The sequence below is a fragment of the Anolis sagrei genome, chromosome 2, assembly GCF_037176765.1.
Source record: "Anolis sagrei isolate rAnoSag1 chromosome 2, rAnoSag1.mat, whole genome shotgun sequence".
Taxonomy (NCBI): domain Eukaryota; kingdom Metazoa; phylum Chordata; class Lepidosauria; order Squamata; family Dactyloidae; genus Anolis; species Anolis sagrei.
The window spans coordinates 286,885,904-286,955,616 of record NC_090022.1 but is presented as its reverse complement, the minus strand read 5'-3'; the positions used below and the strand labels follow the sequence as shown (position 1 = coordinate 286,955,616).

The following is a 69,713-nucleotide window of genomic DNA, read 5'->3' as shown; positions in this document are numbered from 1 at the left end:
ACATCCACTGTTTTAGCGTGGTGAGATGTGTTCCACACTGGGCATGCACTGGTTGTGATCCCCAGGTTGTGCCAGTCAGCTTTCGTATGATATTGTTTCTAGTGAACACTTTTTGCTTGATGTTCAGCAGTGTTTCTTGTAGGTAAGAGCATGGTCCAGAGTGACTCCCAGGTATTTGGGTGCGTTGCAATACTCCAGTGGGATTCCTTCCCAGGTAATCCTCAGAGCTTGGGATGCTTGTCTGTTCTTGAGATGAAAGGCACATGTCTGTGTTTTAGATGGATTGGGAATCAGCTGGTTTTCCCTGTAATAGGCAGTAAGAGCAACCATCTCAAAGCTCCCTGCTTGAGCAGTAATGGCACGATCATCAGCATAGATGAAACTCTCTGTCCCTTCTGGCAGTGGCTGGTCATTTGTGTAGATGTTGAACATGGATGGAGCAAGCACGCTCCTCTGAGGCAGGCCGTTCTTCTGTTTCCGCCATCTACTTCTCTGGCCCTGAAACTCAACAAAAAAGCTCCTGTTTTGTAGCAGGTTTCCTATGAGGCGGGTAAGGTGGTAGGCCTTTGTGATATTATACATTTTTCTCAGGAGGAGGCGGTGGTTCATAGTATCATAGGCTGCTGACAGGTCTATGAAGACAGCTCCTGTGATCTGCTGCCTTTCAAAGCCATCTTCTATGTGCTGAGTCAGGTTCAACACTTGCGACGTGCAGCTTTTGCCTTTCCTGAAGCCAGCTTGCTGTGGGATTAGACATGGGTCTTTTTGTTCCGTAATTCTATGCAAAATAAGTGTCTCCAGAACTCTAGGCCAGTTGCTGTGTGTGAAACCTTCCCCTACTCGCACCAAACTCCCTGGCTTCTCCTTTCCCTCCCTGCGAGGTCCACCCACTTCACTCTGGCCTGGCATGTGGCCCCAAAGTTAAAAAGTTTGCCCAAGCCTGCCTTAGAGGGCCACATCCAGCCTGCGGGCCTTAGTTTGGCAACCCCTGTCCCAAGTACTCCACTCTTCATTTCTCCATAGCTTATGGCATGTCTTATAGTCAGAAACTGGTTTTAAAACATAGCCAGAATTCAGAAGAGTAGCAGGAGCCTTGAAGCTGCTCACCACAGAACCCTCCACATATTGGACTTTGATACCTAGCATCCTTACCATTGGCTGTGCTGTCAAGGGCAGCTGGAAATTGGAATCCCAGATATATACTTCATGGTGTTCCTCAAATAATGTGGCCTTTCCTATATTGTTAGATTTCCAAGTCCCAGCTATCCCTTCCCAGTCAATGGGGAAGAATACTACATGTTGTCATCCAACACTTGTAAGGTCATATGATTCACACCTCTACCCCAGAGAGATGTCATATATTTCTATTTAAATCAAAACAATGTTTTGGGGGTTTAACAATCATAGAATCATAGAATCAAAGAGTTGGAAGAGACCTCATGGGCCATCCAGTCCAACCCCCTGCCAAGAAGCAGGAATATTGCATTCAAACCACCCCTGACAGATGGCCATCCAGCCTCTGTTTAAAAGCTTCCAAAGAAGGAGCCTCCACAGCACACCTGGGCAGAGAGTTCCACTGCTGAACGGCTCTCACAGTCAGGAAGCTCTTCCTCGTGTTCAGATGGAATCTCCTCTCTTGTAGTTTGAAGCCATTGTTCCGCGTCCTAGTCTCCAGGGAAGCAGAAAACAAGCTTGCTCCCTCCTCCCTGTGGCTTCCTCTCACATATTTATACATGGCTATCATATCTCCTCTCAGCCTTCTCTTCTTCAGGCTAAACATGCCCAGTTCCTTAAGCCGCTCCTCATAGGGCTTGTTCTCCAGACCCTTGATCATTTTAAGAGTTAGCTTAAGAGTTGGTCTAGAAGGACTCGGGATTCAAATCTTAGCTCATCCAGGGAAACCAATTTGGGCAAACCACACACTCAAGCCTTTGAAGAAATCTTGCTCTTTCACTTGACTGGGGTTGGTTTTAAGGCACATAACCAACAAATGGTTGCTAAATTTGGGAAAGACTGACATTTGGAACTGTCTCAAAGAAAAACCTTGTGCAGTGCTTCAAACGCAACAAAACATGGAATTAGCCACTCTTTGGGGGGTGGGATTGAAACCAGGATCAGTTATGCAATCCCATCAAAACTTCTATTAAAAACCTTTACGAAAAGTTAACACACATGAGTAAAGACATGTTCTTCCAGTTTGCAATTTTATTATTCAATCCTGCAAGAACCTGAGCTCAGCCTCTTGTTCCACAGCTAGACCTGAGAGAAAAGCAACATATCGCTAAGTGGTAATTGCTTTTCACACAATTTGGGGGGAAAAGATCTATTACAAAATAAGTAAATAGAAATAAGTGTTTTACAGCAATACCAGCATTAGCACTGTAGCAATTAATGAATGTTCGACTGATCTCCAAGAACTACTTGAGCATGCTAATTGAAAACACCCACAGGAAGAAAGTGTTGAAGTAAACCAAAATTAGTCTTCGGCAACAATGCTTTCTTTGTACACTCTTGAACAGCTGGCGTACTTGAAGGGGTTCATGGAGCTTGTTAAGATATTATCAGTCTCATAGCTACCTGCAGAGTTTTAAGCCAAACTCCCCTGCCCTTCAAACAGGAAAAAATGTAGGCTGAGATCCTGCAAGGAACACATAGCTATGATATCATAGCTTCACTGTCTCTCAATCCAGTGCCCCCAAATCCACCTTAAAAGCCAGGCAGGAATGAGGTGCTGGAGGATGGCACATCCATTCTCCTCCTGTGGAAATGCACAGGTACAGGATGAGTGATGCCTGGCTCGACAACAGTCCATGTGAAAAAAGATCTTGGGAGTCTTTGTGGACAACAAGTTGAAAATGAACCAATGTGGAATAAAAAACTAAAATATACATATGCCATGGATTTAAAGGAAAATTGGTATAAAATGTTCTATAGGTGGTATTTAACACCGAGCAAACTTAGTCATATGTATCAAAATGTATCAGGTAAATGTTGGAAATGCAGTGAGCAAGTGGGTACTTTTTACCACATGTGGTGGACATGCAAGGAGACATGTCAGTTCTGGTCCATTATTCATGAGGAGATGCAAAAAATACTAAAGAAAAGATTTAAAAAGAAACCCGAATATTATCTTCTTGGATTTACAGACTCTGATCTTAAACTGGAAGAGAATGAAGACAAATTATTTACTTATTGCGTAACAGCGGCTAGGATGGTTTTTGCCAAATACTGGAAGAATGAAGAGGTACCGAATATTGAAGAATGGTGGAAGAAAATTAAAGAAATAAGAGATATGGACGAACTGACTTTTTTGTTGAGAAGGAACAATGGAAAAATTTTAAGGAGGACGGATTGGTCCCCCATATATGACTATGAGAAAAAAGTGGAAAAAACATTGGGATGAGAATAGATATTAAGGAGAAGAAATATATGGAGAAGATCCTGAGGTTGGAGTGGAAGTCATTTTAGAATAGTTTAAGTAATTTTATTGTTTGTATTGAGTGTTGGTTATGTATTGGTTATTTTGTTTGTATTAGTTTTTCTTTTTCCTTTCCCACTGTTCTGTCTTCTTGTTATTGTTCCCCCTCTTTCCTTGTGTGGACTTGTGGAAACTTTAATAAAAATTATTTAAAAAAAAAAAAGAAAAAAAAAGAAAATGAACCAATGGTGTGATGCAGCAGCTAAAAGAGTCAATGGGGTGTTGGGCAGTATTAGAACAAGTTTAGTGTACTGTCTAAATCAAGGGAAGTCATGGTGCCTCTCTATTCTTTGGTCAGATCTCACCTGGAATACTGTGTCCAATTCTGGGCTCCACAGTTTAAAAGAGATATCGACAAGCTGGAAGGTGTCCAGAGAACGTTGACTAAAATGATCAAAGGTCTGGAAACCATGAATCCCCATGAGGAGCAGTTTAGGGAGCTGGGTATGTTTAGCCTGCAGAAGAGAAGGTTGAGAGGAGACATGATAGACATGTAAAAGGATGTCATAAGGAAGAGAGAGCAGAGTTTTTTTTCTGCTGCTCTGGAAACTTGGACTCAGAGCAATGGGGTCAAATTACAGGAAAGGAGATTCCACCTGAACATTAGGAAGAACTTCCTGACTGTAAGAGGTAGTCAACAGTGGAACTCTCTGCTTTGGAGTCTGGTCAAAGCTCCTTTCTTGGAGGCTTTTAAAGAGGTTAGTTGGATATCTGTCAGTGGTACTTTGATGGTGCTTTCCCTGCATGGCAGGGGGTTGGACTAGATGGCCTATGTGGTCTCTTCCAACTCTATTATTCTATGATTATATCCTGCAGGAGCCCCCGGTGGTGCAGTGGGTTAAACTCCTGTGCTGGCAGGACTGAAGACCAACAGGTCGCAGGTTCGAATCTGGGGAGAGGCAGATGAGCCCCCTCTATCAGCTCCAGATCCTCATGCGGGGGCATGAGAGAAGCCTCCCACAAGGATGATAAAGACATCAAATCATCCAGGCATCCCCTGGGCAATGTCCTTGCAGACAGCCAATTCTCTCACACCAGAAGCGACTTGCAGTTTCTCAAGTCGCTCCTGACACGACAAAAAAAATAATTAAAAAAATCCTGCAGTGAGTTACAATGCAACAAGCAGAAGAAGGACCTTAAAGATGGAAAGAAGAGATATAAAAAAGACAATGCATCCTTTCAGAATTTAGCTGGTGGAAGAGCTGCCTGGCTTTTAAGGTCGATTTTTAGCAGTCATAATAGTGGTGCCAACATTGTAAACGTGAATACAAACAAAACAGAAGATTAAATCTATAGTAGCAGATAAAACCTTATGGACTGAATGGAGCAGCCTGGTTGAAGCAGGCTTCGGTGCCACGTTGCCACTCTTGGGCTTTTATATGTTCCTCTGTTAGAAATTCCTTCCATGGACAATGAAAGTGTCTGGCTGAATTTTAGGCATTCCTCTTGGCCCTGAACACTGCTCATTTCTTTCAGCAAAAATCTTCATCTCTATGGGTTGCAATTTTAGAGCCTGGAGGGAGTGCCATGAGGAGGAAGAGCTGAGAAAGTCTGCTTTTGCCAGTCACGTATGCCTCCATCCAGATACGCCTAGGGAAAGAGAGGCACATACATGGCTGCATGGGTGTCTGGGCCTGGAGTGGCGTTATCATATGAATACACCTCATGGAAATTCAATTTTGCACTCTCCAAATTTTCACTTCTGTAAAATGGAAACAACTTACCTCAACATATGCTGTATCTCCTCATGTATAAGTCTAGGGCAGATTTGGGATCCAAATTTATGCATATGACCTGTGGGTGTTACGTGGCAGAGAATAAACGGAACTGGTGCTTCTTTTCGGTTCTTCCAGGATGGAATAAGGTCTTGCCTTTTGCGACTCAAAGAAGGAGATTATTTTCTTTCTCGATACAAGTTAAGGGAAAGAAAGTACTTATATTGACCTTGGATAAGATATTATGCTGGAGAAAATGGAAGGAAAAAGGAAGAGGGGCCAACCAAGGGCAAGATGGATGGATGGTATCCTTGAAATGACTGGATTGACCTTGGAGGAGCTGGGGGTGGTGACGACCGACAAGGAGCTCTAGCATGGGCTAGTCCATGAAGTCACAAAGAGTCGGAAACGACTGAACAAATGAACAACAACAAGATATTGCAAGTTTTTTGGCTTGATTTTTTGACTAAAATTTCTATATATATACACATGAGAATGTAGGCTATTTAAGATGAATGCCAGGGCATTTTGGCCATTAAAGATTTGTTAAGTGCCGTCAAATCACCTCCAACATACCATGACCCTATTATAGGGTTTTCCTGGTCAGATTTTTTCAGATCACTGTGGTTGCCCTGCCTCTAAAGCAGGACTTCCACAATGTCACCTAATAGGATTCAAATCCTTGTCTTCCAGTGACCTAATCCAGCACTCAAAGCACAATACCATCTAGAATCAGTGACTATAAAACGGGGCAGAATGGGCGAGGCTCTGAGCTTGTTTTCCTTCCAGCAATCCTGAAGGTTTCTAGGGCAGGAAGTGTGTGCACAGATGTGTGTGCATGTATGCTTGTGTAATTTCTAAGGGGCCTTGGTAAACTAGGTCTTGTCCTTTCTCAAGTCCTACTTTACTACTAGAAGGAACTCCTTTCTCCAGCAGGAAATGGAACAGCCACTCGCCAGCCAAAATATGACTTCTCCTGTTCCAGCACTGCTTCAGTTGAACTCTACTAAATCTTATAACATCTGGATATCCCAACAGCTAGAGAAAAATATGTCTGCTGCCCCATATTAAAAGTGTGTATTTTTATTTTAAACTTGAGACATATGCCTATAAATCCGTGGTAGGAAAATGTGGGTTAGGAGGGCACATTGTTTATTCAGGAGTTTGGAAGTCTATACCACCAAATTCTTCACATTTATACACACTTGTACTCAAATGCCCTTTTACGCCCAGAAGAGGCATCTTTTAGCAATAGGAAGTGACCTGGAAGTTTTCAAAGTTTTGGGAGCCAGATGACTGAAGATAGCCTAAAATAATAATAATAATAATAATAATAATAATAATAACAACAACAACAACACTACCATCTCATCCGGTGGCACAGTGGGTTAAAGCACTGAGCTGATGAGCTTGTTGATCGAAAGGTCGCAGGTTCGATTCCGGGGAGCGGCGTGAGCTTCTGCTGCTAGCCCTATCTTCTGCCAACCTAGCAGTTCGAAAACATGCAAATGTGAGTAGATCAATAGGTACCGCTCCGGTGGGAAGGTAACAGTGCTCTATGCAGTCATGCCAGCCACATGACCTTGGAGGTGTCTATGGACAACACTGGCTCTTCGGCTTAGTAATGGAGATGAGCACCACACCCCAGAGTTAGACATGACTGGACTTAATGTCAGGGGACTACCTTTACCTTTTACCATCTCCCCAAGGGACTCGGTGCAGTTTACAAGAGGCCGAGCCCAAACACAACAATACAAGCAATAATAACAATACAAGCAATTAAAATATAAAACATAAGACAATAAAATATACAACATTATCAATAAGACAACACACAATTAAAAACAGTGGGAAGGCCAAATGTAAAGTTAAAATTGAAAATAATGCTGGGACATGGATGAAAGGGTGATAGTGGTATTTGTGGAAGGGCATACGAGAAAACCTAAAAAAAATGTAAAGTGCTTTGGAGGACAAAGTGCTATGGGATCATTATTCCGGGATGGCACACTGGAACAGCCACGTCTTCAAGCTCCTCCTGAAGACTGCCAGAGTTGGGGCCTGTCTGATGTCTTTAGCGAGTGCGTTCCAGAATCGAGGGGCCACCACCGAAAAGGCCCTCTCTCTCGTCCCCACCAACCGCGCCTGTGATGCTGGTGGGATCGAGAGCAGGGCCTCTCCGGATGATCGAAGGGATCATGTGGGTTCGTATACAGAGATGCGGTCACGCAGGTAGGCGGGTCCCAAACCGTTCAGGGCTTTGTAGGTAAGAACCTGCACCTTGAATTGGGTCCGGTAGATGAATATACTTTCTATAGTATACTTTCTTACCAATTCCTTGGATGAAGACCGTTCACACTCCCAATCCTCCCAATCTCATCAGTATCCAGCCCAATCTAATCCTCTAATGCAGGGATGTCAAACTCCTTTTCACTGAGAGCCACAACAGCTTTCAAAGAATTAGCTGTAATTGTTAAGACTGTATAAATGTAACTATGTTGCCCTGGTATTGAAAGCCCCATGGGCTACAAAATATGATGTGGCAGGTTGGATTCAGCTCATAGGCCTTGCATTTAACACGTGTGCCCCAATGCACTGGCATACCTACATATCTGTGACCTTTTGATTCTCCAACTCCTACCCTCCCCAGCTGTAAAATACTCTTAATTGGTAAGAACTCTGCCCCCTTTTCCTTGCCCTCCACCACAAATGAGATCCTTTTGTGTGTACTTTTAAGTCACCTGTTGATTTCTGGAGACCCCATGAATTTCATAAGGTTGTCTCAGGCAAGGCATCCGCAGAGGTGGTTTTGACACGTTCTTCCTCCGAAATACAACCGGGAGTGCCTGGTTCATTGGTTGGTCTCCCATCCAAGTACGAAACAGGGTCGACTCTGTTTTGCTTCCAAGATCTGATAGGACCTGGTTCCTTGTTCTGCACATCTTTCTTCAGTATGTGTCAGATCTTCACTATGCCTTTCTTAAAATCTCTACACAACCTTCTTTCCTTTTTTCTTCTTTTGGGCAAGGCCTATGATTTACTTCTTTTTATAATTCCCAAATCTAAGCAAATATGTGCATTTGTTTATTTTCTGTCCATACCCCTGACCTCAGTCTATTTGTCTGCTGATCTACAAATAGCTCCAAGTTGTCTATCTATAACTGTGGTACTTTGAGTTGTTGTCTGTAAACTCACACAACACATGGATCATTCTGTGCCTGTGCAAAGATCTTGGGGAGCTTCTTGAGCTGCTTTTTGGCGATAACCTCACCCAAAGGCACCCTTTCATCAAAACCCTCCAAATTTGCTATCATGGGACCTAGAGAAAGGAATGGCATGAAGCTGGGGAGAGACCACGTTGTATGCCTTCCCAGATGACTACTTGAAGAAAAGTTACCCTCAGCTTGACAATGAGGACCTATGTACTCTGGTCCCAGCCTACACAAGCCAAGATTAAGCTTATTGGTTCAAGCTGTAATTAAATAGGTTCTTCACTTTGTCTACTCTCCAGAATTCCTCATTTTTATAGGGACAAGTTGGACTCTCCTCTCAATGGTATTATTCATCTTCATCATTCCCTGGTGCTTCCCACCTTCACATAATCCTCATCATTCTTTCTGCTTACTGCTGTTTATTCGTTCAGTCGCTTCTGACTCTTCGTGACCTCATGGACCAGCCCACGCCAGGGCTCCCTGTTGGCCGTCACCACCCCCAGCTCCTTCAAGGTCAAGCCAGTCACTACAAGGATACCATCCATCCACCTTGCCCTTGGTCGGCCCCTCTTTCTTTTTCTTTCCATTTTTCCCAGCATCATTTCTGCTTATGCAACTGCAAAAACAACATCCACTAATTGTACCATTTAATTAAACAAGGAGAGTAGCCATTATTATTTAAATTAGTGACAGTATCAGGAGATTCCATCTGAACATGAGGAAGATCTTCCTGACTGTGAGAGCCGTTCAGCAGTGGAACTCTCTGCCCCGGAGTGTGGTGGAGGCTCCTTCTTTGGAAGCTTTCAAACAGAGGCTGGATGGCCATCTGTCGGGGGGTGATTTGAATGCAATATTCCTGCTTCTTGGCAGGGGGTTGGACTGGATGGCCCAAGAGGTCTCTTCCAACTCTTTGATTCTATGATTATTTCTTTGAAAATAGGCTTCTACATGACAACCCTCTTAAATGGGAACTATGTATTTAACACAGTAGTTCCAAACCTTTTTAACTAGGGACCACTTTGACCAGGGACCACTCTCCAACATTAGTACCTAAAGGGTTACAAATCAGTTTTTGGTCAGCTTTAGAATCAGTTTGGTTATTTGGGATGCTGATTCAGAAAAATGTATTGGATAGACCACATCAGCTCTAGTTTCTGATACAGAACATATTCCGTCCATGCCCACAGAAAACCATATTTAATAAGCCTCAGCACTGTAAGAGGGTTTTGTGAAACCAGTCACTCTTGTTGCAACGGTGTAGTAACGGTGAGGCTGTGGACCACATTTTTGTTCTTGCAGACCACTGGTGGTTCATGGACCACAGATTGGGAACCACTGATTTAACACAACCATAAAGGTGCCAGAAAAGGATAAACCATGAAAACATCAAAATCAAGACAATATTCAAGTTAATGGAAACAAGTCTTTATTAAGTAACTTTTAATATCAGAAAAATAAAACTCTTATAATTCTCTTTACAGCAAATATATAATATCAGTGCTTTGGCCATCATAAGTTAAAGGCCCTTTATCATAAAATATATGTTTTTTTAAACTTTACTCAAATTGAATTTATAATCCCTATGACCTCCCTACATATACATAACAAAAAGAGTGTAGTAAAATTAGCAAATACTAAACTATATTGAGAGCTTTGTCATTCTTGAGTCTGTGGTTTATAGAAACAGTACACGCACCTAATGTATGTCGACTCCTTGGCTTATTAGTTGCAGTGTACAATGCAAGAGAATACAAAATACATGCTCGGTGAACAAGATTGTTCATATCTACAAGACTGCAGCTAAAGATTAAGGATTCAATACTGACATTTAAACTATCCTACAAGCTGTTAGCGTTAAAGTTATGCATCTCATAATGTAATAATAATAATAATAATATAATAATATGCCATCAAGGCAACTTTTATACTGAAAAAAATCATAAAATAAAAACCGTTATCTGTAAACTTTTTTTTATACGAAATGTAACTCTTTCAAGTGGAAATAAAAAATAAAGATTTCTGTATATTTACTAGTTCAATACACATAGTTTGCTATACTGAGAAAAAAATCTGTTGCAGCTCAGGAAATATTGCTCAAAAAAAAAGAGAGAGAGAGAGACAGAGAGAGAAATAAAAAAATAAATCCATCAGAACTTCTGAGTGTTCTTTTTTTTTTTCAAATGCCAGCACAGATTTGGGAACATTCTGAGGATGAAGTAGTGAGAAACATCCACAGGTTGAAATGCAAAGAAAACAAACACAAAGAAAACAACTAAGAGAGAAGCACATTTTCTTTTCTTTTCCTTGACATGGGGAAGTGTGGGTTTGAAATGAGAAAACCGCTTTCTTTCATTTGTTTTGCTGGGTCACTATCACTGCTTGCTTTCGTGAATTGATATAAGAGAGCGGATGCGACTCCCCCCCCCCCCCACTTTATATTACTAGAAATAAAATACATGCTTCACATAATGTGCAAATAAGGTTGAAACGAGGAAAAAAATGATTCACATTTTCAAACTTGGATATTTTCTAAAATAGTTAATTTAAGAACAGCTTGATCAAGCTAGCCAATGGAATGTTAGCATCCTAGCTATCGGTTGCAATGAGGGCAAGACCTCGATGGCTCCCCCTCCCCGTGACCCAATATGGCACATGAGCCATTTTGGGGGGCGGGTGGGATGGAGTCAGGAGCCCTCGAAGGCTGCACTCGTCAGCATGGGGACCCCACAGCTCTCTACGACACAAACCGCATGCATGATACTCCTCGACACAAGACAGAAGGCCCCCTACTCTTCTACAAAGGGTGCCCATCCCGAAAGAGGGCTTGGTGTAAAGATTGGCTCCCTTCTCTAAAACGAATGTCAAAGCCATTACTAGTAGGGGAACTTGGTGGATGTGTTGGAGCGGGCCTGCATTTTTTTCCCCTACATTTCAGCAACGGAAGACCAACAACATTCCTGATTTGTTTTCAAGATGCCCTCTTTGCATTCTGGATGAGAAGGGAGCCAAGTCCTACCATCCTGCCCTCCCCATCCCCTCTGAACAATGATCTATCTCTTGCTAATAAAAATCACCAGTATGCTACTCGCCGAACGCCAGCAAATCAATTTGTGCATCAAAAAAATTAATTGCAACGTTAGATAAGTTAAGCCTATGTTGTAAAGAGGGAAAAAAAGTTGCCCCCAAACCTGTTTGAAAAACTGGCAGTGTAAAGAAGGCAGCATTGGAAGTGTGTTTGATACATTGATAATCCTTTTTTGTACCCTTCCCCCCCTTAACTAACTGTTTCTGCATCCGGGGCTGTACCAGGCTTTACGCCATCAAGACCATTAATGCCAAGACATAGTCAAGATCATGCGCTATCCTGTTCTGAAACTGACCAAAGTTCCTGCCATTTCTACCGCTTCACAGCTCTCTTCTGGAAGAATTTTGCTATAGATGCCACAGTTGCAACCAAAATGGAGAAAGATTGGCTAGGCTTAGTAATTAATTGTACAAGCCTTTCTGAAAAAGAGTACATGCCTTTCAAACAAGGTTAGCCTAATCTCAAGAAAGCCCAATAACAGTCTGAGTTCATTATAAGTTTACTTGGGGGGTACCATTACATCCAAGCCATTAAGAGTTTAAAAAGTCCATATATAATATCTCTATATATTTAAGAGTGAATTTGAATTGCCTGAGTAACAGCTGTCTGGCAAACTGGACATGATGGTGCTTCCTTTTCACAGATCTTGTTGGCACATTCCATGCAGAAGAGGTTGTGGCCACACGGAACCAGGGCAGCGATTACTTCATTCTCAAAGCATATCACACAGTCGTGCTTTCGCCTCAACTCTGGGGGAGAACTAGACGTGGAGCCGCCGTTGGAAGAAGAGTAGCTGTTGGTACCATTGGAAAAAGCAGGGATGTAGATGGGAAGGCCAACTTGACCAACTGTACTGGGTGGGTCGCTCCTTACTCTCCTCGCCAGCGGATGCTCTAAGGTTTCGGGAAATGTGGGTGACAAACGAGGAGTGGATGGCTGACTCCCTCTCCGTGGAGTCTTCGCGTTGCTAGCAGGTTCACTACCGAAAGTGGAGAGTGGATTCACCGGTTCGAAGGGGGTCCAGATGGTTTGTGATGGTGTTGGCAAGGAGTCGTATGCGGGAGAGTCGACTGCGAGATCCTCTGCGCCCACAGAAGGTGGCAACGTTTCACCAAACCAAAAGTTGCCTGTGCTGAATGGACTAGTGGGGCTGAAGTCAGCCAGCCTATTGCTTCCAAAGTAGGAATCAGTAGACCCACTTCCTAAAGAACTGGAACTGTCATTTCTGTAATTTGAAATCATTCTGGCACGGCTTGGAGGAGGTACCGGGTTGGAAGTAAGCCAGGCGGATCCCAAATTCCCTCCTTCAAAGCTGACATCTGTACCATTGTAATGGAAATCATTTTCTTCGTTCAGTTCGATGTAGTTTCCAGTGCGCATGGCAATGTGCATTTCTATTTCTTCTCGAGCACGATCGACGTTTTCAGGCATGCCGGTAACCTCAAAGACTGGCTCCTTGTCTCTACTGGGAGTAACTATGTAGGTATGAGTCTGCTGCTGAATTCTTTTGATCGTAGCGCCTTTTGGGCCTACCACCAGCCCGACAACACGGTAAGGCACCCTGACTTGGACTGTTGTTTGGCCGGGCAGGTTGGGGTTACAAGGCAGCCCGCCCAGAGCAGGGCCATTTTTGTTGCGTGAAGCTCTTATCATGGAGAAGTGTTCAGCAGCAGAAAGAATTTCCCTTTTGGCCATGGCTACATCTTCCTTCCGTCCCGTGACCACAAAAATAGGCTCTTCTCCACGAACAGGGGTCTTGATGTAGGTATTTGTCTTGGCTCGCAATGCCTTTATTTTACAACCTGCATATTGAAAAAACAAACAAACAAACAAACAAAAAGGAAAATTAGTACGGAAAAAAGATGGGCAACCCCCCTTAGCCCTCGAAAGGCTTTCAGCTACACTCCCCAATACCATCAGACAAGTGAAACTGACATCCTTTAACTGGCAAATCACCCTGATGCACTCAGACCATCCATCTACCCAGTGACTGTTCTTGAAAACATCTTCAAAGTCAGTATTACAAATTAATCTGTTCACTGAAGTCTTTAGACCTCTTTCTGACCACACAAACCTATGCTAATCACTTCACTTTTGAAAGCTAAAGGAAGAAAGTCAGATTTTGATTCGGTTCCTTGCCACTTCACAGACTAGTGACTATTTTCAAACCTCTTTTGAAGCAAAAGTTTCTGAATCCTGACAGCTCATGTAAGTGAGAGAATCAACCCATTCCAGTATTTGTTGTTGTGCGCCTTCAAGTGATTTCTAAATAATGATAATCGTAAGGTAAACCTATCACAGGATTTTCTTGGTAAGATTTGTTCAGAAACCGTTTCCCTTTGCCCTCCTCTGAGCCTGAGAGCTCAGACTTGCCCAATATCTGCCAGTGGTCTCCATGGCTGAACGGTGAGTATTCATATCCTGGCCACTTGGGAGCCCCAGTTCAACCACCACATTATACTGATACTTGTTCATTTAAATTTCTTTTAAATAATTAGCTTGCTCATTGAGGGGCAAAATGCAGGCCTAAAGATACATACAGATTTTCAACACTTTTTTGTAGTTCTTTTGTAAAAAAAAAAAAAAGAGAGAGAGGGTGAATTGCTTTGGAGACCTCTAAAATTGGCAATTCTACTTTTAGTAAACTGTAGGGATGACACAGATATTTGAACTGGATTGGGATTGTGTGATAGCTGGTCTACTTTAACCTTTGTTTTAACCTTCGGTTTTAACTTCTGTGGCATGAAGTTTTACCTTGGCATTTTAATGATGATATTTTTAATTACTTTTAACTTTCAACTTAACCAAGTCCTAATTGTGTTTTAATGTATGTTAGTTCACTATTACAGGAGTTTTAGGATAGTGATTAGTGTCTATTTGTGCACTTTTTGGTTGTTTTTTCTTTGTCTTTTACTGTTGATATGGTCAGTGGACTAATCAATAAACTTTGCCTAATGCCTTCCCCATATAGTACTTGGTAAAGAATGATACCTGGTGATAATAAGGTGGGAAAAGGGATCTTTTTTTACCAATTTGATACAAAAAGATCAAAACATAATGCAACTACACCCAATCTAACCTACTTGCAAAATTTCAGAAGGCATTGAGGTTCACCCAGTTCATTCAATCTCTGGAGTACCAAGACAAACCCAACTTCTTGTAGAAGCTAATGGAGCCTCCAAATAAGGTGACACTTCAACCTGGATCAAGTCAGGTGATGGTTATAATAAGGAGAGTTATCCTTCAGGAGACACTTTTCCACATGTTAGTGTATAAGCCTTCAAGTTACCCGTTGACTTATGGTGACCCCATGAATTCCATAGAGGTTTCTTAGGAGAAGAATACTCATGGTTTTGCCAGTTCTTTCTTCTGAAATGTAGCCTATAGCACCTGATATTCACTGGTTGGCTTCCATTCAAGTACTAACTTGGGCTCATCCTGCTTAACATCCAAACTTGGGTGAGATCTGGAGTCTCATACAGTCAGGTATTCTATCTAGCATAGATCCATTAATCATAGATTAGGCACAGGAATATACTAATGCAGTGCTGCAGTATTCAGGCAAGACTAATATAATTATCCAAACAAATACAAATCAAACAGTGATGTTCTTGAATCCACATCGATGATTTTTCATTTCATCTAGAATGATTTCATTTATTTAGATTTAATTCCAGGTACTTTATGTACAACATGATTGTTGCAAATTGCTGGTGCCCTCTGGTCTAACTTTCAACTTTCTTCAAATTATACTTGAACCCTGTAAGTATATGGAAATCAATAAGACTGAATAAACAGATTCAGTGCCTTGAGTATTTTTCGGCTAGTTGAACAATCATTCAGCTAAATAATCTTTCAGAAGAATGTGCAATTAACAGATAACTTATCAGTTTGAAAAAGTAATTTCCCAGCTAAAAACACTAAAAAGTTATTACTCAAATACACTAAGTGAAGAATGGTAATCGAGTTTAAAGTTTCACAGTTAAACAAAATTATTGTGTAGAGTTGATTTATGTTAGCAGACGGATACGACTTTCTAATCAATGGACTCAAAATGTCAATTTCTATTGCTGTAAGGCAAAATCATTTTTAAAGTTCTATTTAACTGGCATTTAAATCCTTTAAAATTATACAAAACAAACAGACTAATAATAGATTCCTGCTGGAGATGTGCTTAATCCAAACCAGATGGCTTCTCTAAGTGGTGATTTATCAAAACTCAGTGTACTGGAAGAAACTGAAGTCATAGGAATGACTTCAAATGTGCTACAATTATAAACACCAAGATTTCGGCTAGGATAAGGATAAAATATGAGTTGAAAAGCAGTAACTGGCAGGCTAGACCTACGACTTCAACTGAGGAGGGCATGAGATATAAAACATAAAATGTCCATAGAGAATTACTGGCTGAAAAGAGTATGAGGCATGTTCTATACATGACAAAGTCTGTGCAGTTAGTTTGAAATATATAGATTATAGACAATGAGTTATTGTTCCAGGAGATTTTATTTTAAGATGGAAATGTGTCACAGGGTTTTAATTTCCAAGTAAAATCTGTAAAGTGAAATTAAGATCCTTTTTATTGCTTTGTTATCCCCACTCCAGTTACTTTTTTCTAACTGAAAATTTCAAAAGAATAAAGTATTGAAACAAACCATTTTTCCGATCCTTTTAAAGATGTTTTCATCTTATAGAATCATAAAGTTGGAAGAGACCTCATGGGCCATCCAGTCCAACCTCCTGCCAAGAAGTAGGAAGTTTATGTTAAACTTGTGGCCTGGAAACATCTCTAGTCACTGGGCCCATTTGTCTACATCGTATAGTCCTATCATTTTGTACTTTCCCAAGACTTTGGGATGGCAGTGATCAGTCATTTTCCTTTAGCAGGAATGTACGAGTTCAGTCATCCTCCACTTTTGCGAATGTGATTATTTGTGGATTATTCGCCGCCTTCTCTGTTGCTATCTCACACCATTTTAATAGGGATTGCATACCTTGCAAGATTGAGAGGGGCTTTGCGAGGCTGAGGGAAATCTGAAATGCACAATGAGGCTTGTACATCCCTATGAAAAAATGGCATAGGGCAGCAGCAATGGCCCATCTTTCCACAGTCCATCAACACCCCAGTTATTTGCGGTATTTCCACTTTCACAGGGAGACTGTGCCCCTAATCCCCATAAAAATTGAGGGCCAACTATACTAGAAACCAAACTGTTCCTATATACATTGAGACCAGTTTGACCAACAAAGCCTTATTCCTTGATCCAGTGATGTCCCTAGCACAGGTAATTTAGGAAAACCATTATTTGCCCATCCCACTAAGCACTGAAATCCTGAAGTTGAAGATCTAGAAATGTGGGCTTGGTCACATTAAGTATATAGGCACTTTCTGTCTCTACCACCTTGATCTTAGTTTCACTAATGGCTTTAGCAGCCCAGCAGCGTTAAAAGAGCATCATAGCTACTAGAAAGGAAGTCACACTGTTAACTGGTATATAGAACTTTATCTTTCAACCCCCCTAAAATGTAATTGATTCTATAGAAAGGAGTGCGCAATCTCAATAACAATTCTGTAAAGCTCTACAGTAGAAGCAACATGCTGTGTCCTATTGGTGAAACCTCCTCTCATGTGAAAAAATAAATTCTGCCAGATGGGAGCAACTATTGAAAAAGAGACACTTAAATAGCCAACTGACTTCCTTTGAATTCCCACTCATTTTTTTAGGCCCAAACAGAAGGAAGAACAACTGACTTTGCCTTGTGCTGAATTTCAGCGCTTGGAGAAGACTACTTTAGCCTTTCTAAGTTCTGCCTGACCGAAAATATCCCCTTTAGCAGACCCTCCTAGCCCTTCAATTTCTCACCGGAAGGATCTGTAGGTGTTTCAGAAGCTCTCATAACAATGCCAAGTCTATTAGATTAGGGTGTTGTGACAAAAGCCAATACAGCTGGCCCATTAAGCAGATTTTTGTTTAAATAAAATAAAAATTGTGGTTCTGAAAAGAAAGCTGACTCTACAAACCTCAAGGTCAATGTCTCCTCTGTTATTTAGAGACAGAATCACCATCAAAGAAAGCCGCAGCCTGTGACACCTGAAACTCCTCAATGCGTCATCAATCAATGTTAAGTGAGTTTAGTTTGTAAGGAACCAGTGGCAAAGCACGGTCGCAATAGACTACTGTATATACAGCCTGGGCAAAACAAAGGCTATTAATTTTCTTATGCAGTTTCACTGAGTGACCTTCATGTTTGTTTTTTTTTAACTCTAATCTGTTGGGCTTCCTTGAGCTTCTTATTAATTACTTCTTTGATATGCGCCATCATAACATGCCATCAAACGGTCTGATAAGACATTAAATGATGATGAGTCACATGCACGTCTATGATGTTTTCCAGTTTTGGTGTAACACTGGATGTGGAAGCACAAGGCTATAATGAGGGAAACTTGGAGCTCCCACACATTGTTTCCAGGTCTCTGGACATGTGAGAAATCATCACATGCAGAAGGCATAATGAGAGAACGGGCAGAACTTGGAAATCATGAAACAGCTCAGCTACACAGCACATTGCCAATTTGTTATTAAAATGTCATCTCTAAAATTCTTAAATGTATGTTAAAATATACATAATTCACGAGAATGGATTAAAGTAATAATTTGCAGATATCCCAACAGCCATTTGGCTCAACCCTCTGCTAGTGAAGAAATACTCAGCTAAAAACCCCCTAAGAGGAGATGATTCTAGCAGAACAGAGTGAGAACTACTATTCCCCACTCCATCTAAGTTCTGATGATGTAGTCAAAAATCACATTAGCTTATAGGTGAAGTATCACATACAGACTCAAGCTTAAGATGATATTCTTGTAGACCTCGTAATGCCATCCCTCCCAGAACATTTTTCAGCCTGGTAGCACCCAAACTAAAGAATGGAAATGCTTTGAAATTATGCCTGCAGTGCTCCTAATTGTGGAACTTGTTTCCAAAAGGTACCAAACTCAGCCGAACAAATTTTACAGAAATGTGTAAAATTTTACAGAACAATTGTGCGATCCTGGCTAATTCTAAGTCAAACCACCTATGAGCTGGACAAGGAGGAAGAAGTTCAGAAACAACAATATTTTAGGAACAAATCTAGGAAAGATGAAGGTGAGAACTAACCAGGTGAGACCTGGTTTCTATCCTGTTCAAATATTCGCAATTTGCAATCTAGAAAATTATACAAAGGGGCCTTTAAAGTATGGACATGGGGCATCATACTTTTAACAGCTACATAGGATTTCAACTATGGTCAATTTACATTAATGGATGGCAAATAAATCATATCCTGCATTAGATTGTAAGTCTGAGGTCAGGTAATTTTTCTCTTTTACTTCTAAAGAGCCATATATAATGATGGCATTAGATAAATAATAACAATAGGAAGTTCTGATTTAATAGTATAGAAAACAAGTGTAAATTCAAATACACTAAATAAATGTATGTAATTTTTAAATTTGTCTATTTTCATGGATGTTGTTTAGGCAGGCCTATTTTTCTTGAACTTATTTGAGCATCCAACTATATGGTCAGTACTAGGTGCAGATATCAGAGAAACGTGTCATTAAACTGTGACCAAATGTATTTACTCTCCAAGATTTATGCACATACAGAGATCACCGAGCAGTAAATACATTAAATATTAAATAAAGATAAATAATTCCATCATTAAGTACAGCAACAACTTTCCAGGCAAATACAGTATCTGCAACTCTTCATGAGTGTTATAGTCTGGTGTAGCTTTCCTTTTGTTCTTTTTCCCCACATTTCACATCAACATTTGTTGATGCTTAGTCTGAATTATTCTAACACAGAATTTGCACTTTGAATGGCATGCTTTTTTCTTTCTTTCCACAGTACATAAACACTGACTATAGCATGGAGAAGTCACCATTCAGTTGACATGGAAGGGTAAATCTATAAAAATCTTAAAATTCCTGCAATGTGTGAAACAATCACACTAAGAAGAACCCTTGCTTATGTTAAGCAATGCTAAGAAATGCCCTCCAAGGCTGTAATACTGAGAGAGAGAGAGAGAGAGAGAGAGAGAGAGAGATCACAAGAATGTGTATACACATGTATATGTATGGCAGAATGTGAGTTGTATGTTTGGCTGCTCCAGCTGAAAGAGCAAATCAGGGACATTTGTTATTAATATTATCAGCAGTAACAAAGACATCTCCCTTTTTATATGTTTTCAAGCATTGCTTTGATAGAAGACTAAAGCAGGCAAGTGCTTTTCTTGCCCTCAGTGATATCAGGATGTTTGTCAACTCTGGCTACACATTCTTGTAACCCCATCCTGTACCCAACAGAAAAGATTTGTTAACGTCACTGTGCCTAGGAAAATGTAGCTGGGCCTTTTACTGAGTAAAGGTGTAAATGTATCTGTTATTGTGTGTATAGGTACTTAGACCACTTTTTTAATATACTAGAGGCAAATAAATATATGGTGCAACAGTAATGTGTATGCCCTGTAATTTACTGAAGCATTCACCTATTTGTAAAAACATGTAAGTCAGCATTCAAGCAGAAAGCTCACAAACATACTTTCAAAACACAGAAGTTAACACACCTGAAGAGATAAAGACCTAAGGACAACCGAGATGAAGTAGATTTTTACTGGTGTCCCCCCACCTACTGTGGCCTCCCACTGCCCAACAATAATTGGTTCTTTAAGTCTAGATATACAGAGGCTGGTTTTGCATTAGCAAATTATGCTAGCAGGCTGCTAGAGCTTAAATTCCACAGGATTTGGCCTGTGGTTACTTTGACCTTAACTATGGAATAGATGGAGAATAAATGGGAGAACCTCTTACTTCCTCATGACTGATTAACTCAACAAAGTGTCCCATAAACATCCACCATGGATAATGGAGAAGAATTTATAGATTACAGAATAAATGATACCAGATGTAAAAATATTATACAGTACTGTCTTCTTCACTGCACATGTACAGATACCTTTTCTTACTGAGAGAAACAGCTAATGGAATCACAAATCAACAGGGTTAAAGGTACAAGTCTGCAATGCAACAAGTAGGGAGCTGGAGAACAACCACTCCCCCCCCCCCCAAACAGCTCCTTCATTTGAATGCATAATACATAATACATCCTATTACCTGCAGCTTTTTAAGACTCGACACTTTCTGTAAACACCAAACACAACAAGCAGTTGTATTGTGCCTCCAGAAAAGCAGGTAAAATATATTCACGAAGCTTACATCAGAGCTGGCCCTCCAGATGTTGTTGCTGCTGCTTGGCTTCAGGTTGTTCCAATCTTAAGACTACTTTATTAAAAATGTATGTACATTCACAAAAGCAGTTACTTATTATACAGTTTTTTTTGGCAGATTCCGGGTGGTTATATGTAATGCAAAAGTAGGAAAAGGAAAACAAGGGTCCATAGACACTGCTTTACAAACAGCTCTAGGAGACAGAAATGTCTTAAAAACTTGTACAAGAAAACAGTAAAAATAATAATAATAAGGAAGCTCTAAACCAGAAGTGATTGCCTGAAACAACAAAGGAATATAATGATCAAAATTCTGTTGGTACACAACATAGAGTAAAAAACTGTTGCAAAAACAGTTTCATTTTCTCAAGAGCTTGTGTAATTGTAGTTCTTAGTATAGCGAATGGTTCCACAAACATACATTTGGCTCCGTTGTACACTTTTGTCTGTTGTGCTGTTATTCAATAAGTAAATTCAAAGACCTTGCGCTGCTATGGGATCCAGGGTAACTACATTTGCCATATGCTTTCACTGCAGTACCAGTATATAGGATCTTGGCTGTGAAATTTAATGTCTTGTGAGAATGAATATAATGATGAGACAGATAGCTATGTTAGCTGCTGAGAACTACGTCTTAGTTTTCTGGGTGCTTAGGGTTTAGTGACACATGTTCTCCTCCACTGCTATGGAAAGCAGTTAGTGCAGCCCTTAACATCCCAAACCCTTTCCCCTCTTCTTGGAGGGAACAGAACAAATTTAAGTTGGCTACCAATGCAAATCAACACATTTTGATTCCATAGCAAAAGCAATTCTGCTGTTTTTCTTTAGTTGTGAACAAAATAAGAAAATGGGAAAAGTTCATTTTAGAAGTGGACAAATAGATAAGCTTAAATCAAAATTGGGCTGTGTCATTGATCTGTTTGTATGTATGTTTGTGGTTCTCATGCTCGTAGAATAGCAAGAAAATAATGCTCTTGCTTCCTCAACACCACAAATTAGCACATCTTTATTGTTTGGCTCTTTTGGAAAAATATTATGTCGATTTTAAACTGGACAAGCAACCTTAAACTAGCAGAGGCTGTTTTAAATGTAGAGGGAATCAATTTGTTATCCAGGTTAATGTGGAGATCAATTTGCTATCCAGGTTTGATTTAGAAAATAGTTTAGAGAAGGTCACAGTGTGTGAGCCATTGTTTTATAAGAAATGCCCTATTAGTTTTGTCTATTGAGATGTAGTATCATGCCAGAGTAGAAAACAATGATACAGCAAGATAAGAAATGTTAATACAGTGCAGCAAAGGCAAGGTTTACTTAATACTGAATGTCCACATTAAAGGTCTTTTGTTCCTCTTCTCCTCTAAATCATATATGGTAACATGTCAGCACTTACTCATTACTACTTACACTCCTTCCATTATAGTCATAGGCTTGCTTCCCTTACCACTGACCATTTTTAAAAAGTACTTGAGAACATAAAAGAAAATTCCTTTAGCTATATTTACATAATTGTTTTCTGAGGGACATCAGTAGGTATCTCAAGGTTTCTTCAAAGACAAACATGCAAATTTAGAAGGTCCAAGTAGCACCAATTGAAGAACTCAAATATTTGTGATCACTAGTAAACACTAGAAACTAGCCAAGAATATCACGCTGGTAGCATAAACTTCACATACTTTCTACTTCCTCAGATGTATGAAGTGCCTAGGAAAAGGTCTTAATAGTCAGACTGAGTGACTAACATGCAACAATATCATGGCGAAAGGTTTACAGAGCAAGGTATAATGCCACCATGGAATAACTAACCTTTAACTAGAATATATACAAAGCACAAACCATTTCCCATTCACTAGAATGAAATCTCAGTGTAAACAATTTTCCAGTCAGTGACCTCATGCAGACTGAGGTCACAACAGAAGTGGCCAAAGTCCAACAGCCCAAATATCCCAACTAAGCACTTCTCAGCCATCATTTTAATCTCCAGGAGCTCTGTGTCTCGCTGCAGCTGTGTAGAGTCATCACACAGCTTGCTAATATGCATAGCCCTTTCTAGCAGCCAAGTCCACCTGTTCTCTGCTATTGGGTTATTCCACTCTACAAGGAAAAGCACCCCAAAACTAAGGAAGTTTTCACTGGTTCAATACAAGCGCTGATCTCCAAGGAACAATTCTTGTCCAGACACTATATTAATAATTGACTAAGAACACTTAACAGTTCAGATGAAAAAGAAGCAGTTATTACTCACCCTATGACCTTTTTTGTACTGTGCATACAACATAAGACGTCTTATTTACTTGATATACGCTTGCTTAGAGGCCGAGAAAGGTCAGAATATGTGGAGTCTATATGTCGAGAGTCTTAAAGATGCAGTCATGGCAAATACTTGACTATGTTTTTAAAACACATCAAGAATGGAGATCAATCTTGAAGACAAATTAGGGAGTGACATTTTTGGTAGTACAAAAAGGTGTGTGTATGTGTGGAAATGATAGATTCCCTTTTACAGCCAGGCCTCAAATTTCACAAGGATTAGGGAGGGCTTTCATCTCCTCACTAACTCACTCAGATAGGAAGTAGGGAAAGGGATAGAAAAGGTGGTGAATGGGAGCAAGACGGCGAGAGGGAAGAGGAGAGAGTTGGATGGTGGCCTGGCAGTAGTAGGAACACACAAAAGCAATAAGAAAGACTGTGGCAACATAAGGCTGCTCCTTCTCTTCCTACTGCAATAGCACCACAACGAAAGATAACTGCTGCTGCCACTTCACTGCAGTATTACCTCCTCAAATATGAACTTTGATCTGAACACATCCCCACATTCCTCTCTCCTCCAAGAACTACCTGGTCTGTTGTGAATGAAAACTTTTACTATTTTTCCAAGACTGACAAGACCACAAATTAAATTTTCTACATGATTCATACAATCATGTGGCACGCCAGTTTCTCTGTTGCACAAAGCCACACTAAAAGGCAAATTTTATCACTGAGCAGATTCCTGATGGAATCCATCATCTCCTAGGGCAAATTGACTTAAGTCAGAAGAATCAATACTGATTATTCTCTTCTTTACCTCATTCTAGGGTGGGTAATTTCTGCTTCACTATGCACTGATTCAGCCACATCCCCATAAAAAACATAGTAAAACCGTCGTTATGCTCATGACCAGGTAGACTAGAGAACTGTTATTTTCTTCAGGTGAAAATTATTTCATTATTTGAGAAATGATCAAACTGGAGTCTTAATTTACACAGAAAAAAAAATCTATAATGGACTGAATATACTTGTGTATAAGTCAACCTCATGTAAATGTAATGGAAAGGTTTTAGGGCCTAAACAAATAGTTTTATTATGATTTATTGATAAATTGAGGGCAAAACCTAGGGGCATTCAACAAAAAATATTTTCCTCCCCAATTTGCAAGCCTCCTAAAACGGCTGCCACAGTAATTCTGCAGAAAAGCTTCTGCAATCAAAGGGGGCTTATTAAAAATGGCTGCCACCATTCTGTTACATCTCAAGCACTCAAAATGGTGGCCACATCGAATTCTTCAGGATCCCCATGTTGCTGCTGAACACTGCTTAGGTGGAAATAAAAGTGAGGAAGGAGGGAGGGAGTTTTTCCGCAGTATTCCAGCATCGACAATGTATAACTCGACTCAGGATTTCTAGGCTATGTATTTTGTGCTTATGCTTGAGTCCCATCTCCTTGGTATCTCACGATGTATACGCAAGTATTCCTGAATCCAAGATCCAAAGCACTTCTGGTGCCAAATGTTCCAGATAAGAGAGACTCAGTCTGTAATACATGATCACTGTGCTGACAGGATTATGGCACAATTCCAGACCTAGCACTATGATGGTTGTCTCAATCCTCCTGGAACATGAAAACACACCACTAATGTGTGATCTAAAGTTATCAAAAATTCATACATTAAGAAAAATCAGTTTTTGTTAACCGATTAACTCATTTAAGCCCATAACTTTTCTTTCAGCAGTGTTACTTGCTATCCCATGAAAAACCCATGCTTTTTCTACTAAGGAGTGATTGGGCACCACATCACACATACCCAGATATGTTCATGCCTCAGACACTTTCTCCTTGAAAAGAAACAACATCAAGTCTCATCCTTAATATCTCACAACTCATAGGGCCCTGTCCTAGTTCAGGAAGTGAGAAGTGAGAGAAATCTACCCCTAGGAAGGGACATTTATTCCTGAAAGAGTTATCAAGGGGAAAAAGGTGTCTCATCTGAAGCTTTATCACCAATCCTTGTTTGTACAGCAAGCCAATTTTTTGAAAATCTAATCACAAAAACCTCGTATCAAAGGTGTCTCAACTGAAGCTGTATCACCAATCCTTGTTTCCACAACAATCTAATTTTTACAACAAAAAAAAAATCCAATTCTCACGGAGACAGAAAGTGAGATTAAATCTTCTGAACAGGGGCACGGACAGCTAAACAAACCCCACAGGGGTGTTAATCCTTCCCATCTCCTTCTCTCCCCCCCCCCTCCCCAGGTGGAATTACACTAAAAAATATACCTGTTCCAACTTACATACAAATGCAACTTAAGAACAAACCTACAGAACCTATCTTGTTTGTAACTTCGGAACTGCCTGTACTCAAGGAAAACATATCAATCCAGACTTACAAGAGTACGTTGCATTTTCAAGCATATAGGTCCTTATCAAGCTGGCTAGGAACCCCCCCCTCCCCCAATAAAATACATTGAAAGATGTGTTGTATTGTCAGCTAGAGAAGATAGAGGAGTTGCTATTACCAGTGTGAACACTAATCAACAGACAGACCAAGAGATTTACTTCAGTAATTCAGATTAGGCATTCCTTTACAGCAAACTCAAAAGTACGTCCATAGAAGTCTTTTCTCTGCTGTGAAAGATGTCTCTGACCTGTCTGCATGGTGCATTTTATGGTGGTCATAAGAGAAGCAGCTCTTCCTATGGCAGCATACTCAGCATTTCTAGGAAAGGCACAATGACAACAGAGTGCAAGTTTGGTATGCATTAGTCTCGGGGGTTCAATCCCTGGCCCCTTGAGTAAAAGAAAAGCAGCAATAGTTAGGGAAGAGATCTGGAGAATCATTGCCAATTTCAACTGCAGATGTTAGGAGAGATGACCCAAACCTAACTAATATCCTCTTCCAAAAAGTAGATTGTTCACTATTCTGTGTAGATGCCCGAAACTGGGTTATACTGGCTCAACAAGTCTTACAGCAAAAACATTATAAGCAAAGAAGTACTGCACTCATCAACTGTAATTACATATCATGGGGAGAGGCACTTATTTAAGGGCAAATGCAACTGTTTGCCATGACTTAACTAGAGAGAAGGAGATAGAACCATGCAATGCAAATGACAAGTCCCCCCCCCCCCTTTTTTTTAAGAGACAAGATGACCAGAATCCTGCTGAGGATTTAGGTCTCCATTAAGTAGATTTCCATCTCCAGGAATTGTGACCCGGGCAGATCCATAAAATTTGATGGATGAATGCCTGGCAATGAATACGTGCTTTCACATTGTGCCCCTTACCTAGAGCATAAAGGTCAGCTAGAGTGCCCATCCTCTGGGACTGTGCCACTGCTCAAAGTAGTTTTTGAAGAAACTGAAGGAAGCCATATATACCAAAACCAAAGTCAAAACACAGAAAAATATATCTAAAAACTGCAAGTCCAATAACCATACTGAAAACCAAAATGCCCAAAACAGTGCCAAATGATGCTGATGTTAGTACAGCAAAAAATGAGAAAAGCAATCTAAAATCCAAATTCAAAATGTCATTCTAACTTCCAGACTTCTATAATCAAGACTGTCCAGTGACTATATCTCACCTTCAAAAAGAATGAATACATAATGCCACACTATCAATGCATTAAAACACCTAAGAAATATGAGACTATGGTATGTGCTTCCAATTGTTATAATCATCATCACCACAGTCATAAAAATACAATAACATTACTTTGAGAAATGCTCCCCTAAACACCCTCATTTGTCACACTTCAATGTGAGGGAAAGTGAAGCTGTCTAGGGGAGAAATTTTCAAGAATTCAGAGAACGAATGTTATTGTATTTGCATTTTGATGATGATGATGATAACAAGAGGAGGAGGAAGCAGCAGCACATATCATGCTCTCATGTATCTTAGTATACCAACAGTATGCTATTATGTTTCAAGCAAGACTATTTATTCACTAGAGAGATCTCACAATTTACCTTTTAAAAAAGATACAAATTAGTATCAAAGCTGCCCCTAACATTTTAGTCACAATCACTTTCCATAAAAAGGACGTTGACTGCCATCAATCATAAAGGTTACAGAACAGATGGAGCAGCCAGAAACACCACCTGCATGGCCGTGATCGGATCACTTTGCCCTGGCCTCTTAGGAGGACTCTGGGAACTCGGCTTTCATTAAAAACAAGGCTAACAAAAACACACATAGAGAAGAGCTTCGAGCCCTCACAGCTGTCAAGCAAAACTGGGATCACGTGCCGCCAGTGTCTGCCAAATGGCTTGGAAACCAGAGAGGGTGTGAGCAGCAATCGCAGACAGAACTTCCTTAATCAGCACAATTCCCTAGCCCACACCACAGCTTCAAGTCTGCTCTTTGTCCTAGAATTTACTCCTTCATGCTCTACCTCGTCTTCTCCATCACAGATCAAGTAGTTCTACACCAACCCTTCCCTCCCTCCTTCCGAATACATATAAATGCTGTCTGGAAAATCTATTAATTTGTTAACAACACTATATCCCTCCTCTTTGTCCTCAAGGAAGAATGCCTGGTTCACCTTATTTTACCCTCACAATAATACAGTAGGTCAGATTAGGCCCAGGGTTACCCTTAAACCTTGGTGATTTGAACTAAATTCGATGAATTACATCACAAGTTCCCCTGCCCAATTTTCCATAACATTCATCAGGTGGGACACATACATAGAAAATGTTAGAGTCCATTTATCCTCAGACTCAAAGATCACATTGCTGTGTTTTATTTTTCATAATTTATCTTGCAAAAAGGTTGGAGCTCAACAGAAGATGGGGGCGGGGGCATTTGAATGACTTTTGCAGCCCTGCCAATAATGATGCTGTGAATTTCCAGAAAGCTGCTCAACCCATCCCCTATATCAGTGGTTCCCAACCTTTTTTGACCAGGGACCACTCTCCAACCTTAGTACCAAAGGGATTATGAATCAGTTTTGGTGAATTTTGGAATCAGTTTGGTTATTTGGGGTGCCGATTCAGAAAACTGCATTGGATAAACCACATCAGCTCTAGTTTCTGATACAGAACATGTGCAATCTAGCAGTCACCATCTGCTCACTCAAAGAAAACCGTATTTAATAATCTATGGTTGATGGGGTAGCAGTAATCTTTTGTGAGTACTCAGTGCCTTCCCTCCTGACATCCCTGTTGCATCGGCACTATAAGAAGGTTTCGTGAGACCAGTTGCTCTCATTGCCATGTGTTTCAAGGCAACAGTGCAGTAACGGTGAGGCCACGCACCATATTTTAGTTCTTGTGGACCACTGGTGGTCCATGGGCCTCAGCTTGGGAACCAATGCGCTATATCATATGAAAGCAAAATGATATAATGCGCCTAACTAATCCTGATTTTAGAATGTGAGTGGAAGGTAAATAATAGGACGGCAGCATATTTCACTGCATACTGGTTCAGTCTGGAGGAACATCTGTCATGAAGACATATAATTGCGTTGCTTGTCTTGGTTATCACATCTCTGTTAAGTCTCCGCTCTTAAGTAACTATCACAAACAAAAATCTTAATGTCAATCTGGAACCTGTTTTATATTAAGACTGGAACTCTTTGCCAGACTTTCACCATAGCAAGAACTGCTTGTCTTAAAAAAATAATCAAATCACTGCCACGCTACAACTGCACTCCCTCCCAACCCATAATGTAGCTTAGTTTTTCTTCCCCCTTCTGCAGTACAGATTTCACTGTAGGCATAAAATGAACATTAAGAGGAGCTCTGCTCTATCTGAGTAAGTTTTTATTTGACTCTACAGTATATCTTGTCACCAATTGTGGGCAACCAGATGCTTCCAGTAATCCCAAAAATATGAAGACAATAACCCTTCCTGCATCTGATATACTGGTTCTGAACAGAGAGGTTCCAATTAGCTAACATGAGTAATTTATATTGATATAAAGTTATCCTACATTAAAGTCTGCCCTTCCCATATAGTTTACAGCTGATGGGTTCCAAAATGAAGTTTATTCCCTGTTAAAATGTCTTTTTAAAAAACAATTTTCTATATAAAGCAAAGAAATTTCTGCATCCTGTGTGTGTATGTATCTTCAAGTCACTTGTCAATAATGAACCCATGTATTTCAAAGAGTTTTCTTAGGCAAAGAATACTCAGAGGTGGTTATGTCACAAAGATATGATATATGGTTTGAAGGAACTGAATGAAAACCTAATTTGGCTGAGGACACCATTCTAAAGGAATTAACGCCTGCTATGACAAAATCATTAACTGCACTCAGGAAGTGTAATTAAAAGTTGTTGATAAGAACTGTGTCAGTGATAAGAGAAATGTTTACATCTGTCAACATTTGCTGACCAGAAACCGGATTAACTCTAAAGGAAATTACATCTGTTTACATTTGTCAAGGACAATGCTCTTTCAAGTGAAACCCAGAATACAATGGTTTGTCACCTGAAGACAAACATCTATGTCAGGAGATGAAGACTCAAGATAATTTCAAACAGGACAATTATTTACTACATCAGCAGAATATTCCTATACAAGACTCAATCTAATAATTCTCAAGTGTGACAGACAGAGATGCTGTTCACCTGCTATGCCCTGCTCCATTGGGAAGGAGAGAGATAAGGTACTATGGAGTGTCAGATCTGCAATGGAACTCACTCTGCACTTTACCTCCTTTTCTCAAGGGAACAGAAAGGAGTGTGATTTTGGAGTTTTGGATTTTATGCAGGGAAGTCAGGTTCTGCTGTATGGAAAACAGGGATCTGATTCTTGGCATTGTGCTTAGGGAAATGATGTATTTTGGAGTTTTAGAAGTTTTAAGAGTTATGGAACTATGCGTTGGCTGAATTGCAAGGAAGCAATCTGGACTAAGATGTGTTCTTCTCCAGATGACAGTAGGAGGAAGAATGGTGATGTATGAATGAAGATGACTGAATGTTTATATGTGTGTGAAAGCTGAGTGAAAAATGTAATTCTCCTTTTGTCTGTTTTTAGCCAATGTAACTGTAGGTTGTTTGTGAATCCAATGCAGTGGAATCAAATCGGTATGTCTGTATCTCCAATGTTGTTCTTTGTGTAAAAGTTCTGATACCATTTCTCTTACTGGAAAATTACAAAAAACAAAAACAAAACACCTATGCTTTAAAGCAGGGTCCTCAAACTAAGGCCCGAGAGCTGGATACGGCCCTCCAAGGTCATTTACCCAGTCCTTGCTCAGGGTCAACCTAAGTCTGAAATGACTTGAAAGCACACAACAACAATCCTATCTCATCAGCCAAAAGCAGGCCCACACTTTCCACTGAAATACTAATAAGTTTATATTTATTAAAACTGTTCTTCATTTTAATTATTGTATTTTTTATTTTATTTCATTGCACTACAAATAAGATATATGCAGTGTGCATAGGAATTCATTCATTTTTTCACATTATAATTCGGCTGTCCAACAGCTTAAGGGACTGTGACCTGGCCCTCTGTTTAAGAAGTTTGAGGACCCCTGCTTTAAAGTAACTGAAAAGTTATTCATAACAGTTGTGCCAGCTCCTTCACTTGAACTGAAAAACACTTTCCATGCCAATTACTTCTCATGGACACGTAATACAGAATAGTTAAATAGGGAGTAAATTCATACTTTTTCAAAACTATGGGGAGAGGGTTCATCCTCTTTCTTGATGTCCATTTAACCTTTAAAAAATGTTAACTGAAAATTTCAACCCTCACGTGCCAGGACAGAATAAGCAGACGTGATATACTCTAGTTATCACTAGGCAGGCACCATTGAAGCAGGGGAGGAAATAAGATGTAGCACATAAAACTTAATGTTGACCCCAACACTATAATAATAATAATAACAACAAGAACAGCAGCAGCAGCAACAACAACTTTATTTATATCCTGCCACTATATCCCTAAAGGGACTCGGGGAGGCTTAAAAGACACTGCAGTACAGTATATAACGTAAACGATACATGGGTATAAAACAATTATCACATAAAAATTATAAAGCAACCACTAATACTATCCCTCAACATACTGGAATTCTCATTGGGGGGAAAAAATAAGGAAACAACTTGTAATTTAATGAACTTTTCATAGTATTGCAGAAGCTATACTTGTTTCCAAGCAAGAAAGCATAAGAGTGTGAGAGACAGAATGGAGCTTACATTGTTTAACTTCATGGGCTGGAATGATCAATTCTCACTGGATCTGAGACAAGCCTGAATCAAATGCCTACGGTTAATTCTAATATTTGCAGACAAGACAATGTAATTTTTCAGTACATGCTGAACATCCCTTATGTGAAATGCTTGAAGGTAGAAGTGATTTGGATTGTGAATGTTTTTGGATTCTGGAATATTTGCATAAACATACTGAGGGATCTTGGATATGAGACTTAAGTTTAAATGCAAAATTCATTTATATTTAATTCCTATCCCTCCGTGCCGCACTTAGCTACTGCACTTTAGCTATTGCACTTTAACACCAGCGATTGCACTTTAGATCTAGCTATTAGCGATTGCACTTTAGACCTAGCTCTTTGTTGTGCACTTTAAGAACTATTCTAGTGGTGTGGCCAAAATATCCAGCATCGCCTTGTTTCATTGTCATCCATGTGGTCCCCCCTCCCCCTCTGTGTGCTATCCTTACTACTATTGTATAGTGTGAGGGACAAGGGGGATGGTGGGCTGGACCCTATAAATAAAAATGAGGTGGGGAGGGGGGTAGCGGGGAAGAAAGGAGATTGGCAAAGACCGGAGACGCAAACAACTGATAAGATAGAAAGCAAGATACTGGCATTAGACTGCGGCATGGAGGGGAGGAGGTGTTCCACGAGCCGAGGGGCCCCCATAGAGGTCGTGGTGGGAAGGAGGAGATGCGGGAAAAGGAGACCTCGAATTCGGCTTAATTCGGACCGCTTACCCATATTAACAACACCCAACCGGTCTCCTAAGGTAAATTGGTGTAACCAGGTGAGCGGGCCCTCTGGCTTGAAGGTGGTGTTGTTGAACGCCAGATCTGTCAACGGTAAAACGACCTGGATCCAGGATTTAATCCTGGAGGAGCGGGCAGATCTGGCGTGCATCACGGAGACCTGGTTGGATGAAGCTGGGGGCGTAAACCTCTCCCAGCTTTGTCCTCCAGGTTTCTCCGTGCAACACCAGCCAAGAGCCGGGGGACGGGGAGGCGGGGTCGCAGTGGTCTATCGAGATTCCATCCATCTGACCAGGAGCCCCATCCCGCAGACCACAAATTTCGAATGCGTCCACCTGAGGGTGGGTGACCGGGACAGAATAGGGATTCTTGTAGTGTACCGTCCACCTCGCTGCACTACAGTCTCCCTGCCTGAGCTAGCGGGGGTGGTCTCGAGCCTGGTGGTGGAGTCCCAACGGCTTCTTGTGCTGGGGGACTTCAACATCCATGCCGAGGCAACCCTCACAGGAGCGGCTCAGGACTTCATGTCTGCCATGGCAACCATGGGGCTGTCCCAACAAATATCTGGCCCCACCCACTGTGCTGGACATACATTGGACTTGGTTTTCTGCCAGGGATGGGAGCAAGGTGGCGGTGTGGAGGAGTTGTCCATCTCTCCGTTGCCATGGACCGACCACTTCCTGATCAGATTTAGGCTCACTGCCCCCCCTAACCTCCGCAAGGGTGGAGGACCCATTAAGATGGTCCGCCCCAGGAGGCTTATGGATCTGAACGGATTCCTGACGGCTCTTGGGGACTTTCCCGCCACCTCGGTAGGTGACCATGTCGATGCCTTGGTCGCTCTCTGGAATGGGGAGATGACTAGGGCAATTGACAGGATCGCTCCGGAACGTCCCCTCTCAAGTAACCGAGCTAAACCAGCTCCTTGGTTCACTGAGGAGCTGGCAGCGATGAAGCGAAGGAAGAGGGAACTAGAGAGCGTGTGGCGCTTGGACCCAAGCGAGCCAAACCGAGCACGGTTTGTGTCCTTTTTAAGGGCATATGCCGCGGCAATAAAAGCCGCAAAGAAAACTTTCTTTGCGGCTACTATTGCGTCTGCAAAGAACCATCCGGCGGAGTTGTTTCGGATTGTCAGAGGTCTTTTAACTCCCCCCATCTCAGGTGGGAGCCCTGACAATTCGGACACGCGCTGTGAAGCATTTGCTCGGTTCTTTGCAGACAAAGTCGCTTTGATCCGTTCTGGGCTGGACGCCACATTAAATGCAGTCTCTGTGGATGTGACACAAGCACCTGCTTGTCCTATTTTGATGGATTCTTTTCAGTTTGTGAAGCCCGAGGATGTGGACAAGATACTTGGAGGAATGAGGCCCACCACGTCCATCCTAGACCCCTGCCCATCCTGGCTTCTGAAAGAGGCCAGAGGGGGATTGGCTGAGTGGGTAACGGTGGTGGTCAATGCCTCCCTTCGGGAAGGCACGATTCCAGCGAGCCTAAAACAGGCTATTATAAAGCCGCTGTTGAAGAAACCATCACTGGACCCCACTAAATTCGAGAACTTTCGGCCTGTTTCCAATCTTCCCTTCTTGGGCAAAGTCATGGAAAGCGTGGTGGCCTCACAACTCCAGGTATTCTTGAGAGACACGGATTATCTGGATCCGGCACAGTCTGGCTTCAGACCGGGACATGGTACCGAGACGGTCTTGGTCGCCTTAGTGGATGATCTGCGCCGGGAGCTAGACAGGGGGAGTGTGTCCCTGTTGGTGCTTCTGGACCTCTCAGCGGCCTTCGATACCGTCGACCACGGTATTCTTCTGGGACGCCTTGCAGAGATGGGCCTTGGGGGCACCGCCTTGCGGTGGCTCCAGTCATTTCTGGAGGGTCGTACCCAGAAGGTGTTAATGGGGGACTCCTGTTCAACACCACAGCCTTTGACCTGTGGTGTTCCTCAGGGCTCCATCCTGTCCCCCATGCTGTTTAACATCTACATGAAGCCGCTGGGTGAGATCATCCGGAGTTTCGGGGTGCGGTGTCATCTGTACGCAGATGATGTCCAACTCTGTCACTCCTTCCCACCTGCTACTAAGGAGGCTGTCGGAGTCCTGAACCGGTGCCTGGCCGCTGTAACGGTCTGGATGAGGGCGAACAAACTGAAATTAAATCCAGACAAAACAGAGGTACTCCTGGTCAGTCGCAAGGCCGAACAGGGTATAGGGTTACAGCCTGTGCTGGACGGGGTCGCACTCCCCTTGAAGGCGCAGGTTCGCAGCTTGGGTGTGACCCTGGACTCATCGCTGAGCCTGGATCCCCAGGTTTCAGCGGTGACCAGGGGAGCATTTGCACAGCTTCGGCTCGTGCGCCAGCTGCGCCCGTATCTTGGGAAGTCTGACTTGGCCACGGTGGTACATGCTTTGGTCACATCCCGCCTCGACTACTGCAACGCTCTCTATGTGGGGCTGCCCTTGAAGACGGCCCGGAAGCTCCAGCTAGTCCAGCGCGCGGCAGCCATGTTGTTAACCGGAGCGGGACGCAGGGAGTGCACAACGCCCTTGCTGTCCCAGCTCCACTGGCTGCCGATCAGCTACCGGGCCCAATTCAAGGTGCTGGTGCTAACCTACAAAGCCCTAAACGGTTCCGGCCCAAAATACCTTGAGTACCGCATCTCGGCCTACGAGCCCACGAGGACCTTGAGATCATCCGGGGAGGCCCTTCTCTCGGTCCCGCCTGCCTCACAGGCACGTCTGGCGGGGACCAGAGAGCGGGCCTTCTCGGTGGTGGCCCCCCGGCTGTGGAACTCCCTCCCTGCTGAAATTAGACAGGCGCCTTCCCTCATGGCCTTCCGCAAGGGCCTGAAAACCTGGCTCTTCGAAAAGGCCTTCAACTAGTGCTATGCTTTGGAACGACCACCGGAATGGACTAGGATTACGAGACTGTTCAAGACCCAAATAAGACGAAGCGGATTTTTAGCTTTAGCTTAAGTAATTGTGTGTTAGTATGATGTATGTTTAGCCCTGAATCTATTGTAACTGTTGTCTTTTTGTTCTATGTTCTGTACACCGCCACGAGTCGCCTTCGGGCTGAGAGTGGCGGTTAACAAATGCCAATAAATAAATAAATAAATAAATAAATATATACTTTATACACATAGTGTGAAGGTAAATTTATACACAATATTTTAAATAATTTTTGCCCAAAATAAAAGTTTGTGTACATTGAACCACCAGAAAGCAAGGGTGTCACTATTTCAGCCAGCCATATGCAAAGTTTTGGATTTTGGAATGTATTTGATTTCAGAATTCCAGATAAGGGAAGCTCAATCAATGTTAAATTTTAGTGTTCCCTTTGTATTTTTGGTGTTGAATTGAAAATAAGCTTCCAACATTACCACTAGGCTTCTACATTTGGCTGAACTCGATCTGTTTCTGCTGGCCGAATTTCAGGAGACCCCCGGATCAGTTTTCATGCACCTCTTGAATACAGGCGGGTAGCTGAATAGCCGTTTTTGATCCACAGCCGAAAAATGTGGCTAGATGTGGCCCATTGGTGGCAATGGAGGGGGGGGGGGCCCTCTGCGAGCTCCCCTTCCCAACATTTTTACGGCTATCGGGATGAAAATGACTACACTTGGAGGACACATCAACTACTGTTAAGCCCACCAAGTTTTGTAATGTTTGGATCATCCCCTGATTTTTATGAATTTCTTTTCTTTTTAGAAATAAAATCTCCTTTTTAAAAAATCCCAAAAAAGTATCCCTCGCTGGCTCGCCCTCTAACTTCTCCTGGAGCAGAAGGACGCCAATCCTTCCTTTCGAATGTCAAAGACCCACTTCCACATCATTCAACCCAGTGCCCCACTATTACAACAGCAAACAACTTCTTCTAAAGCTTTTGCATTTCTTGTTCACACAAAACATACTGGAAGAGGCCAGCAGCAGCAAGCAAGCAAGCATTGACCTCTTATTAGAAAAACACTCCTTGTGAGTGAAAGAACACTTTTTTATGAGAGAAGAGAAGGGTGCACACACACACACACACACACACACACACACACACACACAAGGAAAAGACCAGTAGTAGAGTCAATTCAGAGAAAAAACACAATCAGTTGTTAATGTTTTCAGGGAAAATCGCTCTCTCACACACACCATCCTGGTGGTGAGGGGCAACATAACAGGAACAGGCAGGTTTTTGTGATTTTTTTAAATTAAAAGTTACTTCTGAAGGTACAATTCTTTGGAATAATATTATTATTAACAACAATATTTTATGTCTTGATGGGAGGTTGGAGTTGAGCAAAGTTTCTCCACAGATTGAAGCCGAAAATTAAGTTTTGTAGTTCTTCTTACTACTGGCAACGGCCAAAGGATTATTAATACTTATTATTATTACTTGAAATTCAGGAGGCAGAGAGAACAGAGAAAAATATAAATAGAGAGAATTTCTTTGCAAACGAATGAAATTACAGGTAAGTAGGTGACTAGATAGTAGTTTTCTGAGAATGAGGCTTTTCTGTTTGTTTGCTGGATAATAATTATTATCATCTTTTTAAAGTATTTTAAAAGTACTTTCTGAAGGAGAGGAGGGGAGGAGAAAAAAAAGCTAAAGGGTGACTCAAGGCTCTCAGAGCCACCCAAATAATTTTAAAGGAAAGGACACCAAGAGCAAAGAGATACTCTCTCTCTTTCTTTCTCCCAAGTCCCCAAATGCGCACCTCACCCGTGGAACTCCTAGTTCCTCTAAATAAAAAGAATAAAGGGAAATCAAAAGATTCAATGCTAGAGAGAGGCCAAGCCAAAAAATAAAGCTGAGAACAAGTGGCAAAGCAATCAGACTGAAGCACCTCTTTAGAGCCAGGACACAATTGAGAGCAATGGAGGTACTTGCCCCATTAAATAGACACAGCTTGTGTAAGACATGATACAGTGTTCTTTTATTTTGATTGACCCAACAGGCAGGGCACTCAGGGAAACCCTGTGCAAGCATGCAGCAACCTCTTTGGGCGCAATGTGATACTGAATAGGGGAGAAGGCACCATGACCAGGTGCAGTGTGGCCTGTTTCGGCTGAAAAATAACCATGGCGGCTGAACCCTTACCGTTACGGCCAGCCGAACAAGCTGGGTGGCTGACCAAACCGAATCCATCTGCAAGCCTAATTACTACTATAACTACAATTTCATATTTGATTAACAAATATTATATTCTGTTAAATCTTTTTTTTTTCTATTAAAGAGGCTACAAAAATGGAATGTACCTTAGATTCTATGTGCCTTAGATTCACTAACTTTGGGGGCCTTTACTAAACAAAAACTCCTGCCATCCCTTCGAGGGAGGACAAGGAGGAAGGGTCCAAGCCCCAAGGGCTCTGGTAGCCTCCCACCATTTTGTCCCCATATAGCTGAATTAAGCTATGCTTCCTGCTTCCCCTGCCTCCTCAATGGACCCACAGAATAATAGAAGTAAAATAGACTCATGCAAACAAGATGGTTTCTAGGTTTCTTCAGACTCCCTCTTCACCCTTCAGGAAAGATTGCGCTACATTAGGAGGTAAGGATGAAGCTGCACACAGCATTTTATGTCCCATAAATACATAGGGTTCACAAAATATTCAATCTCTGTGACTGTAAAGTAGGAGTAAGTCTCATCTCATCTAACAGAGGTGGAATTTGCTAACAAATGAAGCCTATTATACTGAGTCAATGCCCCCCCCCCCTTTTGCCGTCTAGTTTTATATGACCTACTTTGGCATGCACAACAAATCTCCAGGGGCCTCAACAGCAAAGGTCTTTTCCTGCTCAATATATCAAATAGATGCTGTGGATTGAATTTGGGATCCCGCATAAGTGCAAATTATACTCCATGCTTGCTTCCACAAAACAAAATGAATGGAGCTCTGCCTGTGATTGCAAACCTATCTTGATTGCAAACACTGATTTGGTGTTGTATATGCAACTGTATCATAAAAAAAAGACATGAATTCTAACAAAATGCCTCTTGAGTTCCAGTCTTCCATCTGTTTTATAATACCCAAACTCATCATAAATACAATGGTCTTACTGCTTTCTTAAAACCAAACTTGGAAGTACCTCATCTGTAAAACAAATTTATCTGCATAAAGCTACCCCTGTAATGACATCCAACACTGCTGATAAAAATAACAATTTGTAGTAAAAGTGGGAGTAAAAATCTATTTATCCCTATCTTAAAAATACAACCTCTGCTCAGATTCTTATGCTGTGTTCTAATGTTTACACTGTTTTATTCTACTTCCTCTCTTGCATTTGTTCTTTGTTGTCATTCCCAAATACTTGTTTATTTAGCTTCCATGATGGCAAACTCCAAACTCCCCCATTTCATAAGGTTGTACGCCTGCAAGCAAAGCCTTATTAGTGAAACAGCGCCCAACACATTTCAGATGATTTCAAGAATACTAAATGAGTAAGATCACAACACGCTGGTATCTACTGTTGAGCCAGGAGGGTGTATTTTTTAAAAAAACTCCACCTCCATCTTTTCATATCTTGATATGAACAGTGCTGCATGATTTCAAGGGATGTTAAAACTGGAGAGATAAAGTAGTCATTACTAAATATTTTCATCCTATCCCAATTTCTTCAGATCTTATTTGCATGCATTGTAAGAGACTATAGCTTCTATCTGCAGGTATTTTTTAGAATCACAGATCTATGATGACATGATTCTTGCTATGGCAGCTATTGGCATCCCAATTTGAATTGTAGGAACACAAAATAGATTATACCTCAGGCAAGAAGGGGCCGGGGAGAAAAGAGGACTCCTGTTTTTATTTTTTATATATCAGTAAATTAAACTCTTGAGTTTTTCCCCCTGAAGGCATCCAGAATTCACCTCTGGAAGAGTTATAATGGGGAAAACAAGTCTCAACTGAAGCTTTATCACCAATCCTTGTTTCCACAACAATCTAATTTTTTTTTCAAAATCCAATTCTCACGGGGGTCAGAAAGTAAGGTGAAATTTTCTAAACAGGGGCACAGACAGCTAAACAAATACCACAAAGGTTTTCATTCACCCTTCCCTATGATACCCAAAGCTGATGCTGATCTATCTATCGGTAAAAGTTTCCCCTGACATTAAATCTAGTTGTGTCCGACTCTGGGGGCGTTGTCCATAGACACCTCCAAGTTAATGTGGCCAGCATGACTGCATAGCGTGCCGTTACCTTCCTTCTGGAGCAATACCCATTGATCTACTCACATTTGCATGTTTTCAAACTGCTAAGTTGGCAGAAGCTGGAGCTAATAGCAGGAACTCACCCTGCTCCCTGGATTTGAACTGCTGACCTTTCAGTCAGGAAGTTCAGCAGCACAGCAGTTTAATCCGCCGCTGCGTCACTGGGGGCTCTCATACAAACACACATTGCTGAAGTTGCACTTTAAAAATCTACCTGTTGCAACTTACATACAAATTCAACTGAAGAACAAATATAATTGCCATCTAAATGGTCAAACAATTCCTTAATGATATTAGTATTTCTATTTATTTTTTTTTAAAAAAAGCAAAGAGTAATTGAACTTACTCTCTGTTTCTTGCATTTCACAAATAGAATCTTAACGTATGGAAAGAGATCCCAGGACAATGTAGCTGAACCTCTTGCCATGCAGGAATACACAAAGTATTCCTGGAAAGATACACATCCAACCCCTGTTTAAAGCCCCCCCCCCCCCCAATCGAAATTCCACTACCCAGTCAAACAGCTCTTACAGTAATGTTTAGGTTGGAATCTCTTTTCTACTCTCTGGTTTGTGTTCTAGTCTCCAGAGCATCAGAAAACAAGCTTGCTCCCTCTTCTACATGACACCCTTTCATGTATTTAAAAATATGTCACTTCTTTACTCTTCTCCAACTTGAACATAACCAGCTTCCCAAGCTGTTCCTCACGAGGATTGGTTTCCAGGCCCTTGATTATATTAGTCACCTTTCGCTGGACACATTCCAGCTTGTCAACATCCTTCTTGGTTTATATATTTATCTTTGCAAACACATACTGTTATTCCCCTTTGATGATATGCCTTCCTGAATATAATATGAATCATGATTCCAATAATATACATGAGTAATTTTTTTAAAAATCACTTACCAGTCTTTGAATTGTACACATTCTTGTGGAAATGCAGAATTCAGAAAGGCACTCATGTATTTAAAATCCATGGCATTGAAACCAAAATAGATCTTAAGATTTTTTGAAGTGTGATTTTGGCCTACATGTTGAATGTTACATGGCTGCGAGTGGCTGGAAAATATCTACACATGGACTACTAATGGTATTTGAGATTGACACAGTAGACAGAGAAGTGTGTTCACCTTGTAATAAAAAGGGTGGCCAGGGTGGAAAAGAGGTGAGAATTATTCAGTCTTCCTTACTGAGTTATCCAGACAACATTTCCCAACTTTGGTTACCCAGATGCTGTTGCACTGTAACTTTTTTCAGGTCTGGTCAGTATACACCAATTATGAGGGATTTGCAGGATGCAATGCATTATGTGAGGATTCAAAGTAGGGAAAGGCTGTCTTGTGCTAAGCAATTTATCACACCAATTTTTAAAATCCAGAGGTCTTTAGAGCCTTCTGGCTGCAGTTCTTGTACGTTTCATTCAATGATTTGTGAGAGTTGCAGTTTAAAGCATCTATACAATACCAGGTTGCTTATTCCTGCTTCAAGTTGTCACAAATAAAAGTAGAATATTTAAAAAGATTAGCTAAGTGATTTTTAAAAACAACAGTATCATTTTAATTGGTAGATCACATAAACTGGTGGGAACTCATTTATATCAATCAGGATTAGTTTCAATCAGTGGAACTGCAATTTAAGGAAATATAAAGTACAAACCTCTAATCTGTGAACTCAGTATCGAAAGTTTAATCTACCCATGCTTCAAAACCAAACCAAACCAAACAAAACAAAACACCACCCCTCCTGGATGTGTTGGTGGGCCTCACTACGTCTTCTAGTGCTATTTTATGATACACTTCCAGCTCAGGTATAGGTAAAATATAAGGTTCACTATTATCCACATTTGAAGGTATCTTTGGGATCTCAGTGGGTACATGGGTTGTACTGTATTTATTTATTTCTAAAGTCACAATACTATGGAATGACATACACAACACTAATAATGTTCTTTCCAAAAGTCAGAAGTGACTACCATCCATGATTAAAGAGTAAGCTATATAAAATTTCTTTCAGTATCTCAGATAGTCAATTATGTCAAATGGGTTGGACTAAATAAATCCAATTCAAAGCAGATATTGTGGAATTCTGGGTCATAATGGCTGTGTGGAAGGGCCCTGAGTGATACCACCAGAGGACAATAGTTTGGTAACCAAACTTCCCTTACAGATAAAAAAACCTTAGTAAGCACCATGCAGGGCCTTTAGAATATCACCAATTATATCACCAAACTCTTATAGTTTTCAACCAAAATCTCATCAATAGAACGTGCCTAGGCCTGCCCAGGTAGAACTCCTGCTTGAAATAAAAAATGCCTGCCGCCTTCCCACTCACACGTGAGCAACCTTCATTCCTTTCCAGGGCATAAAATACTGAAGCCCCTCCCATTTTCCAGGGCACCACCACCACCACCATCCAAATCTCTACCCACCCCATTGCTTTTTTCCTGAATTCCTTTCCAGTCCCTTCAACGCAGGCATGCCACCCAGCCATTTGCAGCTAATCTCCTCCTCTCTTCCACACCCTTTTTTCTCCTTTGCTAGGCTCATTCAGTGCGGTTCCCTTTGTCAAGCTGGCATTGTTCAGATTTCGACTTAGGAGGCTCAGTGTTTCTTTTTACCCATAGAATTTTCACCCAAACCTCCCCTTAATCCCTTAAACTTTGCCAGGAAACCCCAGTAGTACCAATTTAGACTGACGTTTGTCCTAATCATTATGCCATTTTCCAAACAAAGCCCAAATCTTGTCTAATAATACCATGCCTTCTCTTACTCTATTTTGGGAAGGAAGAGGAATCGCACACCTACTCCCCTTTTTTCAGGACTTCACCCTAGAAAAGCAAACCAAGCAAATTCAGATATCTCCCACTCCTTTCCCACAGATCCATTTTAGTTATGGACACCAAATCACTTCAGAACCAAATCTCTTTGTGTTCACTGGATCGTCCCCATGCCTCATTCAGGGAACACAATGAAATGGAGTAGTGTTCACTGGGTCATTATATTAACTGGCTCTTATTCAAAACCCAAGCTTCGTGCGTAGCATAGTGGCTCAAGCAGTGGACTACAACTTGGGAGACCAGTGTTCGAATCCTTGCTTTGCCATCAAAACCCACTTGGGTAAGTCACACTCTTTCGACCCCAGAAACCCTGTGATTAGGTCTTAGAGCTGCCACAAGTTGGAAATGACATGAAGGCACACAACAACAACAGCCTTGTTTAAAGTGTTAACTGGATGATTGATGAACCCAACCATTCTCATACCTGTGTGCTCATCTTGACCAGTAACACCCAAACACAGTCTTGATAAATTGTTAAGCATGCCCCTTGCCCACATCATGAGCCTGTTAGTATATCATTTCTTAATTTTTCTGTTATTTCTTTGATTTGTTCTTTTAACTCAAATACTGCAAGTACTTTTCTAAAAAATGTTCACTGGAGCATAGTAGCACCTACCTTCCTCCCTAATCTCTGATTTGGACTGGATTTTTAAAGATCCCAACTCACTTGGTACTCACACACACCCTTTCCACAGGCCCAGCTACTTTTGTTGGGAGGTCTGTTTCCCATCTCCTTCCTTCTACTTCTCTCTCCCCCCCCCCCCCCCGGCTTGGAAACCCCCCAAAACCTGAAGGAAGAAGATGAAGGGCTGTAGTTGATGACCCTGGATTTCAAGAATGGTGAAAGAGTGGAGAGAAAAGATGATAGGAAATGATTAGAAGGCTGCATTAGCTGGACTTTGTTTCCAAGGGGAAAAGGAATCAAGGGGATGGGAATAATAGGTAAGAGATAGTTGGGACTGAACTGAATGAGTGTGGGTTGAACTGGATGAATCTTGTTTTCAAGGGTGAGATGGTTGGGGGATGCATTGTGTGAACTTTGCTTTCAGGAGTGAGAAAGGAGCAGGGTCCAAGAGATGGGTGGGGACAGTGGGAAATGGAAAACTGGAGATGCAGTGACTGGAAAATTGTCTTCAAGGATGAAGGAGGAGTGGAAGGGTGGATGGTGGGAAATGGATGGTTGGGGGGGGGGGGGGCTGGTACAAGGTGGCCCTTGTTTTCAAGGAAAAACACATGAAGGAGTGGAAGGGTGGGGAATGGATGTTGGGGGTTGCAGCGGATAGGCCTTGTGGTTAAGGGGAAAAGAGTGGAAAGGAAGAAATGATAGGAAATGGATAGTTGAGGTTTTGCACAGGATGAACCTTGTTTTTTAAGCAGAAGGGAGTTGTGGCGGAAAATAAATGGTTGTGGGGGAGGGGGAGGGCACCACCAGATTGTTATTGTTTTCAAGGGGAAAGGCCTGGAAGAGCTGGAGGAAATGACAGAAAATGGATCATTGAGGAGCTGAGCTGGGTGAACCTTTGTGTTTTCAAGAGTTTATTTAATGTATTGATTGTTAGGGTTTTATGTTTTTTGTATTGATTTTAATGTATAATGCATATTATATTTGTATGTTTATGTTTATTGTGCCATTGAATTGTTGCCAATTTGGAAGCTGCCCTGAGTCTCCTTCGGGGTTGAGATAAAGCAGGGTAAAAATGCAGTAAATAAATAAATAAATGAAAAACTTGTTTCCAAGGAGTGGGGAAGAGGAGGGGAGGAAATGGGTGGCTGTGGGTTGCACTGCTGGGCCTTGATTTCATGAACAGAGGAGGAAATGGATGATTGTGGAACGTTGTTTTCATGAATGGTGGAAGAAGGAGAGTGGGTGAAAACGGACTGCTGTGGGTTGTGTTGGTTGGGCCTTGTTTTCAAAGGAAAGTGGGCTCCAAGGGAAGAGGGGAAAGGGAAGGTTGGGATGGTTGTGGGTTGCATTGGCTGGGCCTTGTTTTCATGAATGGATGAAGAAGCGGAGTGGGAGGGGATGGATGGTGTGGCCTGCTGGCTTGGCCTTGTTTCTAAAGGAAAAGGCCCTGAAGGGAAGGAGGTTGCAGTGGATGGGCCTTGTCCTCAAGGCCAAAAAGAGCAAAGGAAGGAATGATACCTTTTTCCAGAAAGCTTTTAAAGATGAGAATGTTTAAGATCTGTTGGGGGAGCTGTGTTTTTAAACTGTTTTGATGGATTTTAACTGTGATTTTTTAGTGTTCATTTCTATTTTAATGTTTACATTTTTGTATATTTTGTATACTAATGCTTTTATGTCAAGCTGCTTTTAGTCCACTTTGAGGAGATAAAGCGGGGTATGAATAATAATAGTTTCAAGGTGAAAGGATTAGGAGAGCAGGAGGAAATGACATAAAATTGAGGAGCTAATCTGGATGGAGCTTGTTTCAAGGGGTGGGTAAGAAGAGGAATGGAAGGGAGCAAATGGGTAGTTGTGGGTTGAGCTGGCTGGGCCTTGTTTTCATCAATGGAGGAGGAAGGAGGGGAGTGGGAGGAAATGGGTAGTTGTAGGTTGCGCAGGCTGGGCCTTGTTTCTAAAGGAAAAGGCCCTGAAAGGAGAGTGGGAGAGGAAGGTTGCAGTGGATGGGCTTTGTCATCAAGGAGAAAAGAGTGGAAGGGAAGGAAAGATAGAAAAATGGATAACTGGGGGGCTTCCATTGTTTTCAAAGATGAGGAGTGGAAGGGAGTTGTATGTGTGTGTGTGTGGGGGGGGGGGGGGTTGGGGGAATGTTCTTGAGGGGAAAGAACTGGGAGAAAATGACAGAAAACTGAGGGGCTAAACTGGGTGGACCTTGTTTCATAGGGAGGGGAAGAAGAGGAATGGAAGGGAGGAAATGGGTGGTTGTGGGTTGAGACGACTGGGCCTTATTTTCATAGATGGAGGAAGAAATGGGTGGTTGTGGGTTGAGCTGGCTGGGCCTTGCTTTCAAAGGGAAGAGGGAAATGCATGGTTGGAGTGGTGAATGGAGGAGGAAGAAGAGTGGGAAGGGATGGGTGGTGGGGCCTGTTGGCTGGGCCTTGTTTTCATGAATGGAGGAGGAAGGAGAGAAGTGGAAGGGAGGCAAGGGTTGGTTGTGGGTTGAGCTGGATGGTGGGGCCTGTTAACTGGGCCTTGTTTCCTGGAGGAGGAAGGGAGGAAATTGATAATTGTGGGTTGTGCTGGCTGGGCCTTGTTTGTATGAATGGAGGAAAAAGGAGAGGAATGGGAGGAAATGGGACAGTTGTGGCCTTGTTTTCAAAAGAGAAGATGGATCCAAGGGAGGGGGAACATGGGTTGATCTGGCTGGTCTTCCTTTTCAAAGGGAAGAGGGCGATAGTTTTGGGTTGAGGCTGGCTGGGCCTTGTTTCTATGGAAGAAGAAGAAGAGAGGTGGGAGGAAATGGGACAGTTGTGGTCTTGTTTTTAAAAGGAAGAGGGAAAGGGGTTATGGTAAAAGGAAAAGGGGCCGACAAAGGGCAAGATGGATGGATGGCATCCTTGAAGTGTCTGGACTGACCTTGAAGGAGTTGGGGGTGGTGACGGCCGACAGGGAGCTCTGGCGTGGGCTGGTCCATGAGGTCACGAAGAGTTGGAGACGACTGAACGAATGAACAACAACAAGGGAAAGGAGTGGTTGTGGGTTGACATAGCTGGGCCTTGTTTCTATGATTGGAGGAGGAAAAAGAGGAGTGGAAGGGAGGAAATGGACAGTTATGGCCTTGTTTTCAGAAGGAAGAGGGTGGGGTGGAAGGATTAGTTGGGCCTTGATTCCATGAATGGAGGAAGAAAAGGGCTGGAAGGGAGGAAATTTACAGTTGTGGGTTGTGCTGCCTGGGGTTTTGTTTTCCAAGGGAAGAGGGAAATTGATGGTTCAGGTGGTTGTGGGTCGAATTGGCTGAGCCATGTTTAAATGAATGGAGGAGGAAGGAGAGGAGGAAGGGAGGAAATGGACAGTTGTGTGTTGAGCTGGCTAGGCCTTGTTTTCATGAATGGAGGAAAACGGAGAGGAGTGGAAGGGAGGAAAGGGGAGGTTGTGGGTTGAGCTAGCTGGGATTTGTTTCTATGGAGGAGGAAGAAGAGGATTGGAAGGGAGGAAATGGACAGTTATGGCCTTGTTTTCAAAGGGGAGAGGGGTGGTGGAATGGGTTGCATTGGCTGGGCCTCGATTCCATGGATGGAGGAGGAAGAAGAGAAGTGGAAAGGAGGAAATAGAAATTGTGGGATGTGCTGGCTGGGCTTTTTTCCAAGGGAAGAGGGAAATTGATGGTTTGGATGATTGTGTTTTGAGCTGGCAGGGCCTTGTTTTCAGGAATGGAGGAGGAAGGAGAGGAGTAGAAGGGAGGAAGGGGGGTTGTGAGTTGAGCTGCCTGGGCCTTGTTTCTATAGAGGAGGAAGGAAATTGACAGTTGTGGCCTTGTTTTCAAAGGGAAAAGGAGTCTGTAGAGGGAGGGAGTAGGTTGCACTGGTTGGGGCTTGTTTTCATAAATGGAGGAAGAAATTGGTGATTGTGGGGCCTTGTTTTCATGAATAGGAGACAAAGGGGGGTAGAAATGGACGGTTGGGGTAGTTGTGAGTTGTATTGGCTGGGCCTTGTTTCACTGCATGGAGGAAGAGGAGTGGGAGGGGATGGATGATGGGGCGTGTTGGCTGGGCCTTGTTTCCATGACTAGAGGAGTGGAAGGAAGGAAATGGATGGTTGTGTGTTGACGTAGGTGGGCCTTATTTCTATGGAGGAGGAAGAAGAGGAGTGGAAGGGAGGAAATGGACAGTTGTGGCCTTGTTTTCAAAGGGAAGAGAGGTTCAAGGGAAGGGGGAGGGTAAGCTGCATTGGTTGGGCCTTGATTCCATGAACAGAGGAAAAAGTAGAGGAGTGGAAGGGCGGAAATTGACAGTTGGGGCCTTATTTTCGAAGGGAAGATGGGTCCAAGTGACGAGGGAAATGGGCAGTTGTACGTATGCTGAGCTGGCTGGGCCTTGTTTCCATGAATGGAGAAGGAAGAAGAGGAGTGGTAGGGAGGAAATGGACAGTTGTGGCCTTGTTCTCAAAGGGACGATGGATCCAAGGGAGTAGGGAAATGGACAGTTGTGTCTTGAGCTAGTTGGGCCTTGTTTCCATGAATGGAGGGGGAAGAAGAGTGGTAGGGAGGAAATGGACAGTTGTGGTCTTGTTTTCAAAGGAGAGGTGGGTCCAAAGGACAGGGGAAATGGACAGTTTTGTCTTGAGCTGGCTGGGCCTTGTTTCCATGATGGAGGAGGAAGAGAAGTGGAAAGGAGGAAATGGACAGTTATGTCTTGAGCTGGCTGGGTCTTGTTTCCATGATGGAAGAAGAAGAGGAGGTGTGGAAGGGAGGAAATGGACAGTTGTGTCTTGAGCTGGCTGGGCCTTCCTTCCATGAATGGAGGAGGAAGAAAAGGAATGGAAAGGAGGAAATGGACAGTTGTGGCCTTGTTTTCAAAGGGAAGATGGGTCCAAGGGATGAGGAAAATGGACAGTTGTATGTTGTGCTGGCTGGACCTTGTTTCCATGAATGGAGGAGGAAAAAGAGGAGTGGTAGGGAGGAAAGGGGAGGTTGTGGGTTGCGCTGACTAGGCCTTGTTATCTAAGGGATGGGGGAAAGGCACTGGATGGGCCTAGTATCCATGAATGTGGGTAGAAGGGGAAGGGAGAGGGAGGAAACGGACAGTTGTGAGTTGAGCTGGCTGGGCCTTGTTTCCATGAATGGAGGAGGAAGAAGAGGAGTGGAAAGGAGGAAATGGACAGTTGTGGCCTTGTTCTCAAAGGGACGATGGATCCAAGGGAATAGGGAAATGGACAGTTGTGTGTTGAGCTGGCTGGGCCTTGTTTCCATGATGGAGGAGGAAGAAGAGGAGTGGAAAGGAGGAAATGGACAGTTGTGCCCTTGTTTTCAAAAGGAAGATGGGTCCAAGGGATGAGGGAAATGGACAGTTGTGTCTTGAGCTGGCAGGGCCTTGTTTCCATGAATGGAGGAGGAAGAAGCGGAGTGGAAAGGAGGAAATGGACAGTTGTGTCTTGAGTGGCTGGGCCTTGTTTCCATGAATGGAGAAGGAAGAAGAGAAGTGGGAGGTAGGAAATGGACAGTTGTGCCTTGATTTGAAAGGGAAGATGGGTCCAAGGAACGAGGGAAACTGACAGTTATGTCTTGTGCTGGCTGGGCTTCTTTTCATGTTGGAAGAAGAAGAGGAGGAGTGGAAGGGAGGAAATGGACAGTTGGGGCCTTGTTTACAAAGATGGGTCCAAGGGAGGAGGGAAATGGACAGTTGTATGTTGAGCTGGCTGGGACTAGTTTCCATGATGGAAGGTGAGTGGAAAGAAGGAAATGGACAGTTGTGTGTTGAGCTGGCTGAGCCTTGCTTCCATGAATGGAGGAGGAAAAGGTGGAGAGGAAAGGAGGAAATGGATAGTTGTATGTTGAGCTGGCTGGGCCTTGTTTCCATGAATGGAGGAGGAAGAAGCGGAGTATAAAGGAGGAAATGGACAGTTGTGTCTTGAGTGGCTGGGCCTTGCTTCCATGAATGGAGAAGGAAGAAGAGAAGTGGGAGGTAGGAAATGGACAGTGCCTTGATTTGAAAGGGAAGATGGGTCCAAGGGATGAGGGAAATGGACAGTTGTATGTTCAGCTGGCTGGGCCTTGTTTCCATGATGGAAGAGGAAGAAGAGGGGTGGAAACGACGAAATGTACAGTTGTGTGTTGAGCTGGCTGGGCCTTGCTTCCATGAATGGAGAAGGAAGAAGAGAAGTGGGAGGTAGGAAATGGACAGTTGTGGCCTTGTTTTGAAAGGGAATATGGGTCCAAGGGACAGGGAAATGGACAGTTGTGTCTTGAGCTGGCTGGGCCTTGCTTCCATGAATGGAGGAGGAGGAAGAGAAATGGAAGGGAGGAAATGGGACAGTTGTGGCCTTGTTCTCAAAGGAGAGGTGGGTCCAAGGGAGTAGGGAAATGGACAGTTGTGTCTTGAGCTGGCTGGGACTTGTTTCCATGATGGAAGGCGAGTGGAAAGGAGGAAATGGACAGGTGTTTTGAACTGGCTGGGCCTTGTTTCCATGAATGGAGGAGGGAGAAGAGGAGTGGAAGGGCGGAAATGGACAGTTGTGTTTTGAACTGGCTGGGCCTTGTTTCCATGAATGGAGGAGGAAGAAGAGAAATGGAAGGGCGGAAATGGACAGTTGTGTCTTGAACTGGCTGGGCCTTGTTTCCATGAATGGAGGAGGAAGAAGAGAAATGGAAGGGCGGAAATGGACAGTTGTGTTTTGAACTGGCTGGGCCTTGTTTCCATGATGGAAGAGGAAGAAGAGGAGTGGAAAGGAGGAAATGGACAGTTGTGTTTTGAACTGGCTGGGCCTTGTTTCCATGAATGGAGGAGGAAGAAGAGAAGTGGAAGAGTGGAAATGGACAGTTGGGGCCTTGTTCTCAAAGGGACGGTGGATCCAGCCAGTCTTGAGCTGGCTGGGCCTTGCTTCCATGGAGGAGGAAGAAGTGGAGTGGAAAGGAGGAAATTGACAGTTGTGGCCTTGTTTTCAAGGGGAAGATGGGTCCAAGAGACGAGGGAAACTGACAGTTGTGTCTTGAGCTGGCTGGGCCTTGTTTTCATGATGGAAGAGGAGTGGAAAGGAGGAAATGGACAGTTGTGTCTTGAGCTGGCTGGACCTTGTTTCCATGATAGAGAAGGAAGAAGAGGAGTGGAAGGGAGGAAATAAGACAGTTGGGTCCTTGTTTTCATAGATGGGTCCAAGGGAAATGGACAGTTGTATGTTGGGCTGGCTGGGCCTAGTTTCCATGAATGTGGGAGGAAGGGGAGTGAGAGGGAGGAAACGGACAGTTGTGTCTTGAGCTGGCTGGGCCTTGCTTCCATGAATGGAGGAGGAAGAAGAGAAATGGAAGGGAGGAAACGGACAGTTGTGGCCTTGTTTTGAAAGGGTAGATGGGTCCAAAGGAGTAGGGAAACAGACAGTTGTGTTTTGAATGGAGGAGGAAGCAGAAGAGTGGGAGTGAGGGAAAGGGAGGTTGTGGGTTGGGCTGATTGGGCCTTGTTATCCATGGGAAGGGGAAAGACACTGACTGGGCCTAGTTTCCATGAACGTTGGAGGAGGAGGTGTCTGGAAGGAAAGGCCTTCCAGCTGCCTGGCTGGCGACTCACCCTGCCGCCCCACGATCTCGGCCACATGCTCGGAGCTGGGCACGGGGACGCACTCGGTGGTGTTGACGCTCTTCCTCCGCAGCAGCGCCGCCGCCGCCGCCTCTCCGCCGTTGAGGGCCGGCCCGCCTCCGCCGCCGCCTCCTCCGGGAGCCGCCACTCCCCCTACTCCTGCTGCTCCCACTCCTGGCTGTGGCGGCGGAGGCCCGTAAGCCTGGGAGAGCATGGCGGCCACCACAGCGGGGGGCACCCCGTCCTCGCCGGGCGCGTAGAGCAGGCCTCCTCCTATTCCCCCTCCTCCTCCGCTTGTGGAGGCCGCGGGGGCCGCCTCGAAGGGCGGCGGGAGGAGCACGGCGCGGGGCAGGAGCAGCAGCGACGCCTGCCCTCCCTCTCCCTCCTCCTCGGCGTTCTCTTCCAAATCGAGGTCCAGGCCTTCAGGCGGGGGCGCGGCCTCCTCTTCCTCCTCCTCCTCGCCGTCTTCTTCGTCTTCGTCCTCCTCCTCGTCGCCGTCTTCTTCCTCAGGAAAGAGCGGTGGCGCGGAGGCCTCCCTCAGGCCCAAGCAGGCCAGGCGCTCCCTCAGGAAGAGCGCCTCCTGGGAGTACAGGCTCTGCGGCCTAGTCGTGGAGGAGGACGAGGAGGGCAGGAGGAGGACCATGTCTCCTGAGGGCGGCGGCGGCGCTTCCTCCTCCTGAGGCGAAGGCGAGGCGCTGCCGCTCGGCATGGCCGCCCAGGGCAGCTCGGCTAGGCCCCACGGAGGCGGCGGAGGAGGAGGAGGTGGCGGCGAGGAAGGCGGAGGCCGGTCAGGCCCTCGGAGGAGGCGGCGGCGGCGACGACATGGCGACGGCGGCTCCCCTCTCGGTGCTGCTCCTGCTCCTTCTTCTTCCTCCTCCTCCGCCTCCTCCTCGTCGCCGTCGCTGCTGCCGCCAGGGCCTTCCTCGCCGCCCTCAGCGCGCCTCCCTTTGTTCCATGGCAGCAGCGCCGCCCGCTCCCCCTCGCCCTCCTCCTGCTCCTCCTGTCCCTCCTCCTCCTGCTCCGGCTCTTTCTCTCCCTCTCCGGCTCCTCGGGAAGAAGAAGAAGGGGAAGAAGGCGGCGGTGGCGATGGCGGATCCAGCCCCGCCTCCTCCTCCGCCTCTTCCTCCGCCTCCTCCTCCTCGGCCGACCGCATCCACGCGCCACGCCCGCCGCCGCCTCGTTGCTTCCCTGCCTCTGCCCGCCCTCTCGCCGCGGCCAAAACCCACTCCCGAGACCCCGGCCGGGGCAGGATTGTTGGGTTGGCCCGGCGGGGATTGTGACGGGGTGGAGACAGGCCACCGCCGGGAAAGGGGGAAAGGGCACCCAGGCCTGCCCCGGAGGAGAGGAGAGGGCGGGATGAGGGCCAAAGAGAGGAGGGAGGAAAGAAAGAAAGAAAGAAAGAAGGGGAAGATATACACACACACACAAAGAGAATAGGAAGGTGGCAAGGGAAAGAGTGAGAAGGAAGGAAAGAAGGAAGGAAGGAAGGAAGGGGAGGTGAAGATTATATATATATATACATATACATATATATACACATGAGGAAGGGAGAAAAGAAGACGAAGATACACACACACACACACAAAGAGAATAGGAAGAGGGAAAGAGTAAGGAGGAAGGAAGGAAAGAAGAGAATAGGAAAGTGGCAAGGGAAAGGGTGAGGAGGAAGGAAGGAAAGAAGGGGAAGATATATATATACATATATATATATATACACACACACACACAAAGAGAATAGGAAGGTGGCAAGGGAAAGAGTGAGGAAGGAAGGAAGGAAGGAGAGAAGGGGAACATATATACACACAAAGAGAATAGGAAGAGAGAAAGGGTGGGAAGAAAGGAAAGAAGGGGAAGATACACACACAAAGAAAATAGGAAGGTGGCAAGGGAAAGGTTGAGAAGGAAGGAAGGAAAGAAGGGGAAGATATACACACACAAAGAGAATAGGAAGGTGGCAAGGGAAAGAGTGAGGAAGGAAGGAAGGAGAGAAGGGGAACATATATACACACAAAGAGAATAGGAAGGTGGCAAGGAAAAGAGTGAAGAGGAAGGAAGAAAAGAAGGGGAACATATATACACACAAAGAGAATAGGAAGGTGGCAAGGAAAAGAGTGAAGAGGAAGGAAAGAAAGAAGGGGAAGATATACACACACAAAGAGAATAGGAAGGTGGCAAGGGAAAGGGTGAAGAGGAAGGAAGGAAGGAAGGAAAGAAGGGGAACATATATACACACAAAGAGAATAGGAAGGTGGCAAGGAAAAGAGTGAAGAGGAAGGAAGGAAGGAAGGAAAGAAGGGGAACATATATACACACAAAGAGAATAGGAAGGTGGCAAGGAAAAGAGTGAAGAGGAAGGAAGGAAAGAAGGGGAAGATATACACACACAAAGAGAATAGGAAGGTGGCAAGGGAAAGAGTGAGGAAGGAAGGAAGGAGAGAAGGGGAACATATATACACACAAAGAGAATAGGAAGAGAGAAAGGGTGGGAAGAAAGGAAAGAAATATATATATATACATACACACACAAAGAATAGGAAGAGGGAAAGAGGAAGGAAGGAAGGAAAGAAGGGGAATATATATATATATATATATATATATATACACACACATACATACATACACACATATATACACATACATACATGCATACACATATATATATACATACATATACACACATACACAAAGGATAGGAAGAGGGAAAGGGAAAGGGTGAGGAGGAAGGAAAGAAAGAAGAGGAAGATACACACACACACACAAAGAGAATAGGAAGAGGGAAAGAGTAAGAAGGAAGGAAGGAAAGAAGGGGAAGAGAGATATATACACACATACACACAAAGGATAGGAAGAGGGTAAAGGTGAGGAGGAAGGAAGGAAAGAAGGGAAAGATGTATATATATATATATAGAGAGAGAGAGAGAGAGAGAGAGAGAGACACTCACACAAAGGATAGGAAGAGGGAAAGGGTGAGGAAGAAGGAAGGAAGGAAGGAAGGAAAGAAGGGGAAGGTATACATACACACACACACACAACAGAAGGCAAGGGAAAGGGTGAGAAGGAAGGAAGGGAAAGATATACACACACACACACACTAGCCGTCCCCTGCCATGCATTGCTGTGATCCAGTCTATGTATATGTATTTTCTGTGTGTATATATGCATATATATGTGTCTGTATATATGTGTGTATGTGTATATATATGCATATATGTGTGGTTTTGCACATGCGGTGTAATGTAATTTTTGTTTTTGCCTTTTAAGTCCCTTCCATTGTGTTTTTCAGTGTTTTGATGAGTGGTCACTCGTTGGCCTGAGAGGTGTAATTGTGTCCAAATTTGGTGCCAATTCATCCAGTGGTTTTTGAGTTATGTTAACCCCACAAACAAACATTGCATACATATATATATATATATATATACTAGCCACCCCCTGCCACACATTGCTGTGGCCCCGTCTGTGTTTTGTGTATGTATATATGCATATATGTGTGTGTATAAATGTGTGTTTGTTTATATATGTGGTTTTTGTGCATGCGTTGTAATGTATTTTTTGTTTTTTGGGTTTTTAAGTCCCTTCCACTGTGTTTTCTAGTGCTTTTCTGAGTGATGGTCACTTTGAAAAAACTCCTAAAATTCAACAAAAAATATTGTAGTTAAGATGGTATACAGCAGATTAATAAGGTAGATGTTCAAAACAAGGTGGAGGTGTATATAAGGTGTAATTAGTCCTCTCCATAGGCTAAAGTGCATAGATGTGTTATAAAAAGCTTTTAAAAGGAGAGCAGAGAGGGGGCAATTTTTAATGGGACCAAGAGGAGGGCCTCCTCTGCAGACCGTAGTGCTTGTGCTGGTTTGTACACGGAGATGTGGTTTTTCAGGTAATCTGGGCCCAAACAGTTTAGGGCTTTATAGGTAATGACCAGCACTTTGTATTTAGCCTGTCAGCAGACTGGCAGCCAGTGGAGTTGTCCACTACCTGTACGGTACTACAGTTAGTAATATGGCTGCCGATCCCTGAACCAGTTGAAGCTTCCAAACAGTCTTCAAAGGCAGCCCCACACAGACAGCGCTGCAGTAGTCCAGGTGGGATGTGACTAAGGCATGTGACCCCGATGGACTTCCTTCTGCGTCACAATATTGTTGCTAAACTACCAGAAAATTTGACAAATTCGATGACTATAAAATTAACAGCAGCAATGAAAACAATGGTGTGTGCTTGTAGGATGTGCCGATGAAACAATGTGATTGACAGTGTCATTGTGCTTGAGTAATAATGACATCTCTGACTGGAGTGCAGGCACACCTGAAGACTCAAAAAGTCAATCAGTATAGAGTTTTAACCTTGCAGGTATATCGACACAGTACAGGTAAGGATGAGGTTATATCTAACTTTTGTGGATTCAATTTGCTAATTTGCACCAAGTGACATACATACATACACAATGTTCTTATTCCAAACCAGGAATATTTATATGAAACTAGCTGTCCCCTGCCACGCATTGCTGTGGCCCACATGGGGGTTCTGTGTGGGAGGTTTGGCCTAATTCTATCGTTGGTGGGGTTCAGAATGCTGTGTGATTGTAGGTGAACTATAAATCCCAGCAACTACAACTCCCAATGTCAAGATTTTATTTCCTCCAAACTCCACCAGTATTCACATTTGGGCATATTGAGTCTTTGTGTAGAGTTTGTTCTAGACCCATCATTGTTTGAGTCCACAGTGATCTCTGGATATAGGTGAACTACAACTCCAAAACCAAAGGACACTGCCCACCAAACCCTTCCAGTATTTTCTGTTGGTCATGGGAGAACTGTGTGTCAAGTTTGGTTCAATTCCCTCATTGGTGGGGTTCAGAATGCTCTTTGATTATAGGTGAACTATAAATCCCAGCAACTACAACTCCCAAATGACAAAATAATTTTTCTTTTGAGTGAAGGACATACATTGGGTTGTTAGGTGTCTTGTGTCCAAATTTGGTGTCAATTCATCCAGTGGTTTTTGAGTTTGGTTAATCCCACAAACGAACATTACATTTTTATTTATATAGATAATAATTTTCTACTGAAACTTCACAAAAATTGGTGTCACGATCCCTGATGGTGTCCCAAAGAGTAGTTCATACAACCTGCTATTATTCAGAAAGCCTTGATCTCCAATGATTATTTAAATAAATGATTTTTTTTGCCTCTGACAGGCAGAGGAACCTATTCTCCTGGTCAAGAATATTCCTGGTTTGGAATAAGAGCACGGTGTATGTATGTATGTCACTTGGTGCAAATTAGCAAGTTGAATCCCCAAAAGTTACTGGCCCACATTAATTTTTTATTAACCTTGTCTGGCATATAATCTACTTGAGTACCATTTATGTTCAAGCTCTACAGACCATTATCTGTGCCCCTTTCTGACTTGCAGGAGAAATTGGTCTGTGAAAAACAAACTCACATTGTTATGGAGTAGTTTAAACCCTTCTGTGTCCCATGGGTTGCTCTCTTTGCATTCCAAGGCTGCTAATTTAAGGAATAAAGTGGTGGAAAGAAGGAATAATGTGTTGTTTACTGGGTGGCGTATTTTCATTTTGGTGTAATGTAACTTTAACGTAATGTGACAAGGCAATGTTTTAATGTTACCTATGTTGTAATATTGTTTGTCTAAGTATCCACTTGATCTTGGAAGCTAAATGCTCAGCCCTGGTTAGTACTTGGACTGGATACAAGGTACTGTAGGTTATATTTCAAGGGAAGGAACTGGCAGAGGTGCCTCTGAGTATATTCCTTTCCTGAGAAATTCCTATGAAATTTGTGTTGTTCCTATAAGTTAGCAGGCAACTTGAAAGTGCATACACCAGGGGTCCTCAAATTTTTAAAATAGGGGGCCAGTTCACTGTCCCTCATTTACTTACTACTTAGGCGATCCCTCATTGTCTGAATAAGATTGTCCTCCAAGTTCAGTGGACTGGTGATGGGTACGTACGTAGGTGACTGTGGTGCCCTATTCTTGACCTGCATGTTCTCCCACAGTGAGGGCATCAGTTTCCAGGTGAAAGGCGGTCCCGGTCAGGGTTGGCTTGACACGCCTTCCTCTTGGCACGTTTCTCTCTTTCGCCCTCCATTCGTGCCTCTTCAAATTCTACAGCACTGCTGGTCACAGCTGACCTCCAGCTGGAGTGTCCAAGGGCCAGGGCTTCCCAGTTCTCAGTGTCAATGCTACAGTTTTTAAGGTTGGCTTTGAGCCCAACTTTAAATCTCTTTTCCTGTCCACCAACATTCCCTTTCCTGTTCTTGAGTTTGAAGTAGAGCAACCGCTTTGGGAGATGGTGGTCGGGCATTCGGACAACGTGGCCGGTCCAGCGGAGTTGATGACAGAGGATCATTGCTTCAATGCTGGTGGTCATTGCTTCTTTCTGCACGCTGACATTAGTCCGCTTATCATCCCAAGAGATTTGTAGGATTTTTCGGAGGCAGCGCTGATGGAATTGTTCCAGGATTTGCATGTGGCCGGACTATAGGTTTTTTATATTAAAAACTATGATCAAATTCCTATCCACGCTGCACATATCTTATGTTGAAGTAAAAAAAAAAACACATAATGGGAATAAATACAATATTTAAAATGAAGAACCGCTTTAACTCAATGTTATGGAATCCTGGAGCTGCAGTTTAATATTTTTGCAGAAAAGGGAAACAGCTTACAAAATTTTGAATCCCAGGATTCCATAGCATTACGCCATAGCAGTCAAACTGCAATAATTCTGCAGTGTAGATGCACTCTATTTTTCAGTGCTTTTGCTGCGCATCATCGTGTGCCCCTTCTTCATATACACCAGTGGTTCTCAACCTTCCTAATGTTGTGATCCCTTAATGCAGTTCCTCATGTTGTAGTGGCCCCCAACCATAAAATTATTTTCATTGCTACTTCACAATTGTAATTTTGCTACTGTTATGAATCATCATGTAAATATCTGATATGCAGGATCTATTTTCCTTGTTACAAGCTGAACATAAAGCATAGTGATTAATCAGAAAAACAATATGTAATACAATGTGAAATATTTATTTCTAATTACAAATAAATGAAATTTTGACTTCAAGCATGTTGTAGCATGGGTAATAGTCTTAATATAACAGCAGGGAACCCATGAATATGTTTACTGATCAGCCTATCAGCTGAACTCCCATAACCAAATCAAAATATTGGAGAGGTTTGGGGGAAATACACTCAGACATGTGGGAGTTGCAGTAGCTCCTGCAATCAAAGAGCATTCTGAACTGTCCCAACAATGGAATTCAACCAAACTTGGCATACAGAGCTCCCATGATTAATAGAGTAATCATAGTTTGTGGCAGACACACAAACAAAGTTTCTGGAGGAGAACAACTACGTTCAAAGTATGGGCTGCACAATTAATCAGGAAATAACACTTTCAAACCAGGAACAGATTTTTGTTCTCCAATTTGGTTACACAGTGCGATTCTAGGCGGGAAGGTCTGACCAAAGCATGAGAGCAGAAGAGGAGGAGTTTATTATTATGTTTATTTATACACCACTTTTTGTCTCCACAAGGAGGCTGTGGGCCCTTCCAGATAGGCCCTTTATCCCAGGATCTCATCCCAGGTTTTCTGCTTTAAACTGGATTATGTGAGTCTGCACTGTCAGATAACCCGGGATAAACAGAAAACCTAGGATCAGATCCTGGAATATACGGCCTGTCTGGAAGGGCCCTCAATGGGCCCTTCTGAACAGTTATATAACCCAGAATATCAAGGCAGATAATCCACAGTATCTGCTTTGAACTGCATTATCAAGAGTCCACACTGCTATATGAAGTGAGACCTGAGGCCAGGAGGGCAGCGAGAGCTTTGGAAGTGTGGATTTTATACAGCTGTGTGGAAGGGGCCAAAGCAGCTTACATTTCAATGCAATTTCAAATCTATAAATATATGAACATGACAACATTTTTTGTCATGGGCCCTCCTCGTGTTTTGAACTTGGGCCCTCCTCGCGTTATGAACTTTAAATCCCACAATTTCACAGCAGGAGCCTGGATTTTCTGAAGGGGGGCGGGCTTTGCAGGGGCTCCTTGAGCCCTGTGCCCAGGTAGAGATGAAGGGAAGGAGAGAGGGCTGGATGGTGAGGGGAGGCTTCAGGGCTGCCTATTGGCTGCACAGAAGCAAGGTATATAAAAAGAAGAAGAGGAGAAAGGGAGAGAAAAAAGGAGAAAGAGGAAGAGGGAGAAAGAAAAAGGGGGAAAGGGAAGAGACTGAAACGGGGAGAAAGAGAGAGAGAGCATGAGGAGGAGACAGAAAGAACGTAAAGAGCTCTGCGTTAGCAGAGCCAAGACTGATTCCACTGAAAGGGAGGCCTCCTCCTTGGTGGGCCAGATAAATGCCCTCGGTGGGCCACATGTGGCCCGTGGGTCGTAGTTTGAGGATCCCTGGCATATACAAATAGTAAAATTTACAGAACATTATCTACTGGATAGGGAGCCCCTGGTGGCACAACTGGTTAAACCACTGAACGGGGAGAGCTCCTGCTGTTAGCCCCATCTTCTGTCAACCTAGCAGTTCGAAAACATGTAAATGTGAGTAGATCAATAGGTACCAGTCTGGCAGGAAGGTAACAATGCTCCAAGCAGTCATGCCAGCCACATGACCTTGGAGGCATCTACAGACAACGCCAGCTCTTCGGCTTAGAAATGGAAATGAGCACCACCCCCCAGAGTCGGACACGACTAGACAATGTCAAGGGGAAACCTTTACTTTTTACCTACTGGATGATCTTGTGAAGGTCACTCTCTGATCCTCAGAAGAAGGCAATTGCTAAACCTCTGAACAAATCTTGGCAAAAAAACCACATGATAGGGTCACCATCAGTCACAAACGACTGGAAAGCACGCAACAACACCTACAAATTGTTTGTAATTATTGGAAATGGTCAGTAGGCATAATTGATAAATTGACCTGCTCTATTAACCTTGTCAGAAACACACAGGGAAATCCTGTTCCAAATTAACAGTACTTCTTACATTAGCAGCCTGGAAAAGGTGCTTGCTTGTCATGGATGAGCAGAAATTCCATTTATAGGTTGGGATTCATTGCCCCTATCATTGTTCAGCTATCCTCTGTTTTCTGCAATGATTTGTTTTAAAATGACAGACAGTGGTGTTCCTGGAGACATATTTATGGACAATTAAGAGGATTTTAAAATAAATTGGTGGTTGAAAGTATGAGTCTCCGGAGTATTTGTATGACTTTGAAGAAGAAAATTAAATTATTCAGCTTTTAAAAGGCCTTTTTGTGTTGTTTTAAGCCACCACAATGCCGCCTTTGTCTTCCTTGCTCATCTGTGTGGATATGTAAGATTGCAACTTTATATTCCATACCAAAACACTGCTTTGCAATACTTTCTTCTGGGGAGATTTGAGGCTCCTCAAAAGCTTAACGGGTTCTTGGAGAGGATCCGTAATGAGAGGTGAGAGCATCCTTCAAGCTAAAAGACAGTTTGCTCACTGCTCATTATCTCCTCCTGCAAGGAGTCCATATAGTTCATATCTAGGTCATATGTGTAGGGATCATATATTATTCATGCAGGACAACGCTGAGGTTTCTCAAGGGTTCTGGGAGATTTTATCCTTAAAAAAGTAAAATTTCAGGCTCTATTCAAGAGCTCGAAAAGCTGCTTTTTTGTCATCCTATGTGTGTGATATTTTTAGATTCTGTGATAAGAAGGTCTGGTCAGAGTGGTACAAAATCAGATTTTATGATCTTTGTACTGCTTTTTAATTATTTTTGTTGCTTATTTAGTTTAGTATACTTATGGCCAATGTGGGTTTTAATGGATTGTTATGATTTTGTCTGTGCTCTCTGCTGGAAATACTCCACTTTGAAAGGTGAGTTGTAAAAAAATAAAAGTAAACCGAGTGTGTGTCCCAGAATATGACAGTCGTTTCAGCCATATATTTGGGAATCATTACAGATACGGGATTCTATAGTGGAACCCCGTATCTGTAGTTCATATAGATGGTTGTGGGGAAACCACTGCTCTCCGGGTTTAAAAAGAATGGAGGCTTCAGTACACAAATACAAATTAAATCAATATGGCTTAGGACTTTGGCTAGAATTGCAAACTGAAGGTTAAAAATATGTAGACTAGGTTTATTTATGTAATGACGTGAATGGAAGGCAACATTTGCTTTGAAAAATCCACTGCTTTCCACAATCTTGTCCATGGTTCTGTGTTCATAAGCCACATGGTAGAGCTACACTGCTACAGTATGTAATTACAGTTTGAACTGAATTATATGGTCGGTATAGACTCATTTATTTATTTACTAGCCTTCTCCTGCCATGCGTTGCTGTGGCCCAGTCTGTGTATATGTGTTTTGTGTGTGTATATGTATGTGTATATATTTGTGTATATGTGTATATATGCGTGTTTGCATATATGTGTGTGTGGTTTTGTACATGCATTAGTGTTGTTTTTTAAAAATGGCTTTTAAAGTCTCTTCTGCTGTGTTTTTCAGTGTTTTTATGAGTGATGGTCACTCATTGGCCTGATACGTGTATTGTGTCCACATTTGGTGTCAATTCGTCCAGCGTTTTTTGAGTTATGTTAATCCCACAAACAAACATTACATTTTTATTTATATAGATTTTATTTATATACTGCCTTTATCACCTCTGGAAGGGGGGGCACTTAAGGTGGTTTACAACATACTAATGGCAAAAATTCAATGCCAACATACAGTACACAAAGAAATAATAACTATTTACTACATATAACTATGTAAAATCAATTAAAAACCATTAAACTTTAAATCAATTAAAATCATTAACCTTAAAATCAATTGAAAACTATTAAACATAAGACATAAATAAAATGTAAACATTCAGACAAGCATAAAATCATCCTAGTATAAACATTAAATTCCCAAGATCCAGGAATCATATACCGTAGTCATTCAGAATTGTCATTGCACATGTGTCTTCATTATTCTTTGTTTAGCATTATTTATTAGCCAAAGGCTTGATCCCACAACCACATCTTTGTTCTCTTTCTAAAGGCCAGGAGGGAGGGCGCTGATCTAATCTCTCTAGGGAGGGAGTTCCAGAACTGAGGAGCCTCCATTGAGAAGGCCCTGTCTCTCATCCCTGCCAACCACACTTGTGACAATTCAATGCATTTCAAAATGCATTATATGATAGATGACTATTCTAATTAATTCCTCAGTGTGGGATGACATTATGCACTGGCAACTGATGGATTTTCAGGAGACATTTTGTAGCATTTTAACCTCCACTAAAATCCATAATGGGCAATATAGTTTAATCTTCATACAATGTTACACTGTGTGCTAAAGTTCTCAATTGCTGTGTGCCTTCAAGTAGTTTTTGACTTATGACAATGATGTAATGGAGTTTTCTTGGAAGAATTTGTTCAGAGGAGTTTGCCATTACCCCCCATCTTTATGCTGTGAGAGTCTTATTTGTCCAACATTAATCAATCATTATCAAAATAATTCCAATTTATTTATTTTTATTTATTTAGACCATTTCTACTCTACCCTTCTCACCCCCGAGGGGGGACTCGGGGCGGCTAACACAGGCAACAATTCAAAGCCAACAGTATCAAAACAACAATATAAAAAAGCAATATAAAATCCATTAAATAACAATTAAACAGTGATATTAATTAAAAATTACATAATCACATAGAATAAACCACATAATCACAGGTCATAAAGCCATTTCCAATTTTCAAACAATTCTATTGTCCGAGTTCAGTGTCTAAAGTACTGCTGTGCCCACTAGCCAAAGGCCTGGCTCCAAAACCACATCTTTAGTTTTTTCCTAAAAGTAAGGATGGAGGACACCAATCTAATCTCGCTGGGGAGTGAATTCCATAAGTGGGGGGTCATCACCGAGAAGGCCCTGTCCCTCGTCCTCACCAGATGCGTTTGAGACGCTGGTGGGACTGAGAGCAGGGCCTCCCCAGTAGATCTTAAATTACGAGGTGGAACATAGAGAGAAATATGTTTGGATAAGTAAACTGGGCCAGAGCCGTATTCCAATGGGATTCGAATCCTGGTTTCCAGAGTCAGAGTCAAACCATTGCACCACATGTCTCCCAAAAATTATCAGTCCGTATTTCTTTTTTACTTTCAAGACCACATGAATCAATGATCTAAGGATTTTAAAAAGTTTTGTCAGGTTACTGTTAGGAAGTCACTTCAGTCAAGGGTTTACACTGAACACAGCTTGCCAGCAAACAGGTTACATTTTCAACCAGGTGCAGCTGATTGAAGTATTGAGAAAATAATACGATTATTCCAAATGAAAAGGATTGCTAATGGGACTAGGATGGAAAATACCAGAAGCAATATGGTTGAAAATGGTCCCCCATCATTTTTCCGTTTGTCCTGGAGAAAAGCGAGAGAAAGGGAAGTAGTGTCTAAGCACAAAACCCTGTTACAAACGCTTGCAACTTGACTCCACTGCATAATGCAGACATTGCAAAACTCTGAATAATTTAGAGATTTACGAAGCAGCCCATCTTGGCACAGGCCCATTTATTTAACTTGGATTTCAGGTTTGAGCTGCTGATCTGTTTTTAATCATTGAGGATGGAGGAATTGCATCTTAGTTTGTGCAGAAGGAGTGTTTTATCTAGTTTTAATTTTTAAAATATTTTGCTCAGTCTCCCTTATTTTCTCCTTTCTCCGCCTTGTTGTTCTTTCAACTGCTGGATTTACAAGAATTATAGAAGTGATTTTTTTGGTTCATAGAAGGCTGGCTTTTATTTCATGCAGACAGATATTTTACAGGAGAATCCCAACAGAGTCCGAGCAAGTGCGATCTGCAATAATCTATTTTAATCTGGGTTCTTCTTTTCTTTGGAAAATAATATTCAGACTTTATGTCATATAAACCGGTTAGGATGACACAATGGTTGCCACTGCCATGAACCCATGATTCCTCCCCGAGGCTCTGAAAATAAGTCGTTGAGTCAGCCTGGCTGACACCCACAAATCACTTTGAAATGCTCTCTCCCTATCAATATCAATGGTACAAATAGACATATTCCTTTACTATTAAACAAATCTATGAATAATGTGCAGATTTTGCTACACCAGAGCTTGCAAAATGGGACATTAAGATGATCCTACAGGAAAGTATAGCAAGTAAAACATTAAGCATTATCTTGTAAATTGGAGAACATCGCTTCCTCAGCCAAATTTGTTCTCAGTTACACAGGAGTGAAATTAAAGAGTAATACAATGAAGTACGATGACCAAATAACCTGGATGTTGCTACACAACACACTGGTAAATCACCAGCAACTATAAGATCTATCAACCAAAAGGTTGCAAGTTCGAAACCCCGGGTCACCCTGAGCACCTGACTGTCAGCCTTGCTCACTGTTTACCTAAGCAGTCAAAAACAGCTTTAGCTGTAATTAGCGAAATTAGGTACCGCTAAAAGTGGGGGAGGTGTTTTACGATAAAGAAGATCAGAAAATGCTGGGTGATCAAATGGAAGGAGGAAGTCCTGATGGCTCTTCATCATAGAGGATGGAGCGACAGCACCCCCTGCGTCTGGATTCGGGCCCAACCTTCCATGGCACCAAAACAGCTGGACATTGAGTTGAAACAACACACCTCCTTCTGTTCTGCCACTCTTCTTTTTTCTTTGCCTTTGGGTTGCCTCTGTCATCTCCTCCATTGGGAAAAACGACCAACTCCATAGTCTAACTAAGCCTTTGGGAGGTCACACACAGTTCCAAAACAGAGTAGCCATTGGAACTCACCATTCCCATCTCCATGTGTTTTTCCTCTACACATTTCTGGAACTGAAGGAGTTGAAAGAGGCAATCTAGACGCAAAGAAAATGGAAGAGCGGTGGAGGCAAAACCGATGGATTTCTTTTCCCTTAGAAAAGGACTGCAAGTGGTTGCCACGCTTAGGGGAGGCAGGGATGTCAAGACTAATCATCACACTAGCAGTGGTTCTCAACCTGGGGTCCCCAGATGTTTTTGGCCTACAACTCCCAGAAGTCCCATCCAGTTTACTAGCTGTTAGGATTTCTGGGAGTTGAAGGCCAAAAGCATCTGGGGACCCCAGGTTGAGAAACACTGCACTAGAGAATGAATCCACTTTAAATCCAGTTTCTATCTTCTACAGAATTCTGGGGTTTGTAGTTTGGTGAGGCTATTAAAGGCTCCACAGAGCATTTTAATGAGAGATTCGTGATAACTGGGAAATTCTCGAGTTGGAAAGATTGTGGTATGTTAGAGAACCCCTGTTTATTTTATCTATGGCAATAATAGGGTGGAACTTCATCCCAAACGGGAAAAAGCAACTGCCTTGTGTTCTTTCCAAAGGGGAAAATGCAGGGATAGGTAAAGTCAAAGAGAGGTGAAGATAGTTCATCAAGTCACCATTTGGCTCTGCATGTAACTTTGCCCCACCTTTCCTCTGCTAGGGGAAGGAAAAAAAAGTAAAGTGGTTTTTCTTCTTTGGTAAACATTGTGGTGAAAGAAACTTCCCTAGGAAAAACCGTGCATTATATCATATTCCTGTCTTAGCCAGACTGAGTATTTCCAATGCCCAGATTATGCGATTTGCCCGTGTAACTAGCCTTGGATGACCCTCTGTCCCCCATTTGTAAATCTTGGCAAGTTGTAAACATTTTAAATAATAACTCAACTGGGGGCACTAGGCATTAATTGAGTCATCTGCATGATTAATCAATTAAGGATTAAATGGAAGAATGTGAAAACATGATGGTTAATTAGGAAAGCCATGAGCCCCATGGAGCACTCTCCCAGCCGTATCCTGACCAAATTTCCTTGAAAGTAAAGCCCATTTCATAGAATCATAAACTTCTCATGCCTCTTAAAACACAAAGCAGCTCCCAACTGGGACCATGGTGTGGCAGGAAAGGGTTCAATCTTTCTTTCCTGTCCTGCCTATCCCTTGCTAGGGCTACCAGATTTCAAAGTCTCCAGTTTTCCCAGGTCACCTCAAGGCAGGGAGAGAAATTCTCCAATTTGAATGGGTTCATCTCCAGGCAAGAGGAAAGGGCTGTGTGAAAATTTCCGGCTCATCTGGGAGAGAAGCAGTTTGCTACAGTCTCCAAAGCATAATTAATTTCTTGTTGCAACTTGCAAAGACTCTATGTGAGGTCTATGCTTTTACTGCCAATTTCCCCTTGCTCTCCAGTCGCTGTGGCACCAGAGTTCACCCTCGTTCTATTCTGCACCCACTTTATGGCTAGACTCAAGTTGTTATTGCATCATGCCCTCTTGTTGTTTTGGCTAATGATGAACCTAAGGTGAGTCTATCATGTGGGTTTCTTGGCAAGATTTGTAGGGAGGAGGTTTGCCTTTGCCTTCCTCTGAGGCTGAGAAAGTGTGACTTGCCCAAGATCACCCAGTTGGCTTCCATGGCTAAGCAGAGGTTCAAACCCTGGTCTCCAGAGTCATTGTTCACTGCTTAAACCTCTACATCACATTAACTAGGCTAGATTAAATGAGCCTTGTCCTGTTTACCTAAATTACTGAGAAGAAATAATCACTTAATTTCCATTTGATTTGGGAACAGATCCTTTAGCTAACTTTTCTGTCTTAATTTGAAAAGACTTTCCCCTTTTTCTGTATAACAAGCTGCAAACATCTGTGATAAATAATAATATTTATTTATTTACGACATTTATATGCCACCCTTCTCACCCTGAAGGGGACTCAGAGCAGCTTACAAGATATATATATACTTACAATACATGGTATGTATATATGGCAACAAGAATGATTGACAACTGGAAAATAGAGGGAGAAACCGTGGAGGCCGTGACAGACTTTGTATTTCTAGGTGCAAAGATTACTGCAGATGCAGACTGTGGCCAGGAAATCAGAAGACGCTTACTTCTTGGGAGGAGAGCAATGTCCAGTCTCGATAAAATAGTGAAGAGTAGAGACATCAGACTGGCAACAAAGATCCGCCTAGTTAAAGCCATGGTATTCCCTGTAGTCACCTACGGATGTGAGAGCTGGACCTTAGGGAAGGCTGAGCGAAGGAAGATCGATGCTTTTGAGCTGTGGTGTTGGAGGAAAGTGCTGAGAGTGCCTTGGACTGCGAGAAGATCCAACCAGTCCATCCTCCAGGAAATAAAGCCCGACTGCTCACTGGAGGGAAAGATACTAGAGACAAAGTTGAAGTACTTTGGCCACATCATGAGGTGACAGGAAAGCCTAGAGAAGACAATTATGCTGGGGAAAGTGGAAGGCAAAAGGAAGAGGGGCCGACCAAGGGCAAGATGGATGGATGGCATCCTTGAAGTGACTGGACTGACCTTGAGGGAGCTGGGGGTGGTAACGGCCGACAGGGAGCTCTGGCATGGGCTGGTCCATGAGGTCACGAAGAGTCGGAGACGACTGAATGAATGAACAACAACAACAATACATTGTATTATTAGCATAGTACAACATCAGTATTATATTTTAGTATATTGCACTCTACCATTATATTGTAATATTAGTAATATTACATGTAATATAAAATATATAATTATAATATCATATTATTATTAGTATTATATTGTATTACATTATAATATTACACACACACACACATTATATTATATTATATTATATTATATTATATTATTATTAGCATAGCACAGGAGACAAGGTGGAACTGTCCCATGGCCCCCTCTCTCTTCACTCTGGCCCAGAGCAGCAGTTGGTGTGTGTGTGTGTGTGGGGGGGGGGGGGGTACCCAACTAATGACATATGCATTATTTTTATTTTTTATTTATTATATTATTTATTATATTATTTTGCATATTTGTATCCTGTCCTTCTCACCCCCAGAGGAGGACTTAGGGTGGCTTCACAACAGGCATTCATTCAATGCCAACAACAGTAATAAATGACAAAAGCAATTAAAACAATTCATTAATGCTTTAAAATTACTAAAACATTATTTAAATCACACAGGTTTGAAATCATATCCCAGGTCAGTCCATTGTCATTCACACAAATTGGGTCTCATTCTAAATTGCTGCCTCTACTGTTTGAATACTTGGTTCCATAACCAGGTTTTGAGTTTCATTCTAAAGGACAAGAGGGTGTGGGCCAATCTAATGTCACTGAGTAGAGGGTTCCACAGGCCAGGGGCCACCACTGAGAAGGCCCTGTCTCTCATCTCCACCCAGAGGCGGCCCTAGGTAATTTTCAATGGTAATGGCGCTAACAAGTGCTAACAAGAGTGCCCCTGGGCAAAATCGACTATACTGCAAATGCTTACTTTACGTAATGGGTTAGCCACCCCTCTCTCCACCAGTTGTGCTTGGGAGGATGGTGGGACCAAGACCAGGGAAGGCTGAGCGAAGGAAGATCGATGCTTTTGAGCTGTGGTGTTGGAGGAAAGTTCTGAGAGTGCCTTGGACTGCGAGAAGATCCAACCATTCAATTCCAGGAAATAAAGCCCGACTGCTCACTGGAGGGAAGGATACTAGAGACAAAGTTGAAGTACTTTGGCCACATCATGAGGAGACAGCAAAGCCTAGAGAAGACAATTATGCTGGGGAAAGTGGAAGGCAAAAGGAAGAGGGGCCGACCAAGGGCAAGATGGATGGATGGCATCCTTGAAGTGACTGGACTGACCTTGAAGGAGCTGAGGCTGGTGATGGCCGACAGGGAGCTCTGGCGTGGACTGGTCCATGAGGTCACGAAGAGTCGGAGGCGACTGAACGAATGAACAACAAGCAAACAGTATTTTGGCGCCCCCCCCCCCAACCAATCACTGATATATATTTTCTGTTTGTCGTGGGAGTTCTGTGTGCCATATTTGGTTCAATTCCATCATTGGTAGAGTTCAGAATGCTCTTTGATTGTAGGTGAACTATACATCCCAGTAACTACAACTCGCATATGTCAAGGCCTGTTTTCCCCCAAGAGCAGATTGGCAACTGGACTAGTTGGAGCTTCCAAGCAGTCTTCAAAGGCAACCCCACATAGAGTGCGTTGCAGTAATCTATTTGGGATGTAACAAGAGTGTGGACCACCATGGCCAAGTCTGACTTCCCAAGTACATGATGATATCACCAACATTTTTCTTAAGGTCTAAGATTTGAATGTGGAAATCTCAGGGCCTGGGATATAAGCTAGCTAACATATTCCTTATTTAAAGCCACCTTCCTGCAAATTCTTAATAATGGTGGAGGCAAAATTTTGGGAGTGATTTTCAGCAGGGAAAGGGCCAACCCTGCTCCTATGCCACAGTCGAGAATATGAGCTCCTCCAGTACAATATCTGTTTTTCTTTTCTATGATAAAGTAATCTCACAAATGCAAAGATATATTCAAAGGAATGTCATTTCACCTTTGTTTGCTTTAGTCTGGTCGAATTGTACTAATAGTATTATTATTATAAAGTTATCAGATACTTATCTTTAGGAGGATTGCCAAAGGCTAGCTAAGATGATGAGGCCACCTGGAAAATGGGTGAATCCAAGCCTCTTCCTAACCTACAGGTGTTGGAAATAATTTAGGGCTACTCCTGCCCTGGCCTGATTTTGTGGCAGCGTTGTGGCTGAATCCTTGGGAGATGCATCTGGTATAACCTGCTTCTCCTCTTGCCTCACCCATCCTCTGCCCTTTTTTTGGCTCTTTTGTCTTCAGATGTTAGCTGGCAGAACTGTCCTGGTAGCAGATTGCTCATTCAGCAGATTTCTGCAATCAACCAAACAGAAGAGATGCCCCGTTTTAATTTCCTAAAACTTGTATATCTTCACATTAGAATTGCACTATTGCTTTCCTCTTCCCAACATAGCTGCAGTGCTACACTGATACACATAAATATTGATGTTCTTGTTGAGTGTGTTCAAATTGACTTGACCTATAGTGACTCTATCTCAGGAATTTTCCTGGCAAGATTTGTTCAGAAGAGGTTTGCTATTGCCTTCTTCTAAGGCTGAGAGTAAGTAACTTGCTCAAAGTTATTTCAGTAGGTTTAATGGCCCAACGGAGATTCAAATTCTGATTTTCAAACTCATAACCCAATACTCAACCACACTTTATGTTAATTCCCAGTATTGTTCTATGCATACTTGTCTCTGACTTCCTGTTATTTTTCTTGTCCATGATTGTTTGTTTGTTTATTATTGGTTTAATTTATTTCCTGCCTTTTGCTTGACATGACTTCCTTCAAATTATATCTAGGTATGGCTAATATCTCTCTCTTCTTTTAGAGAAGACAATTATGCTGGGGAAAATGGAAGGAAAAAGGAAGAGGGGCCGACCAAGGGCAAGATGGATGGATGTGATCCTTGAAGTGACTGGATTGACCTTGAAGGAGCTGGGGGTGGTGACGGCCAACAGGGAGCTCTGGCGTGGGCTGGTCCATGAGGTCATGAAGAGTCGGAAACGACTGAACGAATGAACAACAACAACAACAACAACAACAACAAAATCTCTCTCTCCCTCCCCCCTGTCTCTCCCTTTCTCTAATAAAAATAAAGAATTCTGTTAAAAGTACATATTTTACATTG

The 69,713-nt window shown here is 42.7% G+C and overlaps 1 protein-coding gene across 1 annotated transcript; it reads right to left on the bottom strand.

Annotated features, from left to right (window-relative positions):
* Positions 1-9,805: 9,805 nt before the first annotated feature.
* Positions 9,806-51,335, bottom strand: MEX3C (mex-3 RNA binding family member C). Its single transcript, XM_060761262.2, has 2 exons — positions 50,159-51,335; positions 9,806-13,289 (listed from the first exon to the last, which is right to left on the bottom strand). The coding sequence occupies exons 1-2, from the start codon at positions 51,318-51,320 to the stop codon at positions 12,058-12,060; spliced, it is 2,394 nt and encodes a 797-aa protein (XP_060617245.2). The 5' UTR covers positions 51,321-51,335; the 3' UTR covers positions 9,806-12,057.
* Between the last annotated feature and the right edge of the window lie 18,378 nt (positions 51,336-69,713).

Excerpts from the sequence above, each read along its gene's own strand:
- MEX3C (XM_060761262.2), bottom strand. The coding sequence starts at position 51,320 with ATGCGGTCGGCCGAGGAGGAGGAGGCGGAGGAAGAGGCGGAGGAGGAG. Across the intron at positions 13,290-50,158 it reads CGAGATCGTGGGGCGGCAGG|GTTGTAAAATAAAGGCATTG; the intron begins GTGAGTCGCCAG and ends TTCAATATGCAG.